Source organism: Amblyomma americanum, chromosome 1 (genome assembly GCF_052857255.1).
Source record: "Amblyomma americanum isolate KBUSLIRL-KWMA chromosome 1, ASM5285725v1, whole genome shotgun sequence".
Taxonomy (NCBI): Eukaryota; Metazoa; Arthropoda; class Arachnida; order Ixodida; family Ixodidae; genus Amblyomma; species Amblyomma americanum.
The window spans coordinates 280,878,834-280,950,922 of record NC_135497.1 but is presented as its reverse complement, the minus strand read 5'-3'; the positions used below and the strand labels follow the sequence as shown (position 1 = coordinate 280,950,922).

Here is a 72,089-nt window from a genome sequence, read left to right as displayed (position 1 = left end):
AATTTAGTTCTTCTATGCACTCATTTTCTGTAGCCCCTGTTAGATGTGGGGCTTCTCTCCCGTGGCAGGCCACCGGTGTTGGGGGATTGCGCTTCGATCCCACCGCTGCCACCAGTTGTTAGAAGTGGGGCTTCTCTCCCGTAGCAGACCACCGGTGTTGGGGGATGCCGCTTCGATCCCACCGCTGCCACCAGTTGTTAGATGCGGGCCCCTGGTTCGCCTGTGCCGTCTCTCGCCAAGGTCGGTGTCTCCGGGTTCCGGATCGGGAGACTGCTGTAGTGGGGTTGACGAAGAGATGAGAGGGTCTTCGAGGTGAAGGAGAGACTGAAGGGTTTATTTACATTTATACAAAGATTGAAAGAGTGAATCGGGAGCTGGCTAACACACGCCAGATCGCTGCTTAAATAGGGTCCGCTGTCCCCAGGTCCCTAGTTGGGGAATCTAGTTCATTAAAAATGCGTCGAATCACTGTGATGTAGATCACGTGTCCAGTCTTCCGGGTCCGCCCCCATCCACACACTCTTGCCACTTCTGGCAGATTAGTGTCCGCGCTGTCCAGGCTTCAGTGACGAATAGCCCGAAGGGGGTCCCATTGAGAGCGTTGAAGGTCAGTCACCTGCACTTCACAGCGGTAGTGTGGGGGCGAATGGATCCCACCGCTGCCACCAGTTGTTAGATGCGGGGCTCCTCTCCCGTAGCAGGCCACCGGTGTTGGGGGATTGCGCTTCGATCCCACCGCTGCCACCAGTTGTTAGATGTGGGGCTTCTCTCCCGTGGCAGGCCACCGGTGTTGGGGGATTGCGCTTCGATCCCACCGCTGCCACCAGTTGTTAGAAGTGGGGCTTCTCTCCCGTAGCAGACCACCGGTGTTGGGGGATGCCGCTTCGATCCCACCGCTGCCACCAGTTGTTAGATGCGGGCCCCTGGTTCGCCTGTGCCGTCTCTCGCCAAGGTCGGTGTCTCCGGGTTCCGGATCGGGAGACTGCTGTAGTGGGGTTGACGAAGAGATGAGAGGGTCTTCGAGGTGAAGGAGAGACTGAAGGGTTTATTTACATTTATACAAAGATTGAAAGAGTGAATCGGGAGCTGGCTAACACACGCCAGATCGCTGCTTAAATAGGGTCCGCTGTCCCCAGGTCCCTAGTTGGGGAATCTAGTTCATTAAAAATGCGTCGAATCACTGTGATGTAGATCACGTGTCCAGTCTTCCGGGTCCGCCCCCATCCACACACTCTTGCCACTTCTGGCAGATTAGTGTCCGCGCTGTCCAGGCTTCAGTGACGAATAGCCCGAAGGGGGTCCCATTGAGAGCGTTGAAGGTCAGTCACCTGCACTTCACAGCGGTAGTGTGGGGGCGAATGGATCCCACCGCAGTTCGCAGAAGCTGTCACGTAGAGCGTGGGAAAGCACAGTCCAAGTCGAAGTTGTTTTCGAAGCACGAAGATTCCAGAGACGTTGGCTTAGCCAAACCCGGCCGCATTTGTCACGGCTGATTTGCAGTTCCGCCGCTCGCCGGCTCCCCCGCCGTCCCCTCCGGGAGAAAAATGTCCCGGGTTGGTCCGGCGTTGAGAACAAAAGACAGGTTCACTAAAGCCTTTCTCAGACAGCGGGGAGCCGTTTCACCCCTTAAACAGCAGGGGGGGGGGGGGGGGGAATGACCCTTGTAGACGCCACCACCTGCACTCGTAGCGCTGCAACCACATCGACGGCCCTTTGAAGCCTCGGTAGATTGATGAGTCCCAGTGGCTTTAATATTCTTGGCATGTTGGCGTCTCCAAACGTAACACCCCCCTGTGCATGCGCAAAGCATGCGCGATCTCCAATGAAAGCATTGAAATATATTCGGTACTGCAGTGTTTTTTATAGCTGTTGTGACATTGGTAAACACAGCAGTAGGTCGAGCACACATAATCAGCTAAGTATGTTTTCGCCTTCGGATGAAACGCCTTACCGCTCGCCTCGCTCACTGCAAAATGAACCAGAGAACTGCGTTGGCTGCGTCACGGGCACCTGGCACGGCGCGCGCGCCGGACGCGCGTGACCGAGGCGGCCGTGGCTGCGTCCGCCTTTCGACACCGCTGTTAAACAGATGGCGCCACTCGCGCGCGCCATACTGCAGTACCGCAGCGCACGAAGCCTATACTGGCTCATATACAGGTTGTCCCACATAACTTGAGCCAAGGAATTAAAAATGAAAGGCACTTCGAACGCTACTTGTACCGAATACATAATGTTTGCGCTAGCCTAAAGTTTGTCAGGCTATTTTTCTTGTTTTAGATTAGATAAGTTCCACAAACCAGGCTGGTAGCGCCAGCGTCGGCGAGCCAGTAGCCCACACCACCCACACTCTAAGCCGAGGAGGTCCCGACTCCGCGTGCGGGCTGCAGTTAATTTATTATCTTTTTAAGCATTGACTGCAGATCCGAAGTGTGATTGGCGAAGTTTTAGAGCACATTCAAAAACCTGTAAAGAAATTGTTTCCTGCACGATATATCTCCCATGGTCATTTTTACCACGTTTCAAAGAAAGCCTGCGAAAATATGAAAAAATACCACGTGACGGGGCGCTTCCGCTGAGTGCTGCTCTCAAGCGTGTGATGGATGAACAAGAGTCGGCTGCAGAGAGACTGCGGCCCGTGACAGGGCGTTATGCCTGATCTAGGTATCCGGGCATGCGGCTATTATCGCATGAAGGCACAAACGCATGCGGCTGGCCGAGCGGTGCCGAAGCGACAAAGCGTCCAAGGCTAAGAAAGATAACAAGAACATAGCTTTATGTTTTGATGCTTCAGATGGGAAAGAGCTGTTAGCGTGCGGACGGAATGAAGTCGTGTTGGGGGAGGGGGGGGGGGGGGGGCGAATATTGGGCCGGAATGATTTTTCAGGGACCTTCAATCCAAAATGTTCCCGTTCATTATAATGTGTGTTCGAGCAGGTCACCATGTGCTGCAATGCAGATTACGCATTTCAGAGGCACAGTTCCGTGGCACTCTTGATCATGGCGTAACGGTGGGGTTGCAGACTTGCCATTTTTTCTTTTAGGTTCTCTGATATTGATGTTGGTGTCCGATATACTTGATCCTTGACGTAGCCCCGGAGGAAGAAATCGAGAAGAATTAAATCTGCCGATCGTGCCGGCCAATCAATGGGCCCATGTCGTCCAATCCACTGCTACGGGAAGACTTCATCCAGCCATTTGCAAGCTTTTGCTGCTGCCGGGCGCAGGAGCACCGTCGTGCTGATACCAAATATCCCTGAGCCTAGCCAATGGAACTTCGCAAAGGAAATCCTAAAGTGCCCCATCAAGGATATCGTTGACGTATCTTTCGCCTGTAAGCGTGTTATCAAAAAACACGGGGTCAATAACTGCCACTAAGTTTCACGCCGCGCATTAACCGCCCACTGATATTGCTGATATGTCTTCAAACCACAGTGAGGGTTTTCGTCACTCTAATAGTGCGCTGTGGATGGTCACATGGGCATTACGTGAGACGGTTTCTTCATCGTCCCACAGTATTTTGTTGACAATGCCTGTATCCTCTTCCATGTTGATTAGAATCGAGATTTCAAGGCCTTTTGATTCTGGGAATCGCGGGGCTCAAACATCTGGTGCAGCTGCACGTGGTACGGGTGAAATTCTCTTCTTCAGTATTTTCCACACTGAAGACTTTCACACTCCAGCTTCAACACCCCCACTACGAACACTTGTATGTGAATCTGAAGAAATATTTCACAGAATACCCGTCTCCACGTCCTCGCCCAGGATTGGAGATTTATGTCGTTTCTTCGTAAAAGCCCCAGTGTGTCTCAGCGCCTCATATGAACGCACAATCGTCTTTGATCTCGGAAGCTTATCTGCATGACAGCCTTGAAGTAGCTCAACTTCCAGCCTCCTGTGTCCACTTGACGCGCCTAGAACAACGCATTACGTAAAACTCTGGTCATGGTGCGCAAGTGTGGAACGAGAAGCGGCCACCCTAAACTGCGACCCCGAAGTGAAGTGCACGTGCGGGATCCGAGATCAAAAAAGAACGTCTGGTAGACAGTAATTGTCAGAAGGAGAGCGGGTGGGGCCAGTGGGAAGAGTCGTCGTCTGAAGAAGACATCCGTAAATTTGCTTGAATATAGCCACGCTTGTTATTCTACCATTACTCACTTTTGTCTCCGAAGGATTTATCCGCTGTTATTCGAAGCCTAAGATTTAAAGTTGTAGTATCATCGTTCAATTTAGAAACTACTAGAAGGTAATTTGTATGCAATGGCAAAATTGTAGCAGCCGTTATCACTTCCATCGTTCTCACGCACTTCGCCCTTTGCTTTTTTTAAAGAAGAATCAAAATAAATAATAAATAATAATTGGTTTTTTGGGGAAAGGAAATGGCGCAGTATCTGTCTCATATATCGTTGGACACCTGAACCGCGCCGTAAGGGAAGGGATAAAGGAGGGAGTGAGAGAAGAAAGGATAATAGGTTCCGTAGTGGAGGGCTTCGGAATAATTTCGACCACCTGGGGATCTTTAACGTGCACTGACATCGCACAGCACACGGGCGCCTTACCGTTTTTCCTCCATAAAAACGCAGCCGCCGCGGTCGGGTTCGAACCCGGGAACTCCGGATCAGTAGTCGAGCGCCCTAACCACTGAGCCACCGCGGCGGGGAGAATCAAAATGCAGTTTTCTTTTTTTCGTAGCCTTGGACGCTTCATCACTTCGGCAGCCAGCACCATGCATTTACGGCGTCACCCGATAAGAACCGAATGCCCAGATACCTACACCAGGCATAACTCCCTGTCGGGGGCCGTAGTCTCGCTGCAGCCGACCTTGTTCATCCATCGCACGCTTGAGAGCCGCACAATAACTGAGCTCAAGCGCCCCGCCGCCAGGTATTTTTGTCATATTTCGCGGGCATTCTTTGGAACGCGGAAAAAATGACCACGTGAGATATATCGCAAAGGAAACATTTTTTTTTGAGAAATTTCTGAAGGGGCTCTAAAATCTTCCAATCATACTTGGGGTCTGCAGCCAGTGCATAAAAAGTTGATAAATTAAACTTAACTAATCGGTTAGTTAAGGGGAAAGTAAAAGTATAGCCTGAGTAATTTTAGGCTAGCGCAAACATTATTCATTTGGTTCGATTCGCGTCCGAAGTTCCTTTCATTTTTAAAACCTTGGCTCAAGTTATGTGGCACAACCTGTATAACGGATCGAAAGTATAGGTATCAGTTGAGGTGCTAAGCGCCCACTGTTGCTATGCCATATAATGTGGTAACGTGGTAACTGTTTTGGTCAATTTCACCTTCATTGGAGAACGATGCGTCCATGAAAAATGTAAGTATTAAGAACTAACGCTTTTGAAAGCATGCATAAAACTGCACGTTCTCGCGTCGCGTACTAGCTCGAAGCGCGGTCCTCCAGCCTGCTTGTTTGGCTGATATAAGTGGAAAAGCCTCCTTGCGGAATTACATAACGGGCTGATAGGATGAGACTTTTACTCAGAGAGAAAAGAGAAAAACAGCGGTTTCTATGCCCGTTAAACTGTAGTGTCGGCATTGTCTAGAATACCAGTGAAAAACAGTCAAAGGCCAATTTCAGGTTTGGAGAGTTAAGCAGAATTCCGGAAGTGTTTTTGACTGAATTGCAGGGGTACAACGTTACATGTCCTCTACCGCCCTAACTGTTTATATTATCGCAGCCAGCTCAGTGAGTACCATTTATAAGTATTAAATGCGCACATGAGAATGTTAACCATCCTTCTGCCTTTCCTGGAGAACCTTCCAAAGCATGCAGGGCTATGTCCACGTGTGTAATGAAAGTAAACCATCAACGCAGCCTCGAAAGTAATGAGAGATTCCGCTGTCGCCACCCGCTGTGGGTTTGTCTAGCGTTGAGACCAACCAGCCTTGCTGAGTCACTCAGGAGGCGAACTGCAAATCATGATCAATGAGTTAGACAGGCAGAGCAGATCGATGGGTCTAAAAATTAACATGCAGAAAACCAGGGTAATGTTCAACAGCCTAGCAAGGGAACAACAGTTCACAACTGGCAGCGAGAGCCTAGAAATTGTGACGAAATACGTCTACTTAGGGCAGGTAGTGACAGCTGATCTGGATCATGAGAGGGAGATAACTAGAAGGATAAGAATGGGGTGGAGCGCATACGGCAAACTCTCGCAGATCATGAGTGGCAGTTTACCAATTTCCCTCAAGAGGAAAGTGTACAACAGCATAATCTTACCGGTACTCACCTACGGGGCAGAAACGTGGAGGCTAACGAAAAGAGTTCAGCTTAAGTTAAGGACAACGCAGCGACCCATGGAAAGAAAAATGATAGGTGTAACGTTAAGAGATCGGAAGCGGGCAGAGTGGGTGAGGAAACAAACACGGGTTAATGACATCCTAGTAGAAATCAAGAGAAAGAAATGGGCTTGGGCAGGGCATGTAATGCGAAGGCAAGATAACCGCTGGTCCTTAAGGGTAACGGAGTGGATTCCAAGAGAAAGTAAGCGGAGCAGGGGGCGGCAGAAGGTTAGGTGGGCCGATGAGATTAAGAAGTTTGCAGGCAAAGGGTGGATGCAGCTGGCAAAGGATAGGGTTAATTGGAGAGACATGGGAGAGGCCTTTGCCCTGCAGTGGGTAAAGTAAGGCTGATGATGATGATGATGATGAGACCAACCAGAATCCAGCCCCTGGCAACAACGGGTCTCTTGTGGGTCAGTGAAGCGTCCTGGGCTGCTTGAGCTTAGGCCCCACTACTGATCACCCCCTGGCTTCATTTGTTCATGAAGCCAGTTCCCATTCTCTAAATAATTAATCGAGGCAGGATTAACCACAGAAAGCTACCTGGTCTCATTGCGATCTGCCTAATGAGGATAGGAAGGAGTCTAGAAGTGAGTGTTTGATTTGACGCGTCGGTCATTGAGCGATCTGGATACGCGTTTTCTACCAGGTACAACAAAAGTTGATTGTATCACTCGGCCCCGAAGAGTTGGAAATACTTTCAGCGTTAAGGCTATTCTTTAGGATTACGCTTTTGCACTGATTGGTATACGTTTATGATTTGCAATTTTAGGCCTGCGAACGCAATTACCGTGCAGAGTTTGGGAAAGCTAATCAAGGGCCTTGGTACAATGTCAAATGATGAAATGGTGCAGGTTCGGTACAAGAAGGAAGGACCGTCACAGATATATGCAGACATGTTTTATAGATTATACAGACAGTCTGTGTACCGGACGTGCAATTTTTGTTTTCCAAAGCACCTAGCGCTTTCTTGTTTAGAGTTCGCCGACGTTCACGAAGGTCTTTTAGGTATACCTTACAAGCAGACGACGCTCTGCAGCTGGCACGGTCTCTATGAGAGCGAGAAGAGTTTTTTAAAGCCTAGCGGGGCCCATTTCGCTTTGTCTGCACGAATTACCTTCAACGACTCAGATATGACATTGAAGCGGCCTCAATTTATTAAAAAAAACTAGTAATCTGTGCTGCAGGTGGTGATCGAGCTCGGGCCTTCGTCATGGGGTGCGGAGGCGCCTCCAATCCGCCACAAATTTTTGGCTGTTCGAAGTGTATGAAGGCGCATCTAGTGAATGCACAGATGCCTAAGAAAAGTATCTTCGTGACATGTACTGAGGCGTGCATGGCTAATTTAATTATGAGCATAAAAACTACAGGCATCCCCATTAAGCGAGTAGCAAAGTACGTTTCCCGTGAACTTCCTTCGTGCATGGCGTGCCATCATAGCGTCATCATGCGGCACCCACTGAAATCCAACACGCATTGTCATGGCCGGACTAGCGATTCGGCGGCGCACGCTTTGTATATGCGCAGGCATAGCGTCATCATGCGGCACCCACTGAAATCCAACACGCATTGTCATGGCCGGACTAGCGATTCGGCGGCGCACGCTTTGTATACGGCCTGCGCACCGGAGGTATTTCCTGTCTGCCGCCGCTGCAGGATTGTGGCGCTGTCACCCTACCCCCCCTTCAGAGTGCGGAATGGCCGTCTGCATGGGAAGCTCCTTGACGCTGTTGCTGTGCGACCGTATCTTTGGTGCACTGTATAATAGCTTGAAACTATACTGGTATGCCAGAGGCCCGATGCCTGCACAGGTTTTGTGCATTCACTAATTTTTTTTTGTAGGGATAACTACACTACGCTAGCTACTTCGCGAGGTCAGCGTGACTGCGCGCTGAGCCGTGGCACCACCGCTCCGCCAGCTGTGCGCATACGCGGAGCGACGTCACAGCCCGCAGCTGGTGTGCGCGCTGCGCGCCCCGCCGCTGCGCCGACGGCGGAGCAGACGCCTCCCGCTTCGTCAGTTGTGCGCATGCGTGGAGTGACGTCAAAACACAAAGCTGTTGTGCGCGCCGCGCGCCTTCATTGGCCTCGCGGCGCGGCGCGGCGGCGAAACCGACTGGGGGAGGAGTTCAGATAGGGAGAGAGTGAATCTACGCCCAGGGATGAACATGAAGGAATGCCCAGCAAAACGCACCGGCGAAAGACTGACTTTTCAATTCGACTGAGCGAGTTCCACACACCCAGCTGTAGCTATCACATCACTCCAGGCTTAACGAGACCTAAACCACAGCCATTTTTTTACTTATTTGCGATCTGTGACATGACCGCTATTTGGTTTATTTGCGGCAATAAGATGTATAAAAATTTGGTAGCGCATGGAGCACCCTATGATCATTTCTCGTGCTGTTTGTACGTTAGGTTACCACGACATAATATTGTCACCGAGAAACGTAGGGCGACACAAAAGGGGGGGCTTTTAATCGGATAGCCAAGAAGACCGGCAGCGCGCGTCCGAGCGGGCACGTCGTCTTCCTCGCTCGCACATGAGCCCAAACATTGTGTGAGGTCAATAACAACAACAAACATGCCGCTCGGCCGCATTGCGGCGCTCGCAGAATATTAGCAGTGTGGCATTGCACCCCTCCTTTCAAGAGCCATCGCCTCGATGCCTCCGGCAGGGGGAAAAACAGTATGGAGGCACCGAAAGTGCGAAGCGCGTGTGGCGTCGGCACTGAAGGTGAACCCTGGCAATGGCTAACGGGCGCAATACGGTTTCGTGCGGGACACGTGGACGACTTCAGACTTGTGCGGTCGAGAAGAGCGGACAACTCCTTGTGGGAACACTTCATAGTTTACATCGCTGAGTTGACGTAACACATCGTGGGGGCCGAAGTAGCAGCGCAGAAGCTTTTCAGAGCGCCGCGCAAACGTATAGGGCTCCATACCCAGACGTGCTCGCCGGGTTTGCAAATCACCTCCCTGTGGCGGAGGTTGTAACACCGGGCGTCAGTTGTCTGCTGGTGGCGAATCCGTAGTCTAGCAAGGTGGCGAGCGGCTTCTGCACCACAAACGAATTGGTCAGCGCCTGTGACAGACGAGGAGGCACAATCCGAGAGCAGCATGGCGTCCAGCATGGTCAGGGCGTCCCGGCCATACACCAAACGGAAGGGAGTGAAGTGCGTCGTTTCTTGGGAGGCGGTGTTATACGCAAACGTGATGTATGGGAGTATTTCGTCCCAGTTGCGATGGTCAGCGTCGACATAAATAGACATCATATCTGCAACGTTCTTGTTCAGCCTTTCAGTCAAGCCATTCGTTTGAGGATGCTAAGCAGTTGTTTTTCTATGACTGGTGCCACTGAAACGCAGGGCCTTATGTGTAAGAGCCGACGTAAACGCGGTTCCCCGATCAATTAATAGAACTGCGGGGGCGCTGTGGCGAAGCACAATGTGGTGAACAAAGAACTGTGCAATTTCAATCGCGGTGCCACGGGGAACAACCTTGGTTTCACAGTAGCGGCTGAGGTAGCCCGTGGCAACAACAATATACCCAGGTAGCACAAAACGTTAATAACGTTCTATATTCGTTGCGAATGTTACATTAACGCTAAATGTTATTAGTGAACGTATTTATATCGTTAAAATTAACAGATAACGTATTCATTGTGCTAACGACGTTACCCGAACGTATAAGATCTAACTATAGTATAGCGTTAGAAATGAGAACGTTGGTGTAGCGTTATAATTTAACAGGTAATGTATATGTTTAATCTAAAACGTTCATTATAACGTTACGGGTACAACAGAAAAGTAACAATAAAGAATGATAACAACTTAATGCAAGGAAGTGCATGCGAAGCGTTAATGCAGGAGAGATGCACCGACTAAAATGTATGTTAATTAAGGCTGAACACTTTAGTGTAACTCGAGTTTATAACCGATTTGTAGGGTGCACAAAAGCATTGTACGAGATACAAGTAAAAGATAATGGTCGAAAATTGTATGCCAACCCGAAGGGTCAAGTAAACAACAAAAAGTTTGTTTTCAAAGTGTAATCTATTGCCGGAAAAATAATGGAAGACATATAGGAATTAAGACAGCATCTCAAATTGAAAACATGTAACATCCGTGTAACTTTATTATGCATGCTACTTGAATACAGGGACAATAATTTATTTATTTATTCAAATACCCTGAAGGCCCGAGCGGGCAGTACATAGGGGGGGGGGGGGGGGGGAACAACAGTAAAATCAAAGCAACAAAAAATGGCGATAAGTACAAATTTTTTTGGCCGGTAACACCATGTTGAAAGCCACATCAAACACTCAAAATATAGAGACACATGGCAACAAACAATCAAGTTTTTTTTTGGAAAGCAGTGCTTCAACAGGAATAAAAAGGTTACAGCTGAAAGTGGCGTTTTAGGGCGCTTACAAACGCTTCCTAATCATTGGCAGATGCAATGGTGCCAGGGAGTAGATTCCATTGATGGCCGGCGAGGAGGAGAGCTGAATGAAAGAAGAGATTAGTTCTAGCAAAGACGGGTTCGAATTTCAGTTGGTGATCAATGCGTGGGAGCCGGCCTCACCGACAATGTCAATGACACTGACACCAGATTTTGTGAAGAACAGGGCCTTTAACAGACGTCAATAAATACAAATTACGCCATGTCATCGCAACCAAGAAGGCATTGGAATTTTTTTTCCTGGGGTGTAGCGTTTTTCTTCGTGGAGAATCGGCTGCATAATTGTTAAGACTGACAATACTAATTTCACATACAGGAAGCAGAGACAACCATGTAGCCAGTGCTATCCGAGTCCACACCGTTGGCATGTCATGTCCCATGTAGTGAGCTCAGTTGTGCTGTATTAGCGAAGGCAGTGACTGTCTTCCCTGATGGCTGTGGCCTCTTTGAAAAAGAAACAAGATTGCTGAGACTCCTGACTCTGCCAAGCTGCAGTAATTTTTTATACATATGTTACTTCCAGAAAGGAAATTGACTGCAATCCATACAAAGCATATGCGCTTGTCTCTTCTCATTTTTGTTGTCAGAGTTGTCGTGCAATGTCAAGATGCTATTTAACTGCTAGTGTTACCATTTTCCATCTCCACTTCAAAATGTACATTCTTTAAATATCTATGGACACCTCAGTTTTGCTTCCGTGTTTTCTTCTTTAAAATGCCACATTATATTAAGCATATAACGATCATCCTATTATACTCACTAACACCATTGAATTTATAACTGATTTTCTTCCCGATTCTCTTGTGGTTTTCACAAATTGAACGAAGGCAGCCACATGCAATTGATGCTTATAGGTACCATGAGGCATGCAAAAAATTGTCAGTATGGTTAACGATATGTTGTATGTTGTCACTCTACCACTTGAAGCAGGACATCTTGACCATTTCAGAGAATCAAAACTGTGCATGAGCAATTATGTTGCTGTTTTTTCTATACCTCATGTGACCTTAACCCCAACTGCACGTCGCAACCACCGTTCTGTTGACAAAACTAAAAGTAAAAGAACATCAATGTTTGTAACCATATGGCTGAACTTGGGTGAATTCTAATGAGTAAATACTCCCTTATTAGTCTAGAATATCTATTCTAAATTACTTAGCAACTATAGACGAACACCACGCAGTGATCCATGTATTCTAATTTTTGGAATGCATCATTTGAATGAAAAAAGCACTCAAATAAATTAGGTGCCTATAGTGTTTTATGACTTACAATTGACTTTATGACCTGGCTTATTTTTATCTTCAAGTCCACATATCTTCCTTCACTATAGATTTTGTCACCAACCAGAAGAGTTGCACCACTAAAGTATAAATTTTCTTGCCTTTCAATTAGACTGAATGCACCTACTGCTATTCCCGTCTCAAGGAGGCCATGCATTTTGAATAAGTGCTTTGAAATTGTCAGCGGACAATACCCATAAATATAGGAGCAAAAAATAAACATATGTTCTTGAAGAAATACTTCCAATAATGAAGAGAAACTCTTCAACTGTCATGATAGTTGGGACCGTTGGTTTCCTTAAGCATAATAGATGTGCAATAAAATGCTGCTGACATAATGAAAAGAAATTCTACTTCTTTCACATGGTAGCAAGCATAAAACAAACATTTTTACACATTTTGAACCTGCCAAGTATATAAATGACAGTGAGGTAGACAGAGTTTGACCTGACTAAACTGTTTACTGCAGTTGTGCTCCTCAAGCCTTGGAGACGCTTACTAAACGTAGTGTACCAGAAAGGTTACTATAGCTTTCTCCAGCTGCACATAGCACGTACGTATGCAGCTAGTCAAACTGCCATAGACAGCTGTCATTAAGGAAAGCAACACACATATAAGGAACATGTACTTAACACACCTGCTAAACTTATGAGGTGGATTGAAACTCATCTACGAGACAGAAGACAGAGTGGTTCTAGTTGGCGTATTTTCGTGTTACAAGAAAGTCTCGTCTTGCATCCTGCAAGGTTCTATTTTGGGCCCACTTGTTTTTCTGCTGTTTACAAATGATCTCGCTGAAAATGTTACTAGCCCAGTCCGATTTTACGCGGATTATTGCTGTTATTTTTCGCAACGTTGGCTCCGAGACTGATCACAACTGCTTGCAGGATGCCCTCAACTCTGTCCTAACGCGGTGCAGTACGTGGAAGATGAAAGTTTATACCTCTAAGTGCAATGTGACAAGGTTCACTAATAAAAAGTGGTATTTCATTAAAAATTACTTGATCAATGACTTTCTCTTGTCTGTTGTGACAGAGTTCCAATACCTTGGAGTTATATTTTCGAGCTCGGTGTCATAGAACGCTCATACAGAGTACTGAATAGCAAAAGCTAGCCAGTCACGTGTTGAACTTCTTGTAACGCAACTTCAGACATGCTCCACCGGAGCTATAACGAACCTTGGAAATCGGAAATGTTCACTCGATCCTGCAACACGTGTGGGTGGCATGGGACCTGGCAACAAAAAAGAATATAGAAATACTCGAATGTATACAGAGGCGTGCAGCTCTATTCGCGACAGGAGGCCATGATTTCATAAATCGTTCATCTGATATTGTGAAACGTTTGGGGTGGCTCTTGCCTTCTGATACAACTATGTTTGCTTTTTAATATCCTAAAGAATCAAACTGTAATTATCAGTGAACCTTGCATAAAGAAACTTACTTATTTGTCTGCCCGTGTGGACAACAGCATGAAGATAACAAAATACAGCTGCCAACAATATTTTTGAAATTTGATTTTTCCCCCCACACAATACACGAGTGCAACAGTTTGCCAGATCTCATTGTCACTGTACCTTCTATGTCATTTTTTTATCACTACATGGCCATATTTGTATATCTGGACACAGCTGAACAGCTGCAGTGTTTCTTTTTAAATTTAATTGAATTGTCGCAGTGTTTTCGTTTTTGTCTATTGTGTATATTGTGTATTGTCCATCATGATGCTGTAATTGAAATGTTGCAGTGTTTGTTTTTCATTTGTATACTATATGTATTCTGTATGAAGCACTCCATTTCTACAGTCCATCTTTCTTATCGTACCTTTGCTCTATAATAATGCCCTGAAGGGCCATGTAGGAACCTGAATAAATAAACAGATATTTATTTAAATAAATAAATAAAATTGCTTCCTTTATCAGTGCTTACGTGTATTCAAGCAGCCCCTTAAGGCTGTAATACATTATATGTACCACTCCTGCTAACGAGTGAAAATTCGCAAGGAACCATTTGCTCCTCTTTCCGAGTGTTTCTAGCCAGACGTGGACCGCTTCAAAGGCCACCGGTTTCCCACATTAGTTTCCTGTGCAAAAAAAATTTAGGTCAAGCAAATCACTTCCAGTTATACAAATTATGCATCGTCTAAGAACACAAGTTGCCAACCAAATTTTTCCAACTCGTGGAATGGCACAAAACGACTCGCCCTTGTAATAACACTGAGGTGAGTTAGCATTGTTATCACAAATACTGCTAGCGTAAATCGGCATGGACAGTCACAAGGAAGATATGTAGGAGCATTAAGGTGAGAAGTTGGGCTAGGTGATATGTATTAATGGTAGACGAGCACAACAAGACGAAGATGGCTGAGAAGAAAGCACGACACAAGTGCTTGTACCAGCAGCGGTGGCTCAGTGGTGATGGCGCTCGGCTGCTGACCCAGAAGACGCGGGTTCGATCCGGTCGCATTTCGGTGGAGGCGAAATGATAGAGGCCCGTGCACTTATGATGTCAGTGCACGTTAAAGAACCCCTGGTGGTCGAAATTTCCGGAGCCCTTCACTACGGCATCCCTCATAGCCTGAGTCGCTTTGGGACGTTAAACGCAATAAACAAAACCAAACCACAAGTGCGCGTGTTTTGGTGTCTTCTTCTCTGCAGTCTTCATTTTTTTCACTCATTTACCATGAATGTAGAAGCATGCCTGACAGTTTAAAATCTCGCGACACTGAGTATATTGCACGGTTCGTATTAATGCAAGTACATTATTAATAAAGCAGGTAATATACAAAGGCTGTAAACACACCTTTGTGGCCACCGCCTGTGAGCTGAAACATGAAAACATGCTTGTTTTTCCAAATCACATGCCGCTATCTGCTCCCATCTGCACCATAAAACTAACGTTGTGCGCTCAACACCGGCCATAACAGCATGTGCAACCCATGTGTAGCATCACAGCAGGCTCAAGGGTGGCACTAAGCAAATGATGACCCAACAAAATCAATCGTGGTGGTGATTATTTCGAGCGCAAGCCCACATTTAACAGGCCACTATTCAAAGATGCTGAACTTAGAGGAGCTGTGCATAGGTCATGTGCGTACTTGATATGCAGCACATCAGATAAGCACACATCATAACAGGCCTTGCACAACAGTGCATCTCCCTGGTGACACTGTAGTTTCATTCTGAGCTTCCATTTGCTCATACAGGAAGTATCTTGTCATAAATGTCATTCTACAAGGTGCTGCTTGCCACTGTTCTGGCTCACTTTCTGTACTACCTTTTTTTCGCAGGTAGATTCAGGAATTGCAATAAGGCAGATTGCTCATAGTTAGCAGCATTACAAGGTATTCACCTGATAAAGCCCAATCAGCATTTGTACACCTTAGGTAGACTTACATTATTATCTAATTTGCCCTGCAATTACACAACAAGCTGCATAGCTATCTTTTGCAATTGTGAGGAGCAAAACCGCCCAATAGGACGGGACTGAGGCAGGCGACAGCACCCATCCTGTTTTGTGGTTTTTCTCCTCTCGATGTTTTACCAACTGGCCTACAACCAAGTCTTTCTAAGTTACATTTTGCAATTGAGTCTGCCCATGGCTTCAAGTGATTTTAAGACCAACCAAGCTGCCCTTGCATTGCCTTGTCCAGGAGACTATTATGCATTTTGAAAACTGCAAGTCCAGCCACACTTAAACATATATGAAGGAGCTGTCAGATAAATGAGTAGCCGAAGTGAGTAGCTCAGGGGCACCCCTAACTCCCCAAACGTCCAAGTAATCTCAAAGCAGTTGCAAGAGCAAAAGGTTTACCACACCAACAGTGACCGTCCTGCAGTCATTTTCGACAGGAGCCCCTGATCAAGCACTTAGCAGGCCTGCGCGGTCTGCACTCGGAAATACTTATAGTTCGTCATTGCACAGAACACAAAGCTGGCCCTTGTATAGTAAATGCAAGGTATGCAGGTATGCTTGTAGTCCTTGCTGTATCAGAGCTCTAGGATTGTATCCAACAGATTTAAACAACAAACTAAATGCCCTGCCTCAAAGGAGCACATACTCGGAATGCATGTGAGATTTACATCTTTTGGCTGAGGGATGGCATCCGTAACTGGGCACTGGCTTCTGTCACATATGGGTGATATTTTCAGCACAATACACAGCACACTGATAACACCTTGGAAACACAGCTCAAAATACAGACACAGGGAGGAAGTACACAAGTGCTGTACTGTCCTTTTCTGGCGTGTGTAAGCCCTTTGAATTGCGTTTTCAGGTGATGCCACGGTCCATGCAGCTAATCAACTTTGTTGATGTCTCGCTTCAAAAAAAAAACGGCTGCCACGGTTAGGGCTTGACCTCCTAGCAGCCAAGCATCATAGCAGCATCAACCAGCGCGGCGATAGAGGAGGAAACGTCAGGAAGCCCTGTTGCAGTTACCTTGAAATCTCAAACGGCTCTGTCCTTCCCAATAGTCTGCTGCCCGAGTCATGAGCCAGATAACATGGGGTAAACCTTCTGCGCTTCCTTGGAATATCAGCAAAGACAGGACACATCTCGTGTATGCAGAGTCGACGACGTATGTTTGCGAGGCCAGCACAAATCCCACCACCAGTTGTCTTCGTGAACGCAAATTTTTCGTTCCCTGCTAACCATGCTGTAAGCTTACATAACAGACGGATAAAAAAATTATTTCTTCGATAGAGAGCGATATACTTTCCTTTTATCCAGCATTTCAGGCTTCAAGGTGCAGCTATAAAGCACTGCGCGGATGCCTCCGTGATATGGCGATATGCTGCACACCATTCCAACCACTTACCTTGAAAACGAGCTACGTTTTGTAAACACGCTACTTTGCTTGTCAACTTTCATTCAGTAGCATAAAAGTCAGCGCTTGTAGCAGGTACTGTGCGTGTTTGAAAACACCGATTCACTGTCACGAAAAAATGATCCTCACTCACTACTCATACACGCAAGTGCTAAGCAGTTAAATATACGAATCGCAAGATGTAGGAACCACACACTTGTCGGCGGAATGCACGGAATTCCTTGTGGTTACTTGGCAGAAGTCACTGCAAACCTCGTTCGTCTTATGTTTGGAGTTGGACAACGGCTACACTGTAGACCGACCCGCCAAGCAACATTTATCACGCACGCGTAAACCCATTTTGCGCTGTTGACATGCTTCCGGCACTATACTTATCTTTCGCCGAAGCACAGTAGAACAAAACGAAACACTACACCGCGAAAAATCCCTGTCCGTGCAACGCCTCAACTACCTCAACGCCTCCTCTGGTCCGTACGTTCCTCGCGTGTCGATGATGATGATGATGAGGCTGGCTATCCATTTATATCGGGAGATCAACGGCACTAAAAACCGGATCAAGCCAAGAAGGTAACAAAAATAAAAATTAAACAATAAAAACACCTAACACACGCCCGTGGCACGTTTTGGCACGGGGTCAACTGAGGAATTGTCCTGTGCACCCGAAACCGACGGGTGTAGGCCTGCACATTCCAGCTCGACGTGCTCGATGGTTTCCTCAGCGCCTCCGCAAAGTTCACACGTCGTGTTCATACCCTCCGTGTACTTTGCAAGAAGACATCGCATGCGAAGCACACCACTCCTAGCTTCGCGCAACAGTGCACTGTCCCTAGTGTTGTCATGTAGGGGCTCCTTTTCGACCTTCGATTTCCCTTGTTGGTAAACGGCCAGGGCTGGCTTCTCGCAGGCCGTCTGCTCCCAACGACGCTGCTCCTCGCATCGCACTTGCTCTCGGATTTTCTGCCGTCCGTTGGGTTGAAAACTTGAAGTGTGTGGGGGAAGGGGGTGTACCACTCTCTATTTATCCGCCAGACTCTTGGTGCGACGGGCCCACTTGGTGTTGACACACCTCAAGTTGACATACCTGAACACTTTTCTCGCCCAGTGGCCGTCCTGCACTTTGCTAAGGCGGCGCTCGTAGCTCAGTATGGCTACGGCTTCCCGTTCCCCAAAAGAGGACCACCCCAGGTAACCCTGCACCGCCTCGTTCGGCACACTGCCGTGAGCTCCTATGGCCATTCGTCCCATCTCTCTGTCGCGTCTGCAAACCTTAGCGAGTCATGGAAGATAAACAGATGACTGCGTTGCCGAAGGTAAGACCTGACACCGCCACTGCCTTCCATTGCGGTCGGGTGACTTCAAAGTGGTTGAAAGCCCATAGGGCGCGAGAGCTCAGGAAAGCCCGTCGTCTGATGGCCTTCGTCCGGAGTCGCTCCTCGAAATCCTGTACATAGTTTCGACCCGCCGAGATTTCTATTCCCAGGTATCTGTAGAACGGTAACCGAAAGACACTGCTGTTCTGAATATGCAGGGGTGGGGTCTCTTGCCCACTGTCCTCGAACGCCTCAGGCAGGAATGTGATTGCTGCAGACTTCGCGGCGTTGAAACTGAGCCCGAGGTCATCGCCATCAGATGAGCATATGTCGAGGAGGCTCTGGAGATCTCCCACGTTTTCCGCAAGCAGTACTACATCGTCTGCGTACAGGAGGGCTGGTAGCCCGCGAGTACGAGTGGTGCCATCCTCCATGTAAGTGAGGTTGACACCTACTCCGCTCTCCACAAGACGCCGCTCCAGCCCCGAGATAAACAACATGAACAGGATCGGCGACATAGGGCAGCCCTGGAGCAGTCCATGGTCACGTCGATTGGCCTGGTGTTTGAGGCCCCCAGTGGATCACAGCTTGGGTTTCAGTGTATAAAGCCTTCACCAAGTGTAGTAGTGGTTCTGGGATAGCCTGTGCCTCCAGGACCTCCCACAGTTTATTGTGCTCCACTGAGTCATATGCCTGGACTATATCTAGAAAGCCCAGTACAAGCTCTCGCTTCTCCTTGGCGGCAATCTCAATGGAAGAGTCACAACGAAAAGGTTGTCTTCGAGTCAGCGATTGGGTCGAAAGGCATTTTGCAGTTCGCCCAGAACTTGAGCACCTTCCGCCTATCTCATTATGCGACCTTGCAGAATGTGGCAAAACAAGCGATACAAAGCGGATGTTAATGCAATAGGTCTATAGCTTTTGAAGGGGGCCTTGTCTCCTCCTCTCTTTAGTACCAGCCGTATCCTTGAGCACCGCCACCCTGGTGGAGCAGTGCCCGTGGTCATTACATCGTTCAAGGCGTCCCTGAGCTGTTCCTGTGTTCTTTTTCCATCTTTTTTATTAGCAATGGTGGTATGCCATCCAGCCCTGCTACCGAGCTTCCCGCCATGTGTCGCAGTGCTCACTTCAGCTCCCCCTCTGTGACCGTGTCACATCCCGATCCGGCAGGTGGCCTTGTGGGTGGTAGTGCTGCACTATCATGGCCTATCAGGGATTTGAACTGGTGAGCTATATGTGTTTCAATGTAAAATAGCCCAGGCAGGCTGCTTCCACGTACTCCTCCCCTGTGGTTGGTTCTCGCAGGGTTACCGTGTCAACTTTAGCCACTGACTGATATGTCTGGATATATCGCCAGAATTTCGCTGGGCCATCTCTGCCAGCTGATTTAATTTCATGGAGCAGCTTTCTGCTAACTGCCAGCATCTTCTGTTGTACCAAAGCGGCCATAGGCTTTTTCGCTTCAATGTATGCCTCCCACAGCTTATCTATCATTTCAGGTGTGCCCCGGAGTGTGGCATGTCGAAGCTCTCTACAAGCAGCTTTACGTTGCTTTAGTGAATTTGACACCTCTTTGTCCCACCATGCTTTAGGTCTGTCTTCTGGAGTACTTCTGGATTGGCCGCCTAGCTTTTACTGAAGCTATTGTGTTTTTTACCGAGAGTTCAAAGTCCTGATATGATTGCACGTCTACACCCTCAGCCTCGCTCTCCAGCTGTGCCACAATGTCTTCAATTTCTGTCGGTGTCAAATCATTTCGATGTTCTGGGTGTGCCCTGTCAACTGTGTATGACCCTCCCTTCCAAATGAGAGAACAAAGCTGTTGTGGTCGCTTCCGATGCCTTGGGAGCCTTCTTCATCAATCACCATCTCTTGAAGCTGAGGCAGAAGGGCATGTGCTATTAAGCAGTAGTCTTTGCTGCTGGTCTTCTTGTGCATTGTCCATGTTTTCCCCCTACACTTGTCTGTGTTATTGACAACCACAAAGTCTTGTCTTTGGGACCAGTCCAGGAGCAATCCGTCCACTCTGTCCGTCACGCTACCTAGATTCTCGATGTGGGCATTGAAGTCCCATACAGTAGTAACTGGCATGTTGCTCATGGCAGCTATATCGGTCTCTAGGCACATCAGAGTATCACTGTTTTTCTGAAACGCCCCCTGTCCTGTCCACAGGTAAACCAGGCCCAGAGCTGTCTTGCGGGTGCCCAAATTTCCTGTCAGCCACATGTGTTCCTGTCATTTCCCTGGAATCCTTTCCCAATTGGAACCAACCCTGTATAAAAAGCCTAGGCCACCACCCCTCCTTTCTCCATCTAGGCGGTTTAAGCCTTCCCATATATAGTCTTTGTTTTGTGGTGGGGTTTCTCCATTGCGTAGATGGGTTTCGACAGCCCTGCGACTGTGATTTCTAGCTTCTGTAGATTTTTGTACAGTTCTTCCCACTTTTGCTCCCGTCGACCCTCTTGCATGTTTAGGTAAAAAATCCTTTGTTACTTATGCCTCTGCTTCGTCGTTGTCTTCTCTTTCTTCGCTGTGTGTGAAGTTTAGTAACATCACCTCTATCCCCAACAGGGCCTACTCTTCCAACCGCCACCCTTTTTTCCCTGCTCACTGTGCTGCTCAGCATTGTCTTCTTCTAGGGGTTGCCGCCCCACAACCCATCCCGACTCTAAATTCATCCTCACAGACTCTCGCGCAGCCTGTCGTAACTTTGAACTTGGTTGGATCACTCCACTTGCTCACCAAATTCTTCATCACAGTACTCGCGACTTCGATTCAACTCACCGCTCAATCATATGGGTCTCCGGCCACCAAGGCATGCCAGGTAACGAAGCCGCCCATGAGGCAGCCCGCGCACTCACTTACCGGGCACCAGGCGTTCTTTGGGAGGACCTTAACCCGGATCAAATCCCTCTTCTTTCTTTTAAAGATATCACAGAGCACTATCGTGCCGAACACCGGCGCTACCCGGTTCCTATGAAGGGACTGGGTAAAGCTGGCGAACGAACTCTCCTTACGCTCTTTACAAACACCCTGCTGTGCCCGGCGGTTCTCAAGCACTTTGACTCTTCTTTTAACGGCCTCTGCTCATTCTGTGTGGAGGTGGCAGACACCTTTCACATGGTTTGGGCATGCAGGCAAAATCCTTCTCTGCCCCCCATCGCCCCTTCCCCTACACGAGAGGACTGGGAGGCGGCTCTGCTCGGCTGCAAGGAACTATCGGCCCAACAGGCCCTGGTTCGGCAGACCTGCGCAGCGGTCAGGACCAACGGGGTCCCGGAATGAGGGACTCCGCCTCCTATTGTAAGAGGCGATGCCCACTAGGGGCTTCTCCCCGAGCAACTCTTTGTACATATAGCCTAATAAATGCTTTTCACCAGCACCACCCCACAACCTGTTTGTTCCCTTCAATCGGTTTGGTGAGCCCACCATTTGTACCAAAGTCTGGCAGGGCCTCTATAAAGGGGGCTGCAGGGTGTACTCCTGGGTTGGGCCTTCTTCTGCCTTTGCTGGAACGGTGGATTCCTAAAAAGAGCGGGCTGTGCGCCCGAGTCTCCACCCAAGTTCATTTGCTGCTCTCTCGGTGTGCAACATGTCATGTTGCTGTTCGGGAACACCTTCATGGTCATGCTCATGCGGTTTAGACGGATCAGTTTTCCCGCAAAAATCCCCCGGCTGGTCGGAAGAATGGTTCGGTGCCTGCTCAATTATCGGAGCGCAGTCGGGGTACTTTGCGAGCTCTCGCGCTCGAGAACGTGTTAGCGCTATGCAAGCCAAGCCCGAGGTGAAAGAGAGACCTTTCTCTTTCAGCAGCTGCTCGGATTTGTTCGAAAACAGGTAGGGCAAGTATGTCGGCAAGTTTGCGCTAACTGCCGCTTCTGTGTCTAGCCTGCCAAAAGTCCCCTCTAGAGTCACCTTCGCTATAGGCAAGCATGCACTCTGTTCTTCGGCGACCTGCTTAAACCAGGCGCATTCGCCGGTGTAATCCATGGAGGAAACACAAGACGGGTGAGCAACATCCATGGTAGCCGCTGAATCCCGCAGTGCCCTGAATTTCTTGCCATTTATCACCACTTCCCGCATGTATGGCTCCAGCAATTTAAGGTTTTCCTCCGACTCTCGCATGCACGCGAATGCCATCTATTGCTGTTTGCAATTCACTGAGAAGTGACCCTCCTTGTTGCAATTATAGCAGACAATGGGCTTTCGCGCTTCAAACGCGCGAGCTCCAGGTGCCTGCTGTTTCGGCGAATCGGCAGATTTGGGTGACTCCATCTTGTTTTCGCTACCTCCTGCGTTTGATCCCGCTTCCTCTGTTCGGTGATCCCGGCGTGTCGGTGGCACCCTTCGGTCGGGGATTCTCTTTAAATAGGTTTCTTCCTTTCCTAACCTGTTATTGTACCCTGCCTTGCTTTGGAGGTTTCGGCGAACGTAATACTCGTCTGCAAGCTGTGCCACTTTGTCTAGGTCTATATCTGTTAGCCTATCTTGCAGCAATATCCTCGGATCTTCTGGAATCGCGCTATAGTACTGCTATAGTGCGATGCACTCCAGTACCTTGTCATGACTTCCGTGCACCTCAGCGGTCTTAAGCCACCCGTTTAAGTTGACTTTAAGCCGGTACGCGAAGTCAGTACGCGACTCTCCGCCTTTCTTTGCCTGCCTGAATCGCTGCCTAAAGGCTTCAGCAGAAAGCCAGTACTTTCTAAGCAGTGAGCTCGTTACTTTCTCGTAGTCATCACACTCTTCCCGTGAGAGGCGAGCCACCACTTCGGCCGCCTCGCACGGAAGGAGAGGAAGTAACTTCTCCGACCAAGCTCTCTTGTGGATGTGCACCTTCCCACATGCGCGTTCGAAATTTACCAAAAAGTGTGCAATATCGCCTCCCACGCAGTATGGTGAGACGAGATCCTGCAATCTCTGCATCCCTTACTCCTCTACCGAAGCAACAGGGCTAAGACGTGCCATATTCCCTCTGTTCAACACAATTTCGAGCTCCTTCATCTTTCGAGCATGTTCTCTTGCTTTTTCCTCTGCCTCACGGACCTCCCGTCTCTCTTGAGCCAACCGAACCTCTTCTTTTTCTTTCTGCTCGAACGACAACCGTCTTTCTTGAGCCAACCGAAGCTCTTCTTATTCTTTCTTGCATCCAACAATCGTTTCCAAAGCCTCGTCGACCTCCTCAGTAGTCACCTCCTCCTGCCGCATAACCTCGAGAATTTCTTTTTTTTATTTTCGCAGAACATAGCGAAATCCCCAGCTCCAGGCAAATTTCGAGCAGCTCCCGCACTTTTAACTTCTCCATACTGAGTTCCACCATGCGTTAGCAAGCCCACTAAAACAAAAGCCCTAGCTTGAAGTGGACAAAACAGTTTCCCTAAATCAATTTCCCAGACTACAGGAATCTGCACCTAGCATCTGTCTGTGCTAGTACGGTCTGGCAAAATGAACAGAAAACATTGGGCACTTGCCCTGCCAAGGTATAGCTGACGCCTGTCAGTCCCGTACACTGCAAAAAATTTCCGTAACATTTTGGCAGAATCTTTCTTAAGTAGGTTACGACATCTGCCGTCAGGAGAAAACGGACGAGTTATCCGTATTCTGTCCGTATTTTCTCTTTCCACAGTCTAGCAACGAACGTTGATGCGAGCAGTAAAAGAGCGTAAAAGCATCTGCGACCACCCCACATCGAAGGTGACGGTTCTACCGCTCTTCCATTTATTCATGTGCACTGCAGCATTTGGCGACTTGACTTGGCTATAACTTGGTTAGAGCCATGAAGGTGGAAAAGTTTGGCTATAGTGTACTTGGCGTCACCAATATGGAGCGCGTTGTTTGGCGTGCACGTCTCTTCTTTCCCCGCATCAAAGCAACGCAGTCTTTGTACTCACCTGGAACGACCTTCCTTCTTCAATGAGCAGCCCGGCGTGAGCCTGCTTCCTTTTGGAGCATTCTGTTCTTCGCGACAAGGTAAGGGTCAGTTTGCTAACGTTATCAAATGTGGTGTGCGGTGCTGCATCGCCTTCATGGCGCCGGTTCCCGCGTTGAGAGCCATAAACGTGTTCGCTTCGTGACCTGTTGCGCCAACCTTGCTATTTGCTCATGTAGTAAATGCACATTGAATCCATAAGAAGGTCGTCCATGGGAGCGAGCCACGCACAACACCTCAGCGCGCGTCTCGTTTTACCCGCCGCTTTGTGTGCACTTCGCTCGACTTCGGATCTTAAGACGTAAAGCAACGGTTGCCGTGTCGGCTGGTCGTCGCGTGTCCGCGATCCACGTGAGACAGTTCAGGCAGCGGTGATCAGCACAGTCGATGGCCACCGTGAGACAATACAGTGTGGGGAGGTTAAGAAGAAATAAAAACAACGGTGCCCATGTCGCATCTTATGTAAACAGGCCTAACACCAGATATAAGCACATAGCTCGGTTGTCTTCTCGTCACGGGATTGCAGCCTGGCGAAAAATTGCGGCGTCCTTCAGAGGTGGCCACGAACGCGAATGGAGGGAGCAAAAGCGAGATTCGGCATAGATACCGCACGGCCGTACATGGCACGGCACGTCCGCGGTGAATTCGAGACGGCTCTTGCGCTAGGTGAACTCGGGGGAAAAGGCTGGAGCCGACGAGGAGAGTAAGATGAATACAGCTTACAAGCGTCGAGTCAGGTCAGAAGAGAATTGTAGACGGCCCTGTAAAGACCTTTTTTGCACTCAGTTCTGTAATGCAGTCCTGTTTTTTTTTTTGTTTTCCGCTAAAAAGTGTCTCTCAACTGTTCAAGAACCATTCCATAGTAAAGATATCCCACAACATGCGACTACGCCGGTGTGCTCTGCATTGTCAGCGCACGGTGCTCTTCACTACAGTATCCTTCATAGCTATCTGTTGGACTTTTCAGCTTTTATTTATTAAAATTCGGCATACTTTTTTCGATGTTTATTCTAGAGCGCGTTTTTTTTTGCTGAATATTATTTTTCGATTAATGAAAACTGACTATTTTTGTTGATTTAATGCAGCAGTCCATTGTGATCAGAAGTCACTTCCGCAGTTGAAGAGTCACTCCGTGACGTGGAAAGACTCCTTCTAGCCCACCAGTAATTAAGGTGACGGTGTTAGTACTTGGAGTGGTGCTTATAGGAGGAATTGTTGTCGTTATTAAAAATGTAACACAGTTTAAATGAGAGCTGACAGACGAAAACAGAAGTGGAAGTATCCTTCTAAGAGCTAGTTTGACACGTTGTCATTGGGTTGTGGCACTGGTTTGAACGAGTATGATCTGCGTGTTGATGGCAGCAATGGGACTGCTGCTCTGCCGGAACATGATAATTTTTTGTGACGGCCATGCACGGTTTTGTGTCACTGTCCAATATGCAGTACAACAAATTACTGAACTGACTGATAGCTCTGAGGTGGTGAAAATGAAAGAACATGACTTAGCTAGCAGGTGGCAAGTAAGTGGGGCTTCCCCGGTCCATAGATGGATGTAAGCAAGCTGAGCAATACATCGAATCGCACACCTAGAATGCTTATGTAACCTCCTTAGGCACTTTCAACCTATCTCCCTACAATTGCATTTTCAGGCGTGTGGCCAAAGTACAGTTCAAAGCAAGCAATAGATTTTTGCTGTGGAAGTTAAAGTGCTGTGTGCTCTACACTATAGGAAATGACTACTCGTCCTAATCTGCTAATTTTCTTTTCTTTTATTCCCAAGCCTGTGTTTAGAACCCCTGGGGGCTGCAGCTTCGACTGTGATCCCGACTTTCATTCTGAGGGGCTGATTGGATGACAAGTTGCTACCAGAAGCTTCAATCAGCGCTTCTGTACAAAGCTGTCAAGGACATTTCGTGCGGTGATTCCGGCTCTTGTGGAACACACCAGTAATCCCAGTGTAACTCAAACTGCTTCATGTGAGTGTGACCATAATGTTTCATGATGCATATTCTTTCTGTGTAGATGTGTTTAGTGCTCATCACTAGTCAAATATGCCCTCTTGTAATGTTTGAAGTTAAAGTTTTCATTCATTGTCACACTACTTTGACCATATCAAGTTTCAGAATAGCGTAGCGGCTGGTGCACCTTGCCCGGTCGGTTCATGTGGTGCTATGTTTAGTAAATATGGAAGCTTTAGAAGCTATCTCTCGAGGCGCCATAAGAGACCACGCCTTGACTCTGATAGCAGCCTTTTCCAGTGTCCTGTCTCATCATGCGGGAGTTTAGAACCTAACCGCTCTCAATTTCTGTGTCATGTAGCCAGCCACTTGAGCAACTCAGCTGAAGCAGTTGTGTGCCCTTTTACTGGGTGTGTTAGTGTGTTGAGAACAGCTGGTTCATTCAGAACGCATGTCTCAAGGTACCGCCAAAAGGGCAGAGGCATTTTAGAAAGCACTTAGTGCTCACCTGGAATTGGAGCCAGAGAGCATGCCAGAAGCTGACCACAGTCGACAATCATGAGCCACTGATACAAATAGTGTATGTAGCTTCGGGGCCAGTGCTAGCTACCCCTCCAGTAGAAACCTCTTCACTACCAACCTTGCCCAGTTTCTGCTTAAGCAGGAAATGCAACATCATTTGCCAGCAAGCACAGTACTAACCACAGTTAAGGAGATTGATACATTGCATAGCTTGAGGAATCAGATTTCACTGGAGGGCCTGGTTGACGTTCCAGAAGACGTACTCGTGAAAATTGGATCAGTGTTTACAAAAGGCGCGCTTCATAGTGGGATGTCAACAACTCTGAGGTCATCATACTGCCGCCACGACTTTTATAAAGAAAACTTCAACTTTATAGAACCCGTGGAAGTGTCTCTAAGCCTCAGCAGGCAGAATAATGAGTCTATATATCACAATGTACCAGCTGAAAGCCTTATGAAACTCTCAACATCTCAGGTAAGCAGTGAGAAGAATATGGCTTCTGAAGAATGTTTGGAAGATTACATTTTGTGTGAGCCTCTCAAAAACATGAAGGGTAAATCGATACGAATTTTGTTATATCAAAATGAATTTGAAATTGCAAACCCTCCAGGTTCTGCGAAGGGCGATTTTAAGCTGCTGGGTGTGTACCTGACACTTGGAAATGTGTCTTTGTACTGTAGGTCTCGTGTGAAAGCCACGGAGATGGTGTTGCTTTGCCGCCAGTAGGATATCAAAGAATTTGGGTTGGCAAAGGTGCTGCAGCCATTGAGAGAGGACATGGTCAGTCTTGAGAAGTCAGGAGTGTTGATCAGTGGAGCCCATCATGATGTTCGGCTAGACTTTATAATGGGAGGCAACCTCGGCAGTCATGGCGTTGGTGACTTTGCACGGAATTTTAGCACAAGCGCTTACTTTTGCAGGTTCTGCTTTGTTACTCGCTCTCATTTTGAGCAGGAACCTCTTGCGACTGGGGAAAAGCGAACGCCTCAGCATTATGATGAATGCGTCGAGCGCATTGCAGGAAGTTCCTCAACTAATAGTGACTGTCGTATTGTTGAACAGTCTCCGTTCCATGCCGTTAAGTTTTTCCATGTGTGTAATTCTAGACTGCTGACATGCATTGCACATGACCTCTTTGAGGGGGTGGTTAAGCATGATGTTGCATTGTATATTCATTATTTTGTGAACAAGAAATGCCGGTTCACATATGATTACCTGAAAAACAGGATATCAACAGTCAAATATACCAAACTTGACTTGCGCAATAAGCCTGCAAAAGTGCTCAGCCAGGGCTTTAAGCTTTTTGGGCGTGCAATGCAAAATTGCACTCCACTTAAGCTGCTGCCTTTCTGCATTGGCACCAATGTGGCAGACAGATGATCTAGTTTATCACCTTGTGCTTACATTAATGCAAATAACTGATGTTCTTCTTGCACCGAAGATAACACCTGCCCAGGTTGCATACCTCAGAGTTCTAATTGAGGACTACATTTTATCTCGAAGGTAAAATTCTAGCATGGGCATTATCCTGCGTTTAACCCAATTAGTATGGAATTACTATACTACCGTAAGTACTTTCTCTCCCAACCAATACAGCTACCGTAAGGACTTTCTGTCCCAACCAATACAGTCTAATCTTATTTTCTTCTGTTTGTCATTGCTAGGAATTGACTTCTTCGACTTTTATTTAACATATATGGTGGTTCAGGAGTTAGCAGAAAAGGAACAAGCACTGCATGGATTCAACATTTTCAAGTCTTTTAACTGTGGCTCTTCATTTTCCAGGAAGCATATACAGCGAACAGTGCTTTGTTGTGAGAACCAAATCATTTTCTCAGAAGCAAGTGACTTCACTGAAGCAGCATGTACTGCCTTCATATTATACTACATAATGAATCAGGAGTATCCAGAGGGTGCTGCCATATCCCTCAAATTTGTACAAAGGTTAGTGCCCCCCCATTAAAATACTTTGGGACCAACTTCTTTTCCTAGTAATTCTGGCAATATAATGTTTACAGATCTTGCAGCCATTTTAATAAGAAGCATTTTGCCTCCTAGGATATTTTTATGCGCTGCAAATGTATTCTGTGCACCGACCACTGACTAGCTTATTTTGTACTAGCTTATTTTGTTTTTTCTAAACCTTGTCTGGTGTAGGTTCCAGTACCCAATGCATAGTTTTTCTGTGTGTCTCCACATGTGCATTGTACTGCTTTGGCAAGCTGAACCTGATGTACACACGGCCAGTTCTTTAACAGAACCACAACAGTGCTGAACAACAGCCGTACAGTGTTGTGTGACATAGCAGAGCGGAAAAAGAGGATGAAAATGGCAAGCACTTTGCAAGCACTTTGTATGCATGTGCATATTCTTGGCTCTTTGCAGTCTCACTGCATCACAGGCTGCTGTGCAACCATCTGTTCTACACCTTTGTGATACTGCTAAAAAATTGGCCAAGTGTTCTTAGGGGCAGCACGGACAGCTTGATTTCGGTTAATTGTTTCTCATAGGCCCTCAGTGTAAAATCCAGCCGCTGCTTTTTGTACTATACCTGATTGCTGATATATAACAGAGGAGGTAACTGCAGCCTTTGACAGCATACTTCTTCGGCATCTGAAGCTTCTCATACACACAATAGTTACTTTACTTCATTTGTCCACAGCTACACCTGCCTCATATACCTTTCTTGCCGTACACAATTTACTGCGCAGCTATTGCAAAGAACAGCTACTAACCGGAAATTAATTTGCTCACTTGCGTCCACATGCTGCGCCTTAAGAAGATGAAAAATGACTGGGCAGGCTAGTAGTGCCTGAAGCTTGTATAACTGGCAACTCTGTGTGATATACTTGAGCTCAATTATGGAGACATAACTAAGCCTGAATACTGACGTCGCAACTTCCTGGCATGAGAACAAAGCTGTATTGCAGTCGAACCAGGATATATTGAACTCGAAAGAGATTGCAAAATAATTTGATATTATATAGCATATTGAAGGCATGTACAGCGTGAGCCCACCAAAGATCAGAGCAACAAACTGGCGCCAACGCCTGAACACACATTTCGTCCTCGTCATCTTACATGCACAGCACTTCGTCCTTGCCTACGGCCATGACAGTATTAATAATAAGCTTGCCTATGACCTAGACGCAAGAATACGTTTCACTCAAGCCAATGATGACCTTCTTGCAGTAATGTGCCACCCACCGGCGTGCTGGCAGTGCACCACACGCTAGGCATTGGTCGGCCTAACTTGCTTAGCATAAAAACGGTAGCGTGCGGTGCTTAGTGACTGTTTATTTTAAAAGGTCCAATTCTGTTGCTAGTGCACCATAAATTAATACTCATACATTAAAATGAAGACACAGTTTGCGCCCTCCCACAACGCCTTCAGCAGCGAAGCAAGTGAGGGCTGTCTCTAGACTCTAGACTTAAGTTAGCTTGACTTTACAGCATAACAGTGATGTGGCATGAGAAGTGACTGCACGAGACCTAAGACCACCATCAAGCACATGCCACGTTAACCTCTGCATGCAGTTTCACAGTGCTAGCACTATCAGAAGGTTCCCCAAACCGCACAACCGACCCGTCTGTGCGCACAGAAATTGACTGAAGAGCGCCGTTAGGAAATATTAATTCGATATACAATGCGACTTCCCTGTATTTTTACATAAGATTTTAAAGGGGATAATTAGTGTGTTCGATGTAGGCAATATTTCTGAATATCTGGTTTCAGTATCACCAGTATAAACATTGGCCATACTTCAAAAGTGCTGCTTCTTTATTTAAACGTTTTAATGGCCCTAGGCAGGCATTGCAGAGGAGGGGCAAACAAAATGGTGTCTTGCAAATTATTATACACATGGTCTGTACACACTTACGCTTTCATGCTGTCACTGCGTCATGATACTTTCGAGACATAAATCTGTGTTGGCATTTTTGAGCAGTGCACTAGTATGCAAAGGACTCTACATGTAAAGCATGTCTTTTTTTTCCCTACAGGCAGTTTGACTTAAATCTGCCTAATGAAAGCAGGCAGAAAGATGTGAAACGTTCCAGGACATCTGTGCCATCAAAATTATGAACCTTGTAAACAAACTAGGGCTTCAAGTTGTAAGTCGACGTTTTGCTTTGTGATGCTTTCAACTTGTGCTTAAATGTTGGTAATGCGTGGAATTAACAGATTTCTTGACCATTAGACACATTCACATTGTATGCAGCTTAAGTTACTCCTCTGTAGAAAATTATGTATCTGCACATCTCTGATAATAGGTTTTATATGCCACGAAAAAAGAGGTCATCTCTTTACGATATTTATTAGGCTATTTATTAACCTTTTGCACAAGTTATCCTTTCTTGGCTTTCCACTCGATATACTTTGCTGGATACAAAATTATTTGACAGGACGCAGTCAAAAAGTCTTGATTAATGGATCCCAATCGACAGACGTTTCCGTGCTTTCAGGTGTGCCCCAGGGGTCAGTGCTCGGCCCACTGCTATTTCTTATCTACCTAAATGACATTGGTTACGGTATAACCTCCAAAATTAGATTGTACCCCGCTGATTGCGTCTTGTACTGAGGAATAAAACATGATTCGGACAGGATAGAACTTGAAAATGACCTCAACTGTATTTCATCCTGGTGTCGCTCTTGGCTTATGTGTCTAAATGTGTATAAATACAAGCATGTTCGTTTTACCCAAAAGCATAAACCGATCAATACTCAGTAATATTTAAATACTGAAATGATCTCTCAAGTAAACCAGGCAAAATACCTAGGAGTAACATTTAGCTCCGACTTGACATGGAACCGCCATGTAGACACTTTAACTCTGAAGGCTGCTAGCTCTTTAAATTTTATCAGACAAAACTTTAAATATGCTCCCCAAGATGTGAAAAACTGCTCTACGTAACAAATGTCCACTCAATCGTAGAATATGCTTGTGTCATATGGGACACGTACACGCAATTTCTTGACAAAAGATTGGAAAAAATTTCAGAACCGAGCTGCCTGTTTTGTATCCCACAACTATTCGCATTGTAGCAGTATCACTGACATCAAAAGTAGCTTAGAATGGCCTCTTCTATCCTCATGTCGGGAATTTTTTCGACTCGTGTTTTTACGTTGATATATTTTATTGTCGCACCGTACTGAACAAAGATGCTTATCTTTTACCACCTCTGTACATTTCCCAGCTTCGAGATCACCCGCATATAAGATTAAAGAAATATCAGCGTGTACCTCAGTTTTTGCGCATTTATTTTTTCCACGCACAATCAGTGCATAGAATAATCTTCCCCGAGACATAGCTGTGGCTACATCCAATTCATAATTTTCTCTGGTGCTAAAGGATGCTCTGGTTTAACACCGATTTCCGTAGTCTGTATGTCGATTTTCTGTCTGTCTGTATGTTGGGGTCATATGCCGACATGGTGGGGGGAACATTCGTTCACTTTACCACGTTTCAAACGTAGCAAATTTTTAGTGTGCATGGCGACGTTACCATGTATTTCCATTTAATTCACAGTGTTCATTTACACTGATATTTTGTCGCATGCTCTTGCTATGTCCTATAAGAGTGCTTGCATTATCCTCTATTATTGTTTTACTTGTTTATATGTTTCCTCGGCACTAATGCATGAAGAATACTGTGGTACACCCCCGTATTGTAATGCCCCTACGGGCTAATGTAGGTACATGTATAAATAAATAAATGTAAAGGGCCACCCACAAAGTTGTTTTGGGGATTTCTGTGGGCTTCTTTTGTAGAGGAGTTTATATCTGCATATGTTTATCGATGAGGCATGTTCTATAACCTTAAAGTGTAAAAATAATATTAGGTATTTCGCCATAATATTAGGTATTTTGCTTCTTTAGCACTTGCGGAGTTTGCTTCAACTAGTAGTCTGCAGAACCATGTTGCATAGTACTCCTCTGCTGAAAATTTAGAACAGTATTTTTGTTTGGCTAACCAGCTACTGCATACATTTGTGCATATTTTAAGTGTAAGCTCAGCTCTGTTGTCTGTCAGTCATGGCATACCAAGGAAAAACAACAGAGTTGCTTTGTCAAAACAACTTGCACTGCACTGCTCATTACAGAATTGACTGTGCATGTTTTTGTTTTGCAGGAAACAGTGAACCCATGTGGCGTACGAAAGTCAGACGCAACTCAAGAACACAGCTGAAAATACCCCTCATAGGAGTCTCTCCAGCCAATAGCATAGGCCAATTGTCATGGCGTCATGGTTCATCCCATTTAGAGGATTAGCCACGACATCATGAGAACCAGCCAACACCATTGGATGAAAGGCGTCTTATGCGGGGCATTCACCACTGCATTCTTCAGTTGTATGCAACAACAGCACAAGAGGCAGAAAAGCTGTGCAAGACTGAACCAATGCTGTGCTTTTTTTGAACATTTCATCATGGCTGCTGTAGCAAATATATAATTTATGTTCACCATGTACAGCATTCTTAATTTTTTCAACACACAACACAGCTTTTTATGAATGCATGTGCATCCCATTTCATACAGAAGGATTCGGAATAGTTCAACTTTTGAAGTGTTTACATGGAATGGCTGGAATAAAACACTAGTTTTGAATTTCTGGAACTGTCATAAACACGAATTGAACTACATGTTTTATAATTACGGGGTGACCATGCATGAATAAAGTACTGCCATTAAAATTACTGAAGAGTTCATTTATGTTTTATGAAGCGTGCATTATTTTTATGGCATTTCTCCATATTCAGTTTACGTAACCTGCATTATTTGTACGACACCTTTTCGTATTATTTTCTACGGAGAGCCAGTCTTTTTACAGCACATACAATTTAAAGATTACGGAAAGCCTCCGGCAACAATTTACCAGCACGTTTTGCCATAACTAGGAGCAATTTTTTTACAGTGTAACTTCCGAGGTCTGTTGGAGCCGGTATCTTCACGTGGGTTTGAATCCCACCGCTGCCATCAGTTGTTGGAATTCAGGTAGCAGCATCCCACCGCTGCCACCAGTTGTTGAGGTTCAGGTAGCGTGACTGGGCCGGAGAAGAGAAGAGGACGGTCGGAGGAAGAAAACTTGGAAAACTTTATACAAGAACTATTTACATTATGTACAAGTACGGGCAACTGAGAGTGCTTCTCAGTAAAGAGATCTTCTTAGGGGTCGGGAGTTTCTGGTATCTCTCAAGAAGGGGGCTCTCTCCTGGTACCAAACCAGCAGCTGCTTAAATACTCTTCGTATTCCCCAGATCCCTAGCTGGGGAATACAGTTCGAAGAATGATGTCCAATCACACGATGGCACTGATGGTACCACCCACGGCAGGGCGGTCCTGATGTTTCCTCGCAGCTCGGTCGAGGGAAAGAGAACAGGACCCGGTCACGTTGTCGTCCACGCGACCTCCATGTTGACGCGCACGTGTGTCCGGACCGCGCCCATGTTGACCCGGAAGGCGCCTGCATGACACAGGAATGCAGGCTGTCTCCCAGCAGGGGTTGAAAGATCTTGTACTGGTGACCGGAACGCGGAAGCTCTGTCGAAGGTGCGGCACTCGGGCAATTGTTCAACCCCAGCGTGACCAAAGGGGACCACACTGATACCGCTCTTCGTCGTCTGGGGACCGGAACGAATACGCTTATGGTCGTCGCTGCTTGCGGCATTCCTGATCGAACCCGTGGGGACGCTATTGTCTCTGCACCCGATGTTCCTGCAGCCATGTTTCTTCCAGAGGGCTCACCCACCCTCGCGGTAGTCCTCAGAAAATCCTCCTCCATGCCCAACTTCGCCGAACTCCACAGCAGGAAGGAAGCGCGGGCACAACGCACATCCGCAGACCTACCTGCTCCGTAAAGAGCAGATCGGCAGTTCAAATTAGCCGTCAACGGACTTCTGCACACACAAAGGCACTGCGCACTAACAGTAGTAAACCGATTCATACCAAGGTCGCCTCTCCTTGTGAGCCCTAGTGAGCTGCGCCCATCGGTTTAGGTGAACCGAAATGCGAGAACAGTCGCCCAGTGTTGACAGAGCAGACGAGGATCATAATTCTGGAGTCGTCCTAATGGGGGGCACCACCAAAACAGCTTAAAGGGCTTATTTGTATTGCAGCGGTCATAAAGACCAGCTGATTTTGGCACTTGATGTATTCTTCCGAGGTCTTCTTATTCTTTAGTCGTTTATTTTTAGTTTGTCAGTAACCGCATCACGATCGTTTGCTACCAACTTGAAGGCGACGAAAGTGCGACAGGGGTGTGGTTCAGTTAACGTTTTCATTGTGCCATTCTCCCCAATCTGTGTCGGTGCTTTGTTAAATATCATTTACACCTTGAAGCTTATCTAAGGCGACGTCCTCTGCAGTTCTGCTGCACTCGGAGCACATCAGCCCAAGCTCGCATCCAGCGCATCCAGCGATGTGAGCGCTTTTCTGTTCGTCGTCTAGACGCAGGCTCTTTTCGAGCTGAAAAAGATTAGCTCGTTTTCGGCCGCTGTCTTACTTCTTTACCGAGTGCGCCATGTGATTGGAGACAAACATGAAGCGCTGTAGGGGTCCTATAGATGACCTCAGCTAGCGGCAGGTTAAGAGAAGAGTAGCCGAGATTATTGAAGACCATCTTACAGATATCTTTCCGACTGCGTTGCCTTCCACACAAAGGAGCGAAAATGCTAGCGAACCGGCTGAAGACAATAACCTTGACATCGGAGCTCCAAACGATTTGGATCAGTTAGGAGCCATCGATTCTGTAGAACCTAGTTGCAGCTAAGAGGCTGGAGGAATCAGTGATAACATACTTGCCACAAGTGAAGAACAGCCAAGTTTGGCCAGCGAACTGGCAACATGGGACCGTGATACAAAAGCTTGTGCATCAAACTTTACCTTGCTTCTCAAAAGTATTAAAGACGCATGGCCACCCTGAACTCCCTGGTGACGCGAGAACCCTCCTGAGAACGCCAAGGTCTTGCGACGAGAAAGAGGTGGGATCTGGATTGTATCACTAAATCAAAACAACCTTGCAACAAGTTATGACCAGTGGCAGCATCACTGGAGACACAATTTAATTTCTGGTCAACATTAATGGGCTCCCCATATTGAAGACTTCCACAGAACAGTTCTGGCCCATATTGGCATCAGTTGCAGCTAGATAATGACAAGCGTGCAGGATGGCAGCGCGCAGGATTATCTTGATGATTTCATTGCTGAGGTGAGTACCCTGCAAACAGAAGTAATAAGTGAAGGTGGACAAAAGTGCGCAGTCAAAATGGATGCATTTATTTGTGATGCACCAGCGAGGGCTTTTTTAAAGTGTGTCAAGGGCCATGGTGGATACTACAGTTGCGAAAAATGTACTCAGGAGGAAACCTTTTCCACAAGAGCCAGGAAGGTTATCCTCCCAGAAGTCGGGTGTCCACCAAGAACAAACGAATCTTTTCGAAACTAACAGCAGAAAGAAGACCATGACCAACAATCTCCACTACTTGCTTTGCAGATTGGCATGGTGAGCGATTTCCCACTTGAGTACATGCACCTCGTCTGTTTAGGTGCAATGCGGAAGCTTCTCCATTGCTGGGTGCAGAGAGGGTCACACAAGGCAAAGCTGCCAGCAGGTCTTCAGATTGCTATTTCAGGAATGCTAATGGGGTTGCAAAAGTATGCGCCTCAAGAAATAGCCCAAAAGCCAAGAAGCCTCTGTGAGTTGGAAAGTTGGAAAGCCACAGAGTTTATAAACTTCCTCTTCTACTTTGGTCCTGCTGTACTGAAGAACAACATTGAGAAGTGCTACTACAATCATTACATGAAGCTTAGTGTAGCACTGTTCATCCTGGCATGCCCCGCACTTTGTCAATCAAAGTTAAATGCAGCAGGGCCCCTCCTCAGAGAATTTGTTGTGGATGCTGAGAGCCTGTATGGTGAAGGAATTTATGTTTATAACATACATTCTCTAGGGCACCTTCCTGCTGATGTGAAGAAGTATGGATATATCGATTCCTTTTCTGCATTTCGCTTCGAGAGCTTCTTGGGTGAACTGAAGCAGGACCTGAAGTCAGCAAACCGGCCACTCCTACAAATTGTCAAGCGCGTTTATGAACAAAATGAGCTCCCCAGAGCATGCCCAGTTAGGCAAACAAGTTTGCACAAGCCACTCGGTTCTGGCCTTACACTGCCCAGATTAACTGGTGAACAATTTCGTAAAATTAATCTACCAGATATGGTTGCTGAAGTTAATACTGCTCATTCAAGCAAATGGCGAACTCATGGCCACGTTCCGGTGTTTGGACACCGCCCCCTTGCCTTTCTGTATCTCAATATAGGTTCATGGCGTGCTGGTTTGCGCGGGCAGCCGTCGACCAGCGGGACGCGCGGTCTGACTGCCGGCTGACATTAAACCTGAGTTCTTGTTACACCTCAGCTACAGTGTCGTTCCCCTCCCAAGACACACCACGGGCCTTCTCGTGGAAGATGGCAATGTGGCTGTTGCAACAAATGTTCTGTCCCGTGACGGAGACATTGCATATGCATATGGCAGATTTTTCACACAGCTCCCCAACTTCCATCAAGGCATTGCAGACACAACTGAACTGCATCATTACAAGGCTTCTGGCCCCTCGCGCGTGAATGCTGTGTGGCCTTTCCAGAAGGTAAGATCAAAGTGTTGCCGTTTTTCTTGTGGACGTGGTTTTGTGGTCATGGCGCTTTTGTGGTCATGCACACGACTTAATTTGGCCTCCATCCCCTGTAAGGTGATTTATATGATTTGTTTTAACACTACTGTCAGACACACGCAGAACAGTCACAACTATTGTCTGCTTTAATGGTACTCACATGCTGCATTACAGTTTCTAAATGCCCAGCTAGGATAACTTCCATATAATGGACCATCCTTCAAATATACTGGACAGCCTCCTGACTATTCTGCTAGTTAAAAGGGAACAGTCTGGAAGGAAATGGTGATATTTTTCTGTGCGGGATGAAGAAAAATTTGATGGGTTCAACGCTGCTGAACTGAATGTGGAGCGAATGTTTTGGCTGCGAGTGACCGAGCTCTGCACTGAACACAACTAGCGTTCCGTTGAACGCATCAAAGTTTACTGGTCTTCTATGCAGAACCCACTTTCATGCCCTGCGCATGTAATGCTGGCAGACGCTTCCCTGCTCCACCCGTACTGCTCTCCGCGGCGGCCAGCGCATGCGCAGTGCGGAAACTACCCCCTTCTCTTCTCCGCGCTGGCGCGCGTATCTGCTGGGATGCCCCTATCTTCCTCGTCCTCCTCTCTGTGGCGAGCACCACGTACCTGACGAGTCATTGGGTGACCCATGAATAGTTTGCGCATGCGCAGTGAGTCTGCATAACGTGGCACGCGACGTCACAAGCCGGCGCAGCGGTGGAACGCCTGTGGAATGGCGTAGCTGGTTTCCTTGGTTACGAAGCGTGCACAGTTATGGCTCCGGACAGGCACGGCAAAACTCTCTTCTACTAGGCTAGAGTAGCTTTCGCTACAAATAATGAAAGCAGGTACATGAAAATGATTTCCATGATAGTTTCCAATAGCAGCACCGGCAGGAGGATTTTCGCGGATGATCCCACTAATACAAGGAGAGCTTCCACACGGGGCCACATGTGTCTAGCATTCGTAGGATATCATCCTCATCATCATCATCATCAGCCTTACTACACCCACTGCAGGGCAAAGGCCCCTCCCATGTCTCTCCAATTATCCCTGTCCTTTGCCAGCTGCATCCACCCTTTTCCTGCAAACTTCTTAATCTCATCCGCCCACCTAACCTTCTGCCGCCCCCTGCTACGCTTACTTTCTCTTGGAATCCACTCCGTTACCCTTAAAGACCAGCGGTTATCTTGCCTTCGCATTACATGCTCTGCCCAAGCCCATTTCTTTCTCTTGATTTCGACTAGGATGTCATTAACCCGTGTTTGTTCCCTCACCCACTCTGCCCGCTTCCGGTCTCTTAACGTTACACCTATCATTTTTCTTTCCATGGCTCGCTGCGTGGTCCTTAACTTAAGCTGAACTCTTTTCGTTAGCCTCCACGTTTCTGCCCCGTAGGTGAGTACCGGTAAGATAAAGCTGTTGTACACTTTCCTCTTGAGGGAAATTGGTAAACTGCCACTCATGATCTGCGAGAATTTGCCATATGCGCTCCACCCCATTCTTATCCTTCTAGTTATCTCCCTCTCATGATCCGGATCAGCTGTCACTCCCTGCCCTAAGAAGACGTATTCCGTCACAACTTCTAGGCTCTCGCTGCCAATTGTGAACTGTTGTTCTCTTGCTAAGCTGTTGAACATTACCTTGGTTTTCTGCATGTTATTTTTAGACCCATCGATCTGCTCTGCCCATCTAACTCATTGATCATGATTTGCAGTTCACCTCCTGAGTGACTCAGCAAGGCAATGTCATCAGCTAATCGCAGAATATTTAGGTATTCTCCATTTATTCTTATTCCCAACTTATCACAATTCAGGCCTCGAAATACCTCCTGTAAACATGCGGTGAACAGCACTGGCGAGATCGTGTCTCCTTGCCTGACGCCCTTCCTTTTTGGAACTTTATTACTGACTTTATGGGGGACTATAGTAGCTGTGCAGTTGCTATATATATCTTCCAGTATTTTCACATAAGGCTCTTCTACCCCCTGATTACGCAATGCCTGTATGACTGCTGAGGTTTCCACTGAGTCGAATGCTTTCTCGTAATCAATGAAAGCTATATAGAGAGGTTGGTTATATTCTGCGCATTTCTCTATCACCTGATTGATGGTGTGAATATGATGTATTGTGGAATATCCTTTACGAAAGCCTGCCTGATCATTTGGTTGATTAAAGTCTAACGTTGCCCTGACTCTATTAGCGATTACCTTATAGTAAATACTTTGTAGGCAACGGATAGTAAGCTGATCGGCCTGTAATTTTTCAAGTCCCTGGCGTCTCCCTTCTTATGAATTAAGATAATGTTTGCATTCTTCCAAGCTTCTGGTACAGTCGAGGTCATAAGGCATTGCGTATACAGGGTGGCTAGTTTTTCTAGCACAATGTCCCCTCCATCCTTCAACAGATCTGCTGTTACCTGATCCTCCGCAGCTGTTTTCCCCTTTTCATTGCTTCTAAGGCTTTCTTTAGTTCATCTTTCGTTAGTGGCGGGATGACGCATTGCTGTGCACTGCTGTCTTTCTCATTAACGCTTGATTACATTGGCTACTGTACAAGTCTGTGTAGAACTCTTCGGCTACGTTAACTATCTTATCCATATTGCTAATGACATTGCCCTGCTTGTCTCTTAATGCATACATCTGGTTTTTACCTATGCCTAGTTTCCTCTTCACTGCTTTTAGGCTACCTCCGTTCTTTAGAGCATGCTCAATTCTCTCCATATTAAACTTCCTTATGTCGCCTACCTTGCTCTTATTTATTAACTTTGAAAGCTCTATTAGTTCTATTCAGTCGGTAGGGTTAGACGCCCTCAGGCTTTGGCGCTTTTTTATTAGATCTTTCGTCACCTGAGATAGCTTCCCGGTATCCTGTCGCACTGTCCTACCGCCTACTTCTACTGCGCACTCCGTAATTATTGATGTCAGATTATCGTTCATTGTATGATCATCAAGATCGTCTTCCTCAGTTAAAGCCGAATATCTGTTTTGCAGCGCTATCCTAAACTCCTGCGCTTTCCCTCTTACGGCTAACTCATTAATGGTCTTCTTCACTAGCTTCTTCCGTTCCCTCTTCAAGTCTAAGCTAATTCTAGACCTTACCATTCTGTGGTCGCTACAGCGCACCTTTCCGAGGACGCCCACATCCTGAATGATGCCAGGTTTAGCGCATAGTATGAAGTCGATTTCATTTTTAGTTTCACCATTGGGGCTCTTCCAGGTCCACTTCCTGCTTTCTCGTTTGCGGAAGAAGGTATTCACGATCCGTAAATTATTTCTATCCGCGAATTCCACTAATAACTCTCCCCTACTATTTCTAGAGCCTATCCCATAGTCACCTACCGCATGGTCGTCAGCCTGCTTCTTGCCCACCTTCGCATTGAAGTCGCCCATCAGTACAGTGTACTGCGATTTTACTTTATTCATTGCCGATTCTCTACCGGTTTTCAAAAAAAAAAAACGCGTGTCGATGGAATTGCATAACCAAGCCTGGAGGCGGCCTGATCTCGGTGACCACAACCGACAACGCACTCTCTCACCAGAGCAGGATTTGGCCACCCTGGTGTAGTACTTGGCCTCAACCTTCTATGATCAAACCAGTTAAATCAAATTCGTGGGACAAAAAGACTTCAAAGACCCATTTTCATGCATATCGCCCAAAAAATTAGCACCTGGCCAGGCAGGTTGCTGCAAAAACTGGTGGCCCCTTAGCAACACTGGGGCCGAACCTCACACCTCTCGCACGTAAGATGTATATGACATTGTGCCATTATGATTACTCAGAAGATGACACTCTCTTCAACAGCGGTAAAGATACTACTCTTCTAAGACCATTCCATGAAACGTATTGCCACAACCTCTCAGTGTCCTTGGGCTATATCCAGGAAAAATACACCGCCCCTTCTGCGTGCAACACTGCATGTATTAACATGCGGGAGGCTTTTCGCAGTGAATTGCAGATTCCTTGTTCTCATATCTCAAAATTGGAAACGTATGACACATAAGCTCAGAAAATTAAGGACCATAGCCAAACATCATTACCTCTCTGTGCAGTTGGCCACAGGCACATCAAAGCATCTTGTAAAACGTGCCTGACGATACATGAAGAGTAGAGCATTTTTGCAGCTGAAGTGTTGCGCAAGGGGCATTACAATTTGTTGTGGCCTGTTGCAGTATCCCTATTTAATGATGCAGTGTGACACCACTGGAGAATACATTTTTGCAAAGGGGCTGCATATATGTTCAGACACTGCTTATGTTAGGTTGCATACATTCTTTCAATTCAAATAACATGCAGCTTACACAATCTGAATGTTGTTGTGCTCGTAACTTTTTCATTTACTTACAAAAAAGAAATTCCAAGCCCTCAAAGTGGGCCCATGAGAAAGAGGAGCAAAAAAATTGGATCAGAAGAGCGCAAACAAAATATGACAAAATTCTTGAGGGTACGACATTCAATTGTTTCACTTGACAGTTTTGTCGACAATGGTCTAAATTTTACTTTTCAGATGTTTTCAGTAGTACACTTCACAGACTCTAATGACATCGCTGCAATACCATCAGCCTGGGTGCATAAAAACAAAGCCTTCTCGCCACCACTCAAGAGTTCGGCAAAAGTAAATGATGCCAAAGCACCAAAGGCAGCATGAGACACAGTGACAACAGTTTGCTTGAACAGTACTGTCAAACACAGGTAAGTATGTAGCCCTACAAAAATGTCATTAATCACAGATTACGTTTTTTGCTATCTGAGAATGTAACGCTACTAGAAGCTTTCTGGCTTAAGAAGGCAATAATACTGCTCATGAAAAAGTACCTTCCTCTTATTTTATGTGCAACCTGGCAGTGACCAGTCAGTGACCTGCCAGAGAGCAGTGGAAAGGTGGCAACACAAAGGCAACACGAGCTATAATTTCATTTGAGAATGGACAAGCAAATGGTAGGGTGAAATGTGTAGACAGTGGACTAGCACGTGTGCCAAGGTGTTTTAGCTTACATCCGACATTACCAGGCCTTAGTAGCGAGAGCTTCACAATACTGCTTGTGAGCACTTCTTACAATTATAAAAGGTTTTCAATTTGCTCAACTGTGTTTTGAACAATTTGGGCGCAAGACAGCCTCAGTTTCTGCTTGAGCCTTGGTGCATACACCTGTATGTTTTGTTGTACGCTATTGTGTATGTAAATCAGTAGCCATGGTGTTATATTGCTGCTAGGTCAGGCGATGCCTAACGTTTAGTATGACTAATGCTTTTCTACTGATTAGAGCTATTCACAAGAGCCACTAAAATGAACAACACTTTAATAAGCTACCCTTTTACAACTGTATTTTGTTTTCTACTGTGTTTGCGCACCTTATATGCATATGCACCAATAATGTCAAACAATTTTGCTATATACAGCTACTGACTTTCTCTTTGCAGATAGCTATGAAGTCGCACGCAGACGGGCTTTAAGGGCTCAAGATCAATCGGACCTGACATCAGAACCACAACCAGTGAAGAGGGCACGTCGGCCACCAAAGCAGCTCGAAGATTTCACTTCAGAAAGTGACACGTCGAAATACGACAGCATCCACAAATCTTCCAACGATGACTGCACAGAGTTCATCACACAGCCGTCACAGCCGCCAGCACCAAAATATAGTGAGCCTCATTGGTATTGCGGTGTAAGGTAAATGTAGATTATAAGTTGGTGGAGTTTGCGTGGAGCATTACGTGATTGAAGGTATTGAAAAAATCAATATTGCTTGAAGTAAAGCGAATGCCTAAATGATAAGGTCAGTGTTGAATATCTGTCTCAATGGTAAAGTCAAAAATAGTGTCTTCACAAATGAGATTTTTACAAATCAGAAAGCGAGCTGAAGAAGGTGTACTGCTATGGCAGCTACGTGCGCACACGTACTACCAGGTTCTCCTTCATACAAAAAGAACATAAAACAATTGCTGTTTACGTCGTCGCCATGAGGTGCAAGCATAGGCCCTGCAGCTTTGGTGTCGCACGTTCTAGGACAGGTTACACATGCTGTTAGATGCATTCTTCATATTTACGGCGGTTTTTTGGCAGTGCAGTGCTCGTCTCCTTTTCTCTACCAGTTTCCACCTTCATGTGTAGCAATCTAAACCCACAGTTTTCATTATTGTTTCCAACACTAATCCACAATTATTCTAGTTGACTTTATCGCAGCTCTCAAATCGTTTCTCACATATTTTGGCCAGCTCTGCCATATCGTGGCTTGTATTGCATTGGATTGGATTGCTTGCAGCACAGACAGCATTCCAGCTGCATGAATGCTTGCTCGGGCACAGGTGCAACATTCGCTGCACGGTTCACCCACTGAAATATTTAGTTGGACTGTCGCTTATGGAGTACAGCACAACGTATCAATTTTTTTTCTCAGCTACGTCAACCAAAGAAATTTACCACTGGTTTCAGTTTCAGTTTCGGCATTCGTTTTGGCGGCGGTTTTGATTTGATTTATGGATTATTGTCAATGAAAATTAGATCACAGGTTGAAAACACTTCATGGTTAGCACATGTCAGCAGAGCAATAAGAAACAACACTGCCAGCACTCATGCTAGAGAGAACAAACAAACTTTCAGTTGCAGGTGTGCATAGTTTTTAACCTCCATTATACTGAAACAAACGGTTCACAGCAGCTGGATGCGTGAATGAAAAAGTACCTTAGCATTAACGCATATATGCATTACCGACACATAAATGAAGTTAGTAAATAATTTTCTAAATGCAGCTAATATCCGTTACATTTCAAAGATGGTCACAATTAATAATAATTTTACTCATACTGTGCTTACACATCGCGTCTCTCAACCAGCTCAACCATCTGCGTCTGCTTGTAAGCCAGGAAGACCAAGTAGCGTGCTTTCTAAAAACGACAGTCATCCATGCGACACAGGCAAGTGCACTCCTTTTTTACCAAATTAATACGGTACACAGTTTAAAATGCATGCAGAGGCATTTTTGCATGTCACTTGTGTGGTTCTGCTGCTCTAATGAATTTGTTTTTCATTCAGAACAACACGAAGTCCATTATTACAGTTAGTATTCGAACACCCTCTGCATTGAACAAAATTATATATATATATATATATATATATATATATATATATATATATATATATATATATATATATATATATATATATATATTCATTTCGCTGAAATAGCAGCTGTGCAAATGTTTTTGTATATAACCATTCACATAATTTGTTGCAATCCTGTAAGTATTCTCGAGGTCCATAATTGTTTGTACTGGTACTCAGTTACTTCGTTTTCTGTAGTGCAGCCCAGTGCCTTCATGGCAGGGGCAGGAAACCACATTTTTCTTGTTTTTCTTTAGGTCACCAAAATTAGCTTATCACCTGGACAGTGCAAAATACGAAATGTTATTTGCTTATAAAAACTAACACTTGTTTAATTTCCTTGCCTATAAAATTGGTGTACAGTAGCATTGCTTAGAAAGGGAGCCTGACAGCAGCAATAAAGAAACCTTTGTCCTTTGTGCGCGCGTGTGTGTGCGTGCGCGCGCGCGCGCGCGTGTGTGTGTGTGTGTGTGTGTGTGTGTGTGTGTGTGTGTGTGTGTGTGTGTGTGTGTGTGTGTGTGTGTGTGTGTGTGTGTGTGTGTGTGTGTGTGTGTGTGTGTGTGTGTGTGTGTGTGTGTGTGTGTGTGTGTGTGTGTGTGTGTGTGTGCGTGTGTGTGTGTGTGTGTGCGTGCGCGCGTGCGTGTGTGTGTGTGTGCGTGCGTGCGTGCTTCAATTTTATCTGAAACTTCCAGATCACGAACTAGCCTTATCATTTCACTCTTACTCAAAAATAATAGCTGGGATTTGACATTTTTGCATTCTGTGGTTGCTTCCTTACTTTCAGGTGAAGACTAGGCCAAATCGGTGGAACAGATATTGCCAGCACAACAAGGCGGGTGTTCAGAAGATTAGTTTCCGATGATGGTTGTCGTTGAGTACAACTGGACAGGAAGGAAAGGAACAGGAAGGAAAGGAAAGAAAAGAGCAGAAAAGCTGGCCATCATCCGCCTTGTATTCGGTAAGAGTACACCCAGACTGCACTGACACTGTCCATTTTTTTTGTAAAAACACTTGTATACCTAGAGTGGCGATCCTGATCATTGCAAACATTGCTTCCAGCTGCTGTCTGTGTAACCCGCAGTGCAACACATGACGAGACGGCACGAGCACTTGCTGACTGGCTAGGCTTTAGCAACTCAACGGCTCACTGCAGCCAAGGCAAGCAACAATCTCACTTTTGCATGCATACTAATGTAGCAGTATAAAGCAGCAGTCTTTAGTAGCAAACGTGGTTATGATGACTGCAAGAAACAGTTTGGAACTTTTATATATGTGTCAAGCTCTTGGTACACAAATATCATCTGACATTTTTTTTCGCAAAAACAAATTACCCTGCATTTGCACTTTTCGTCATGAAAAGGCGTTACCTAAAACTCACCTATTCAGAGAGAGATCACATTCACTGACAGCCCGCCATGCTTAGATGTTACACGTTGAGCATTACAGGTCACTTGCAAGTAGAAGTAAAAGTTTAGATGCGCTTCACTTGCTTGTACATGTTTCCGGTGTGTGCAGTGTGGTTTGGCCTCTGCCGAATACTGCAGTTCCGCCTCCATCTGTATTTTGGCAGTCTTTGCCTCTTAAGGGATTCTGAAGAAAACTCCCTTGACGTTTTTTTTTTGTCCCGAGTAAAATGCGATAGTTGTGCCTTTTTTATTTTCACATATATTTGGCAACAAGAAATGCTTTCATTGCTGACGAGGTCACAGTAAAAAATGGCATATGCAGATTCTTATACTCTCCTTCTGTTTTCAACTTGCAGTTCGATGTTTTAGATGACTGTGCGTACTTGCTTTTTGCGTCTGTACTTTGTGGGATACACTTGTATCTCCCCTCGTCCCCCGCGCCAGCGGCGATCGTGACTTCCACGTGCGCGCTGGCCATCAGGAATGTGGAGAGAAGGCACCCCTGCGACTCTGCTCATTTCCGCCCCAGCACCTACGTGACGTCACGGCAGCGCGCTGCCTACTGCGGAGAGGGTTGCTTGCTTAAGTTGATGGCAACGATTTGCTGCTAGGGAGGCAATGTCCGAGGGGATAAAAGGGGGAACTCTCGCCACCGGACCTGTCCTGACTGCCCCGAGGAACCTTTTCGCTGCCCCCCGGCCCCCGAACCCAACGCCGGTCCACATCAACGACTTGGTGAGCTACTGAACACCTATTTTACGGATAGAACATTCTTCCGCGGTGTGCTTTGCCTCGCGTTAGGATAATAAACTATTTCCTACCGTGCCCTGCCGTTGTCTATTTCGTCCGGACCTGCCATGGCTGCGACTCTGCGCCACTGGTTGGGGAAACGTGTTGCGTACTTAATAATGCCTGCGTACAGCTGGCACGGAAGCTCGCCTTCCCGGCCGGCTGGACACAGAGAGGGACCCCATAACTTTTAGATGAAAAGAATATGTGTCGCTGTGCTCCTTTCTGTAAGCATGCTTGGGTGCAATATATATATATATATATATATATATATATATATATATATATATATATATATATATATATATATATATATATATATATATATATATATATATATATATATATATATATATATATAGAGAGAGAGAGAGAGAGAGAGAGAGATTTTTCCCCTAATACTATTCCTCAGCCATGACAAAATAACAAGCTAATTTTGCTGCTCCATTGCTTTATGCTGTGCTAAGCTGAACGTTCTTTCAACCACTGACAGACCGAAATATTAACCCGACCCTGATCAATCATTAAAAAGCAATAGTTCTTAGCAGTGGATAGAGCCTTATTCTACATTGACACACAGGAATGAGAATCAAGGTTGTCATGTTGCTGGCACCATTCTCCTTTCGTCCAACAGATGAAAAAGCTGTGATCCAGAGGTGTGTGTGGTCCAGGCAGGAACAGAGATATTTCCTACTGCTTCCTGTTGGTTCCTGTTCTTCAAAGCTAATCGCAGTTCTTTGCTGTAAGCCTTATGTATATATATATATTGTATGGTATGTTCTTGTTTGCATAACTTACAGCAAAACTGTTTATAGCTTACACAGTATATCTATTCACATGTATGCCTGCTTGTACGCATATTTGGACATTTTTCAGTTAATTACTGTTCAGTACGACAGCATAGTGCACTTAGTTTTTCATTTGCATATGATTTAGCAATTAAAGTTTTCACAGTATTCGCTACAGACTGAATTTACTTGAAATATATGCACGTAGTTTGCTGTGGGTACTAAATGTTCTACCTACTGTGAATAGAATCTGGTAATGCTTTGGGATATGCTGCAAATAGGTATCTATTATGCAAGCCCTCGAATTGTTGGTAAGTACACTGTTAGTCAGAACGTAGCATCAAATATTACTTCACTGAAAGTATGCAACGGGCATAGGTTATGCCATGCTCAATTTGCCTGCCAGAGAACTATAAACTCAACACCACATAGCATGATGCCTTTATCCAATTAATATAGCACTGCTTAAGGCAATCTTGAAAGGTTTCCGACATTGCGCGGTTTGTTAAGTGTTTCACTAATATTTTCTTGATCATTTAGAGAAAACTTCATATGCGTTTCGGGTAAGTAGTAGGACTATTGCTTCACTGTTTTTAAGCGTTCATTCATTATATTAGCGTAACGTTCTCCTCATTTTAGACATACGTTACGTAGCAAAACTGTATCTGAGTTCTTAGGGACACGTTATAGCAACGTTTATTAGTAACGTTACAGGAACGCTACAAAAAGAATGACGCTATCTTGTTGTAACGTTAGGCTTGAATAAAAATATAACGTTATAACGTTTCTGCGCTACCTGGGTACCGGTCACCCATGGAGGACATTGGGAATGGTCCCAGTAAGTCCATGCCGACTTGCTGAAATGGGATTCACGGTGGATCAATTGGCTTCAGAAGGCCGGCCGGTTTTGTCGGTGGTATCTTCCGCCGTTGACAGTCACGACAGCTACTAACGTAGCGTTGGACGACCGCAGCAAACCGAGGCCAGTAGTACTTGTGGCGGAGGCGTCCCAATGTCCTGGAAAAACCGAGGTGGCCAGAAGAAAGGTGGTCGTGGCATGCGGCGAGAACTTCCTGATGAAGCGTGGTTGAGACAACGAGGAGATATGCAGTTTCGCTCGGGCCGTAGTTTTTCTTGTAGAGGACTCCATCTATTAAGCTAAACGACGAAAGTCCGCGCGAGAAGAGCCTGGGCGGAGACGGAGCGGTTCCTTCGAGGTACTCGATTAGAGGCAGAAGTTCGCAGTCGGCCCTCTGGTGGTGGGCAAGGTCGGACGTAGTGACAGCACCGCGGAAAGCAGAATCGTCGTCGGACTCATCTGGTGGGCACGGAAGAGGAGCTCGGGAGAGACAGTCTGCATCGCTATGTTGCTGACCCTACTTATACACGATGGTGACGTCGAACTCTTGCAACCGAAGGTTCCACCGTGCAAGTTGCCTCGATGGATCTTTCAGGTTCGCAAGCCAACACAAGGAGTGATGATCGCTGACGACTCGAAATGGGTGGCCGTACAGGTACGGACGAAATTTCATGATTGCCCACACAACAGCGAGGCACTCCTTTTCTGTGGTGGAATAATTCATTTCGGAACGGGACAAAGTGTGGCTTGCGTATGCGATCACACGCTCCACACAGTCTTGCCACTGCACAAGCCAACATTGCTGGCATCTGTGAGCAGTTCTGTGTCGGCCACCTCGTCGAAGTGGCCAAGGATAGGCGTAGATTGGAGGCGGGCCTTAAGTTCTGTGAAAGCTTTTTCCTGGTCCTGGCCCCCCAAGAAGGGTTCGCAGTCTTTTGTCAGGTGAGTCAGCGGATCTGCGAGCTTGGAGAAGTTTTGAACGAACTCCCGATAATAGGCGCAAAGCCCCTAAAACGCCGCAAGCTTCGTTTGTCTGTCGGTTGATGAAATGCAGCAACGGCGGCCGTCTTTTCTGGGTCGGGGCTCACGCCCTGAACGCTCACAATACGATCAAGAAACTTGAGCTCCCTAAATACGAAATGGCACTTTTCAGGCTTGAGAGACAGGCCCGCGGAACGAATTGTCTCGAAAACAGCACGCAAACGCAGTCATGCCGCTCGGCCGCATGGCGGCGCTCGCAGAATGTGAGCAGTGTGGCAATATATTTATACGAGGCATCCAGGCAGCCTTGGCCTTTGTTTTTTCTTGCTGAACAGCAGAGAACACGCCAAAAACTACATCATAAAGTGACGATAAATTCATTCGGAGAAACATTGTACATGACAGGGTTTTTCAGCTGAATACTCAATACCATTAGGTGAACTCAGAACATGGTAGGGACGTAGCAATGTACGGCGATGGTCCAGCAGATGGCGCGTGTCTAATGAATGAACAAAAGTCTTAGACACGCATCTTCGAATTATGCGCCGATGCATTCATGAACGGGCGACATGGACGGGAATGAAGGCGCACGCACTCCGACGAGCTCGGGTGCTAGCACTTGTCCGGAAAGAACTCAACATTACAGGCACTAAGCCGCGTCTAGTTGCCCGATACACCACAGCTTTCGCTCTCTAGCCAGGTTCAACAGTCGTTAAACCACAGCTAATTATTTTATAAGTATACAGTCACTACGTGTACTGCGCGCGCAATTTTAGTTTTCCGAAGCACCTAGCGCTTTCTGGTTTCGAGTTCGCCGACGTTCACGAAGGTATTTTAGGTATACCTTACAAGCAGACGACTCTCTGCAGCGGCATTGTCCGGGCGAGAACGAGCAGGATTTCTTTTTAATTGCTGGCCGGTGACATGCGAAGGAATATTACACGAAACCGCCAATCCCGAACGTCCACAGCATTTGAGCAATGAGACGACGGGGAGGCAGCCGACCACGCTTCGACTTCTTACAGCGCCAAAGCAAGAGCGCGGAGACAGAGTGAAGCGCGGAGACACTGCTTAACTCCGTTCCACGTCCCGCTTGCAGTAATACAGGACGTGCTACGTCCGCCGCTAAGGACGAGGGTGGCGCTGGTGAACACTCTCAAGGTTCGCTTACACGCAAAACATAAATACCCACGAGAGCAGCAGATTGGACAGCGGACGCCGTAGCTGAATTGGTAGAGCAACGGACGCGATATTCGGAGGTCATGGGTTCGGATCCCACAGGCAACATGGTTGTTTTTTCTGCTGCTTTATACTGAATTTCCTTTAAGCGAGAGATTAATCGAAGTATTATTCTCCCATCTGAACACTACAAATGAACAAAAAATAGAACCTTACCCATATGCACCTTGGTTACTTGGTTGCGGTGACTGTTGGCCAAACCCACACACACACACACACACACACACACACACACACACACACACACACACACACACACACACACACACACACACACACACACACACACACACACACACACACACACACACACACACACACACACACACACACACACACACATATATATATATATATATATATATATATATATATATATATATATATATATATATATATATATATATATATATATATATATATATATATATATATATATATATATATATAATGTGAACACTGCTTGAAAGCGCACATTCCAGGTTGCTTCTACCTTGTTTGTCAATCCCAAGTCCTGGGAGCAGAGAGCGCATTTTTTTTTTTGGATTGAACCAGTCTTTCCCTTGTGTAGCAGCATGCCTGAATAAGGTCACAGTGAAATGTGTCTTAAGGCCATCTTACACACCAGATCAAAGAAAATAGCTCATATCTGTAAGTGAAGCAGCAGCGCGGAACAATAGCTCCAACAACTAGCCCCCATCAAATTTACTAACCTGAACGACAGGAACACGTACAATCTGAATCACCTTGGTGTAACACGCTGAAGCAGCACATTGCCCTCAAAATAAAGGGGCGTCTCACTGCAGCTTTTAGATTCTAGAGGAAACGATTGCACAGAATTAAAGCAGCATAGACCAGCAAAGCATGTCTTAATGATGACCCAACTAGAAAACCATCGGCTACTGTCTAATTTCAGTTTTTAGTAGTTGGCGTGCACTGCTTGACAGCTCTATCCGATGGGTGCCGCAGACTGTACAGTGTGTTGGGGAAGAAGCTTAACAGATTTGAAAGAACATTGATACCTACTAATGTTCACTCTTACAGAGATATAAGGCGTAATAATAATAATTTTCCTTCTGTGATCTTCCTGGCACAATTAGTAAATAAGCTGCTGGAGTACATATATACTAACACAGCTATTGCGGTTTTTTTCATGCCTCACATATCTAAAGCCACTTTTGCCCTCACAGCCATCGTTCGGTTGATTAAACCGAAGCAGTATTACAAAATAAATTTAATTATTATCTATTTAGCGGCCATAGGCAAAAAACCACTGTGGTGATCCATGTATTCTAATAACTTATGCGCAAGGAGGTTACATAAAGACTTCCCAGTGGCAGGTCCCCATATCCGCCTATGCAACCCGCTGACCGGGGGAGGGGGAGGGGGAATAGCTGGCCCCGCACGTAAAGGGCAAATGCTTTCGCTCCGCCACAAGTTCCAGAATCTCCATATAAATGAATTATGCTGACATATACACTGTTTAGGTGCCGTATTATGTGCTAATGGAATAATTACCCCTCAGGAGATAGCAGAAAAATCAATTCAGGGACAGCCGCTTATCGTCTCGTGTAATCCAGATAGACGCGCTCCTGGAACGGCTGCGCAGCAATTGTGTCGATGAATAGCTGAAAACGTGTGAAGTTTTGTGTATTTATGACTCGGAGGATAGCTGCTAGATGCAGTTCTAATTTTCCATGTTCCTCCTTGTAGCTGAACTTGCATGGTATGATGCACTCTCGTCAAACGGTGCGCGTTCTCGCGAGTATGGAGGTTAAAAGATTTTTAACCGAGAGCGTCTGGCACCTCTTGAAGCGTAACAGCACAGGGCACTACAGAAAGAATTTGAAGCAGGTTGATGGCCAAAAAGTTTTATTTTGCATGCGCAGTTTACCGCGAGCGCGTAAGCATAGATTGATAGAATACAATTCAATAAAATACAAAACATTCGCAAATAGTCACACAGAGGAAAAGTAAGGAAATGTGACAAGCAAAAACCATTAACGAAACCCTTACATGAGATCAATGAAATACAAAGCATTAACAAATATTCCCGCAAACCAAAAACTGAGGAAATTGGACCAGCCAAAAACACTTCTAAAACCCTTCCAAGGTGCCAGCGGCAGATAAAAAAATTCAAGGAGGCCTTGAGGACGTTGATTGGTGAAGCTTCATTTCAATAACTGGTTTTTTAATATTATGAGTCTAGACAGCAGTGGTCGCATTCTCTCTTTACAATTTGCCCCCTTTGTTTCTTTTGTGGCATGCTGTACCCGAATTCTCAAGAATAACTCTGCAATCGATTTAAAGAGTTTGTAGATAAGATTATCCTGGGTGTCGCAATATAAAAAATGAGCCTCAAGCTCTGAAAAACCGTGTCTGGAGGGCCATGGTCAAGGGCTCCATGACCACAGCCATTTACGGTTTACATGCAGCATCTTGTCATTTTTACGTTCAGCTTCCAATACACGGAAGCACTTTTCGGTGAAAAGCACATCCTGAGATGGAGCCACAAGTACACCATGGCTTTTTTATTTAATTTCATTTTATTACTTTCAGGACCGGTCAGGCGATATATATATATATATATATATATATATATATATATATATATATATATATATATGATGGAAGCCAACAGCCATCGAAACCAAGGTGCATAGGGGAATGTTTTTATTTTTTATATTTGTAGCGTTGATTAGTGTTAGACCAATACTTCGATTAATCATTTGGTTAAAGAAAAACTTCTTATGAAGCAGCACAAAAAACAACCATGGGATCCGAACCCACGACCTCTGAATATCGCAGATTGGACAGCCGTCGCCGTAGCTCAGTTGGTAGAGCACCGGACGCGATATTCGGAGGTCGTGGGTTCGGATCCCATCGGCGGCATGATTGTTTTTCCTGCTGCCTCATAACCAATTTTTCTTTAACCAACTGATTAATCGAAGCATTATTCCAACACTAATCAACACTACAAATATGAAAAATAAACACATCCCTCTAAGCACCTTGGTTTCTATGGCTGTTGGCTTCCTTCATATGTTTGTCAAACGAGCCGCTCATTTGCCTATATATATATATATATATATATATATATATATATATATATATATATATATATATATATATATATATATATATATATATATATATATATATATATATATATATATATATATATATATATATATATATATATATATATATATATATATATATATATAAACGAGCGGTCGCAGTATGTAAGTAGATACCCCAACCTTGAATTTTACATGGTCAATAATGGTGACGATGGAGGAAGGCAATTGGTTGCAGTAGTGTAGTAGTGAATGGTTTTATTAAAATAATAAGAAAGAAGGAAACGATTTTTGGTAACCCCGGCATCTGCCATCGATACTGAAGCACCTGAGCTGGGGCAGCAGAAATAAAGGATAGCAGGGTGAATCTAGAAATGAAGTGAAAGAGGTGAGGGGTAGTCCGAGGCAGTTTTGGGGACGAAGGAGTTTATGAACTGGTCAGTCCTGCACTGTGGAACATGAACCTTTAAGTGTTGATCTCCGCGAGACGATGAGTAAAATGGAGGAGTAAACAGGGATTTCTTTAGGCTGTTGTTAGTGTAATATATTTTATGAAAAGTGTACAGGCGAAAAATTCCGGGTCGTATGAAATGATATTAAAGGTTAACTGTTTTTTGGAAAACACTGGGATGACGTAAGTAATAATAAATTATAAATCTCGCATATCAGTTTTGGACTGATTCAAGGAAAGAAATGAGAGAGTCAGTGTTCGGATCCCACACTGAGAGAGCGTACTCAAGCTTCGAGCGCACTAGAATTTTATACAGCAGCAGTGACAGTGTTTTACAGTGAGTTGGTTACCACTGGCTACAGTTCGTACCGAAAGGATCGTGATGGTAGAGGTGGAGATGTCAACATTCGGTTTAAATCATCCTTGCGAATTTTACCAATGCCTGATGTACCCAATGTAGAGTGCATTTTTTGCACAACGTACTATAGAAACGACAGGCATATTAATGGAGCTATGTACAGCCCCCTCAACTCTACCGTTGCCGTATTATAGGAACTAAAGCAATATTGGTGCACGAATGATAAATCCGATGATCGTATTATACTGTCCGGATATTTTAATTTGCCTGAAGGAGACTGCATGGTCAAATTTTTCAGCTAAAAAGCATGAACCCCAAGGTGAAGCTACGTTGGACATTGATTTTGCCTTCGACCTATTGCAAATTGTAGAAGAAAATATCATATTTCAGGGCAATTCTTAATCAATGCTTGTCTTCTTTTTTGTTCGCGGATCGATTACTGCGAAAACAAATTGCTAAATAGTAGGTGGAATATCGGACCACAAAGCTGCAGACGCGGCTTTCGATAAGAAACCTAAATAATTATCCTATCGAAACTTTTCTCGAGCTTTTCTCGAGATACATTGTAAGTATCTCGGACTCTTGATCACTAATGACTTCACTTGAACTAAGCACATTGACTACATAATGGCTAATGTTAATCGGAAGTTGTTCTTTCTGCAGAGAGCTTTGAGGCTTTCTACTTCTTCTGTCCGACCGCTGGCATACAAAAACGTAATTCTGCCGATACTATATTATGCATGCGTTATTTGAGATACTTTCGCTGAAACTTACACTAATAAGATAGAAATGGTTCAACGAAAATCAGCTCGCTTAATTTGTAATATATTTGCACGTACGTCAGTGACCGAACTCTCAACTAAATCGGACTTGATCCCATTAACGCAAAGAAACCGCGTGTCACGACTGAAATTCCCCTCTCAACTTATTAACGGCCACTATATAAGACACATCTCACGAGAATAATTTCTTTTCCATCCGGTTACGCCACTAGGCAAAGACATAGCCGCGCAGTAACGCCATTTACCACGCGTAATAATCGCTGTAAGTATTCTTTCCACGAACAGTAATTGAACTGGATCTCCTAACCAATGACCACGTTTCAAAATCATCTGTGTCGACATTTCTTTCCATTATTGTTTAAAAAACTTTTGTGTATGCTTATTTTCGAAAATTTTCAAGCTACGTTATTGCACTTCCTTGTTGTGTTCATTGCCTGCGTCATTACGTTGTTTTTACTTATCTTTATCCCATCCTGCTAAAATTCCCAGTGGGGATTTCAGTATAAGCAAAATAAATATCGATAACAATCAAATTTTATAAGTGCAGGGCACATGTATGCAGGAAGTGCGTGCCAGAAGTAAAGTAGTAGTAGTAGTGGTTTATTAAAATAATAATAAAAAGGAAGGGTAAGATTTTTGCTAGCCCCGGCATCTGCCAAGATATTGAGGCACCTGAGCTGGGGCAGCGGAAATAAAGGATAGCAGGCAGAACGGAGAAATGAAATGAAAGAGGTGAGGGGACAGGAAGAGAGGATATATATAGAGACAACATACACAAACTATTTACACAATAAGAAATGTGTGCAGGTTGCGCGTGTGATTAGTCCAGAAGTAAAGGCAGAGGGATATTTTAGGGCCCAACTCTTAACTGCCTCGTTTTTGTCTCAAGTATTAGCTCAAACAGCTCATACACACGTACCCACACACACACAACAGTATAAACATCTAACTTCTCGTCCAATAGAGCCTTGAGGGCTTGTTTTGTATGTTTATTACTCAGTAATATCACCAGAAGTTGCGCACTAGAAAATATAACTCGAATTTTAAAATGACTGCTAGTCCGGGTGAGGGAGGGCCGACGATGTGAGGGTGAGGGCGAGGGAGTGTTGGATAGCTTTTCAAAATGAGGACTAGGGTGAGTGAGGGTCATGAACTCAAAAATGAGGGTGAGGGAGGAAAAGTAAAAATGAGGGCATTTGCCCACCTCTGATCGAGGCACCCTACATGGGGCGGAGAGCTACCGACTGCAGAACCACAACTTTTGGCCAAAAATAATGCAAAACAAACGTTGTTCGATAATCGAGAATGTCCTAACATTCAATATCCTTTCCACAAATTACAACAAACGAGTAGAAAAGCATGTAAATGTAAAGTTTGTCCAAAATAAGCGATGGCTTGCTCTCCTATTGGCCAAGTATTGCAGACCCCGAAAGCCAATATTTCGTGCTTAACAGGCGCACTTTTAAAACGAAATATGTTTAAAAAAATGTTGTCGCTTCAACGCTTTCAAAGGTTTTGTTAATGGCGCAACGGAAAACAGAAACCTTTTATTGGCGTCGTATGCTGTTGCGCTTTCGCTACTATGACTTTTGAGCACTACGTTTGCGCCAGAGTCGTCTGCGCGCGGGGCGCGCCGTGAACGGGATGGGGGAATTTAGTAACGCCACTCTGGGTTCCTGGAAAAATTGACGGTCCCACATCGCCCCATTATGTGTTGAGCGCTCATGGTGGCTGAGGTGCAGTGCCACCAGCTTTTCATCTAGTTAATTGTAAGAAACTCTATGGTCCCGGCATTCCCTCGGTTAGAGTGAACTAAAAGAGAGAGTGTGTCAAACGAAAGCCGAAAAGTGAGGCAAAAAAGGGTAATTTCCGCTTGGAGCGCTGCGAACGTTATCCTTCCCTATGTGCCTTTGTAGAGGCGGCAGAACCCGAGCACTACGTAGCGCTCTCAGACATCAGTTTCCTCTGATTGAAGCTGCTGTCCAGCCTTTTTTTGCCAGAATTCAATGCTATCGTTAGTCACTCGAGAGGTTTATCAGGTGGGTGCATGCTATTCCTGGCCAACACACTGGGGATTACTGCCGTGTCGTATAGCACAGATGATGACGGGCGACTTTTCTGCTGTGACCTCGTAATTTCGGGTGTACAGTGGTGAATTGTGTTTATGCCCCTGTAAAGCAGAGTGATATAAGGCCATTTTTCCTGTCATTAGTAGACCATTTGTCCACGAATCGTAAAATTGCAGGCCGATGCATTAATGAAAGGCTAAGGGAGCACAAGAATGATTTATCAGGTACATCACTCAGAAGCACTGAGGATTGGGCGGGTTGGTGGTGATCCATCGTATTAAAAGCCAGCGCTAAAAAACACAGACGGAGGACGAGACGAGACACACGGAAGGCGCTGAACTTACAACGGAATTTTATTCAATAGTGAGAAGTCAATTTATACAATACACACACACGTCTAAGGGTCTCTCATCAAACACAGATGTGCTGTAATCACCCACATGCGATAAGCCCAAAAAAAAACAGTAAACAAATTTCCAAGGCACGTGCGCTATCGTCAACCGCGCTACCCACAATGAAGCAAGCTCATTTCCCTGCTTGACAAGCTAATCGACGTTTTGCTCACACTTCCATCGCCCTTTCTGAGAATGTGGAATGCCTCAGCGATCTCTCAGACAACATTCAGGAATCTGCCAGTCCACTGCCGAAACTGTGACCCAAAAAATCAACGCCACCCAATGTTCGAAAAAGCCACTGTGTTAAAAAAGCACCGGAACAAGCTGACACGTGAAATAGTGGAATCCACCGAGATTTTGAGGCACGAGATTGAATGTGTAAGCGCACCCTCGGTTTCACTGTCGGAAAAAGAGTTAGCCTTTCTTTCTGGATCTGTTTGACTTAATCTCCGTTTTACAAAGGAGTTACAACCTCTGCTTTTTCCGCAAATATCCCTTTTATCGATTTTATTATTATCTTTTTCTTGCTTTTAGACGTACTCTTTGTTGAATTTCATTTTTTAATATTTTATCTTTCTCTCTCGGCTTTACTGCACCTCATCTTATACCTTTAGCCGTGTTTTTTTTGCTCTTTGGCTTCACCTTTCTTGCTCATCTCCGTTTTTTTATCCTTTTAGTTACCTAGCGCACTTCATCTTCTGTGTTTTAGCGGCGTTGTTATCTTCATCTGTTTTCTTAAATTTTGGTTTGCGTGCCCGATCACTACTGTGTTTTCATTGCGCGTTTTTTTTTCTTCCCACTACGCCTTTCCCATTTTTCACCACGTTTGATCTTTGTTGGTGTGTATGTTTTGGTTCAATGTTATCGAACCCCTTCTTGAAATTTCCTTTAGTCAAACCGCAGCACTATTTCACGTGTCGCAGGTTTTTCTTTTGTAAATGATTTGGTAAAATATATATTTTTTGTCTCATCTTGTTCTGGTTTATCCTTCCCTGTTAAATTCTTTGGTTTTTAGCCCTTGTCATTTTTCCACAACTTGAATATTTTCCGTTGCCACGAGTGCATAAAAGTTTTGCCGCTTGTCGGCGCCTGTGTTTTGGGTATATATGCAGTGTTTCGGTGTTCTTGAATAAAGTTGAAGTTCAGCGCCTGTGACGTCGTCTTCTATGTCTTCTGTCCGTGTTTTTTAAGCGCTGACAACAAAAGAATGGATCCCCACCAACTAGCCTGACAACTTGTCCTATTCAGAATTATGCTGTTGGAAGATTTCAATTGTGTTTGTAGGGATGAAGACCGAACAGTGTTAAGTAAGCGATATGACCCTGGTGCTGCTTTACTCACTGATTTGGCATGCGAATACAACCTGGTGGATGTTGGGCAAGATAAGGGACATAACATCCATTTTACTCATTTCCAGTGCTCTTCTAGTGCTCCGCTTGACAGGATTTACGTTTCAGCAGACATGTTATCCAGCGTTTTTGGTTACTAGGTGCGGCCCATATTCTTCAGTGATCACTGCATGGTGTCTTTTCAGATAGGGAGGTACAGTCGGCGCATACTTGATCCTCGATGGGAGCTGCGGAAGCTGAATAGCTGCCTGCTCTCAGTTGAAATCTTCAAACGTGCTGTATCTAATTGCTTGAAGGGCGCGTGGTCACGCGGTTGGTCACGCGGTTACCTCTCAGTTTGGAAAAATGGTACTTATTTAAACAAGAAACAAAAACATTGCTATTGAAGCCTCAGCGAGAATCGCATTTTTGAAGAGACATCACCTTCGAGAGCTCGCCCGTACTTTAGTTGAGCTGCATGAGTTAGAGAGGATTAGCCTGCAGGTGCCTATGTATAAGATATCACTGCCGTAAAAGCAGAGCTTCAGCAGTTTCACACCGAAATATACAAAGAAGCCTTGATAAGATGTAGGACCCGCTGATTTCTGGATGAGCAACCATCTCGTCGGGCCCTGAGTGATGAAAGGCAGACTGCTCTAGATAAAGAAATATTGGAAATTCAGTATGATGGTTGCACATACACCAATGGTCCTGGTATTATTGAGGCTTTATTTGACTATTATCGGAAGCTGTTTGGTGGTTGTGCGGGCACAAACGTGACATCAGATTGCAGTCACTTATTCGAAGCCTTGCCGCGACTTGACGATGAGCAGCGTGCTGTAGTGGAGGGGTCTATCACTTTGGACGAAATTTAATCTGCCATTTCTGATCTGGCGGCTCAGAAATCTCCTGGGCCAGATGGCATTACTAGTGAGTTCTATAAAACATTTTCATCTTGCCTATCGCCTCTCTTGGTGGAGGTGTTCCAAGCTTCTTACCATGTTGGTTTTTTCCCACCCACTTTCTATTCTGGGCATACTATGTTAATTCAAAAAAGCACAGATTCAAATCGGTTGAAAAGAGTTGAGGGATATCGTCCAATTTCCCTCTTTAATGTAGATTACAAACTTTTTGCAAAGGTTCTTTGCAATCGTCTGCAGCTAGTTGTCGCTGACTTAATAGGCACGCATCAGGTCTGCGGTATCAGAGGCCGCAGCATCCAAACCTGTATTCATATTGCACGTTCAGTAGTGGAGACAGTATCAGATGAGATCGGACAAGTAGCTCTAATTCAGATTGACCTTGCCAAGGCCTTTGATAAAGTTCGTCACGATTTCTTGTTTGCGGCCTTAGAGCATGCAAATATTGGAGATGTTTTGCTTAGGGGCATAAGACTGTGCTATAAGGAGTCCTATACAAGGCTAATTGTTAACCAAGAGCTAACCAAACCTATTCCATTGAAATTATCTGTTCGCCAAGGATGTCCCTTATCGCCTTTGTTGTTTGTCGTATATATTAATTGTACCCATTTGCATCAGTATTATTAACTGCACATCTATCCGCGGTTTCTCCTTGGCGCATTGTGAAATTAGGATCTAAGTCTATGCAGATGATGTCGCCCTCTTTTCTTCTGACAAAAAGAGTGTGACTGAGGCATTGCATTTCACTGAACAGTTTGGCGAGGTATCAGGTGCGGCTCTTAATCTAGATGAATCCAAGGGGTTTTGTTTGGGAAATCGGGGTACAACGCCAAGTCATTATGTTGGCATAAGCTGTAACTGCGGGCCTATTCACTACCTATGGGTTTCTCTTCACCAAATTCGACACAGTGGCGCCTACTAGGCTTCTCAGATAGTATCCATGAGGCGACAAACCCAAGCTTCGATGGGTAGGAAACTATCAGTGTTTGCTCGGGCTCAAGTCTGCAACATTTTTTTTATTTGCAAAAACTTGCCTATGTGCTGCAGGTTCTCCACTGTGCGAGGAAGAAAGTGCAGATGATGCATAGAATATTTGCTACATTCGTATGGCGTTCCCAATGGGAACCGATGCGTCGCGATCACCTATTTCTTTCTCTAGAGTCTGGTGGAATCGGCCTTGTTCACTTATTCGCGCATCAGCTTGTCTCGCGTTTTTTCTTTTTCAAATCTTGAAACCACCTTTTTTTAGTAGCCGTGCTTACTAGGCGTCTCAGTGCTCATTTGCCTTTCCTATTTGCACCGACTGGACACACTCGTGAGGAACCTTTATGGGGATTCCTTAAGGAAGTTGCTGACACCTTCAATTTCCTCACTGTGCGCTTTTCTTTAGATTACCTGTATAGCCTCTCCAGAAGGCAGATGACTCAGACACTTAAATAGTATTTGTTCTCTGTACCGTTGTATCGGCAACCTTTTCTGGAGACCACTCCTTTAAAACGTGTTAGGCGAATGTGCATTTCTTCTGCCGCGAAAACATTCTTTTTTAAGCTGCACACGTCAACGCTGCCTGTGAAGGCATGGCTCCATGCTAAGGAGATGCTAGCGCCATGAACGGTGAATTGTTGCCTGTGCCATACACCAGAGACAATTGACCATTGTTTTGTTCTGTGCATTGATGCTATCTTCTTCTAGGATATTTTACAACGAACAATTAAGATGGACATCGACATCACACCCTACAGTACTCGTTTTTTGCCCCCGGAGAAGAACAGTGCGCTGCCATATTATCTATTTCTGTTGCTGGGACTATTAAGTCTCTGGAAGAGCCGCATGATGGACCGCCACGCCGAATCACCACGGTCGGCGAAATCTTTGTTTCGTGAACAATGCGCTTTGGTGCGGGGAGTATATGCTGCCCTACAAGAGCCGCCTAGCTGGCTCCCCTATCTGGATGCATGTGTGTGCCTCCCAGACTTTTGATGTTTGGAAGGAGGGTCCATGCAGGGGTAAGGTGGCCTGGTGTTTTGTGGCGTAAGCGTGCTTAGACTTTTCTTTTCGGCACTATTTTCATGTAATAAAGAGAAAGAAGCGTGCTGTGTAGCGTAGTAGTTAGTGCACTCGCTTCGCACGTGCAAGACTACGGTTCGATTCCCGCTGAACGAACAGTTTGTTTATTGCTTTCTTTTAAATGACAGTTTATTTAGAACAAAGAAGCCGTGCTAGCTAAAAAAAGGCAACCGAAATCGAAACTGAACCTTGTGCAGCGCCGCCTTGCTGCTGCCGTGGACGTCAACTTGAATCTCCGTGCCTCGCAGCACCAATTTTGAGTGCGCGTTTAGAGCACACCCAACGTTACTCTCCAAGGTCCGATCTGTGATTTTAGCAGATGAGTAAGGCAAACACGCCCTTAAAACAGTGCTGGCAATTCTTTAGTTCGACTTGACGTCTTCCAGCTGCACAGAGTGTGTCACGCAGACGTACTCTGTCACTTTATGAATGGCGGCCTGTAGGTTGAGTTGGTGCATGACTGAAAAACTGCGGCGCAATGAAGACAACACAAGGAAGAAAAAGACAACACATGCTCACACTTCCAACTGTTTATTGGAAGAAAAGGGGCATATTTACAACCCTCATTCACCATGTGACACCACTTTTATGATTATGATGTCGCCTTTATGATTAAAAAGAGGGGCCACATGCATTATGGTGACAGCTCTGTATATTTTGGAGGTAATGAAATTTGCTATCTTGAAACGTCTTTATGAAGACCTGTTCCTTTTCGGCGTCCCGCTCCCAAACCTGGGTAAGGCTGTTGTTGTGGCTTTTAATATTGTTTTTATATATTTTATTTTGTTCTTGTTTTGCTTTTCCGTTCAAAGTTTTGACTGCTTTTGCGTCGAATGCATGACACTGCTTTTGCAACGATTGAGTGACACTGCTATTGCTAAGATCTGTTTGGTTTATATTTCTTGTATAAGCTAGTGTTTTGTGTAATCTTTGTATAAGATAGTGCTTTACGCTTATTGCAGATAGGCCTTCCGCGTTTTGTGTTTTATCTTATTTGTAATTTCCATATTACTTGTTACTGGGTTGTGAGCGATAGAGCGCTGTCACATATCGTAAATGAGGGTTGTAAAAGTTAATGTGCCCCCTCTTCTTCCAATAAAGAGTTGGTAGTGTGAGCATGTGTTGTCATTTTCTTCCTTGTGTTGTCTTCATTGCGCAGCAGTTTTTTCAGTCATGCACCAACTCTCCCCACAGGCGGTCATTCTAAAGTGACAGCGAGTGACCATAGAGTCTCTTACTACGTCTGCATGACGCACTCTGCGCAGCTGACAGACGTCAATCTGAACGAAACAATTCCCAGCACTGTTTGAAGGGCATGGTTGTATTGCTCATCTGCTAAATGCATAGATCGGAGCTTGGAGAGTAACGTCGGGTGTGCTCTAAACGCGCACTCAAAACTGGCGTTGCGTGGCACGGAAATTCAGGCCGTTATAAGGTGAAGTCCACGGCAGCAGCAAGGCGACGCTGCACAAACTTTCGTTTCGATTACGGTTGTCACTTTTTAGCTAGCGCGGCTTCTTTGCACTGATATAATCAGCGATTTATAATAAAATAACAATAAAAAAAAGACATTGTTCCTCAGCGAGAATCGAACCCTAGTCTTCCGCGTGTGAAGCGAGTTCCTTAACCACTGCGCTACGTAGTGCTCCTTTTTATTTCTTTATTGCATGGAAATAGTGACGAAAAGAAAAGTCTAAGCACGCTTACGCCACGAAACACCAGGCCACCTTAGCCCTGCATGAACCCTCCTTCCGAAACATCAAAATTCTGGGAAGCACACACATGTGTCCAGGTGGGGGAGCCAGCTAGGCGGCTTTTGTAGGGCAGCATATACTCCCCGCACCAAAGCGCATTGTTCACGAAACAAAGATTTCGACGACAGTGGTGATTCGGCGTGGCGGTCCATCATGCGGCTCTTCCAGAGACTAAATAGTCCCAGCAACAGAAATAGATCATATGGCAGAGCACTGTTTTTTTCCACGGGCAAAAAACGAATACTGTAGGGTATGATGTCAATGACCTTCTTAATTGTTCGTTGTAAAATGTCTCAGAAGAAGATAGCGTCAATGTACAGAACAAAACAATGGCCAATTGTCTCTGGTGTATTGCACAGGCGACCATTCACCGTCCATGGCGCAAGCATATCCTTAGCATGAAGCCATGCCTTCACAGGCAGCGTTGACGTGTGCAGTTTAAAAGATAATGTTTTCGCGGCAGAAGAAATGCACATTCGCCTAACACGACTTAAAACAGTGATGTCAAGGAACTCCAGAAAGTGTTGACGATACAACGGTACAGGGAGCAAGTACTCTGTGAGTGTCTGAGTCATCTGCCTTCTGGAGAGGCTATACTGGTAGTCTAAAGAAAAGCGCACAGTGAGGAAATTGACGGTGTCAGCAACTTCCTTAAGGAATCCCCGTAAAGGCCCCTCACGAGTGTCTCCCGTCGGTGCGAATAGGAAAGGTAAATGAGCAAGTGGACGCCTAATAAGCACGGCTGCTAACAAAGGGTGGTTTGAAGATTTTAAAGAGAGGAAACGCGAGACACTTAAGCTGATGCACGTATAAGTGAACAAGGCCGATTCCAACAGTCTCTAGAGGAAGAAATAGGTTATCGCGACGCACGGGTTCCCGTAGGGAACGCCATACGAATGTAGCAAATATTCTGTGATATTGAAATCACCCAGAAGCATAGTTTTACGATCCATGGAGAAATGGTCTACTAATGAAAGAAAAAATAGCCTTCTATCACTCTGCTTTACAGGGCATAAACACAAACAATTCGCCACTGTACACCCGAAATTGCGATGTCACAGCAGATAAGTCGCCCGTCATCATCTGTGCTGTACGAATCGGCTACAATCCCCAGTGTTTTGGCCAGGAATAGCATGCACCCACCTGATAAGCCTCTCGAGTGACTAACGATAACATTGAATTCTGACAAAAAAGGTTCGACAGCAGCTTCAGTCTCCTCATCAGAGGACAGCTTGGTTTCCTGGATACCTGCCACGCTCACACCCCATTTGTTAAAAAGATGCCGTAACTGATGTTGCCTTCGACGATTACACAAACCCCTAATGTTAAGGGTAGCGACCTGAAATGCTGTGACGCCCGCCATTTTTGGTGCTCGTCTTATTGAAGGCCATCCCTGTACTGGGGTGGCCGGCCTGCAAATCGGTGGCCCGTAGGGCAGACATCGCCCTACGTTTTGAGGTGACCCTTCCCAATGCCACCACACCAGGCGCCTTCTGCACATCGCCATCGACACACACCTCATCATCTGCAGGACGCTTCAAAGGTGCGTCGTTGTCCATCGCCTCTTCTGAGACAGCCAAGATTTCGGCCCATGAAGCCGACTGGGGCACGTCTCTCGCAACCACGCTGACAGCCAACGGGGCACTGAACACACTAGAAGCTGACAGTTCAGGCGACACACTGCTGCACTGCTGCACGAATGGTCATCGCCGGCACAGAAGGCATGTGGCACATTCACTGGCTGAAGCGCCTCCACTGACTCTACAGCAGGGGCGTTCTGCTCTCGTGATCGTTGGGTGACAGGTGGCACCAACGCTGGCTTATCCAGCGCGCGGTGGAGGCCGCGGCATCCCAAAGGATCCCCGCCGACCTCCTCTAAGTCAGCGCAACCGGTCCTTTGACTGGTCCCCTGTTTTTGGGCGCAATAAAAGAGTTTACCTACCTACCACCTGAGCAGCAAGCACAGAACTCAAAGTAGCAGACCCGGGCAATCCCGGGTCCGGTGGCTTTCAGTCTGGAGACGGGGATTCCCGCTTGTCTGTACTTGCATGTGGACCCTTGCCGTTATTCGGTGCAGAAGCCATTCGTCCATCTTCTCTTTAGAGCTCATGACTCAGTTCACCCGACGCTTCCACAACATCCGACACATCCATAATGTGCTCTGACACCACTTCATCCTCATGGCCCAGTTGCCTTGGCGCAACATGTCAGCATGGCTCATAACACAATTTTCTACTGTGTGCCCAAAGCGTCTGCACTGGGTGCATCAAGGCGTACGACACTGACGTCGTACATGGCCAACACGGTTGCAACGAAGACAAAGCGGAGGCCTGCCTAGGATCACAACTAAAGCTTGTACGCCGAAACCGTTGAGCGTGTGAGGAATGGTACTTGCTGACACTCCGTCCTTGAGCGTGAGCGAGATTTCACGGTTCGCTGTTTCCATGTGCTCCATTCAGGGGCACCGCCACTTCTCACGCTCGATAGTTTCCACAGTTCCAAAAGGCTCCAAAGCTTCCACAATCCTCCGGTGCTCCATATAGCGTGGGAGCCAAAGAAGCTTAAGCTTCACTTTTTTGTTGTCCGGGTCGAACACGATACATTATAGACCTTCGACATGGAACTCTGCTTTGTCAATAAGCTTCTGTTTTGAGGAACTGCTCTCGCAGGTAATCATCCAAACGTGGCTCATTTGGTACTGGCCAATACGCAGAATCTCACGGTGGTCCACAGTCTGCGCAAGTGCGTCTCGGAAGTCGGAACACGATATAGGTGACCCTTGAGGTCAGCATGCAGAGTCATGGTGTTGAGGACAACATTACCGGTAGGTAGTCGAGGGAGCTAGACAACTTTTATAATAAACTGTACATCCCTAACCAAACATTTTGACTTTAACCCAACGTTTTGAAGCCGAATCGGCTCCTTCATCAGGGGTGACTGAGGGCAGTAGCTAGCGTCTTTGTAGGACAACTTTGTACGAGTCTGTGGCAAATTCAAATGTTGAGAGACCTCGGCCAACGGCCGATGCGCTGTTTCCAGCTAGAAGCATTTAAACACACAACCGTTCAGAACGGCTTCCTCTTCCACTTCACGCTACATACATAGCACGCGGGTTCTACAGCCTCTAAAGGCACCTACGGAAGGATAACGTTCGCAGTGCTTCAAGCGGAAATTGCCCCTTTTTTGCCTCAATTTTCATACACGCAGCTCCGCTCGGGTGTATATTACCTCTCCTCCTATCCTCTCTCCCTGTCCCTCACCTCTTTCATTTCATTTCTCCATCCTGCCTGCTGTCCTTTGCTTCCGCTGCCCCAGCTCAGGTGCTTCAGTATCGATGGCAGATGCCGGGGCTAGAAAAATCTTGTCCTTCCTTTTTTATTATTATTTATTAAAACCGCTACTAGCTCCGCTCGAACCCGCCGCGGTGGCTCAGTGGTTAGGGCGCTCGGCAACTGATCCGGAGTTCTCGGATTCTAACCCGACCGCGGCGGCTGCGTTTTTATGGAGGCAAAACGCTAAGGCGCCGTTATTCCGGAGCTCTTAACTACGTGCACCTCTGTCTTCCTTTGTTCTATCACTCCCTCCTTTATCCCGTCCCTTACGGCGCAGTTCAGGAGACATATACTGCGTCATTTCCTTTCCCCGAAAACAAATTATTATTATTATTATTAGCTCCGCTCGGGAGGTGGCTAAAGTGGCGGTCGCGGGAAGTAGTGGCGCTGCAGTCGAGCTTTTCTAAATCGTCTGCTGGCGCAGGAGTTTCGCTCGCTGCAGTTACGACAGGCTTGTCAGATTTTCAAGCTGGTTTTTCGTGTGATGGTGCTGTTAGTGTTGTGAAAACATGTATGTGGTGAAATATTTGCACTTGGTGACTTCAAGCGAGAGGCAAACATGCCATCCTGCTTTGCGCCCGGCTGCACAAGTGGCAACAGAAACGATGCCACCGGACATCATTTTTTCAAACCGCCTCGCGGTGAAAGCGAATTTAGAAGGTGGGAGCAGATGTTGCTAACAAGGACAGACGGCTCTCTCACACGTCTAAGATATGTGATCGTCATTTTGAGCATGACGATGTCATCAAGGAGTACAAGCACATTGTGAACGGGCGAGAGGTCCGAATCCCCCGTGGGAACTGGGCGCTAGTGCCCGGTGCCGTCCCTCAACTCTTTCCCGGCCTTCCAGACCGATTCTCAAAGCCAAAAATTGTGAAATACAGGCGAAAGTCACCAAAAACGCGTGCTGTCATGCAGACTGATAAGTGCGAAGATCCTTGCAGCGACAGTACGTCCTCCTCAGGCGAGCCTTGCGTAGAGGCAGTCAACCCGAATGAGCTGATATGCCTCTTTCCCGCTCGGCGGAAACCAGTAGTACGTCGACTGCACTGACGATTGGTGACCTGGCGACTGCGACTCTACCATCTACGGACTGGCAACATGAAATTAAACAGGACGAAATCTGGGAAGGTGTGCGAAGTTTTCTACTGCAGAAAGCTAGCGGAAGCCGTCTAGTGATTACCAAGGTTGTTGTCGTCGAAGATGGTAGCTGCTTCGTGAACGGCTAAATCAAGCTGTTGAAAACTGCAGGTTCTGTCACTGACCTTGAAAACGTTCAGATGGAAACAGATGGCTTAAATATGTGTGCAGGGGTAAATACAAACCTTTATGAACAGCCGACAAAGTCGGAAGCTGTTCATCACAAATGCCGTTATGTTTTTTCGAAGCAGCTAATCTGTGCGCGTTGCTTGCGTTTGCGAAGACAGGCGCGCTTGAGGAAGAAAACGGCAACACCTATAAAAAGCCAGAAGCTGCAGAACTTGAAGAGGAAAGCTTGTCGAGCAACTGCCGTGCGGGAGAAAAAACATAACGAGGTCCTGGCACTGAAAGCAGCGCTCTCAAAGGTCACATGTCATGGAATTGAAAGAGCACTGGTTGATCCACTTTTGCAGCGCCTGGCGTTCGCGACATCATTAATGCAGCTAAAAATCAAATTCAGCATGTGGCATGCGCTACAATGCTGTGTGGTTGTTAAACTGTCTATTTCTGTAGATAGCCAGCCCACGAGCTTGTACAGGCTCATTTATGACATGAAGACGATGCCTCTGACCTCTATGAGTCGTCTAACTCAAGTCCTTAAAGACATACCTTGCAAGTTTGGGTTCAACTCCTTTTGCTTGGAAGCAATACAAAAGCAGTTAGGTGGCAAAATGGGTGGCCAGGGATTTGGCACTCTGATATTAGATGAAATAAAACTGCGCCAGACGTACAACTTCAGCAAGTCGACATATAAGGTTCACGGCATTATCGATTACGGTGACAATTCAGAAGGAAGCACAGAGCTTGCAGACCATGCTCTTGTTCTTATGTTTGTGCCTTTGCTTGAAAACTGGGTGCAACCTATAGCCACCTTTGCCTCGAAAGGAGCTGCACCTGGAAACATTTCGGCGCAACTTGTGGTGGAGGCAGTCATCCCATTGCACAAGTATGGAGCGACTGTGGTATCGGTGGTCAGCGATATGGCGCTGGAAATAATCGTTCAATGTGGAAGCACATGGGAATCAGTGGAAACATTGCATCCCCTTTAGTGGCGTAGTCAGAAATTTTGTTCAGGTGGAGAGAGGGGGGCTCATGTTGCAGCGCGACCTCATGATAGAATTTGTGGAAGGATCAAACGCAACAATAATAACTGCACTGTCGTTGACAACGCCATCGTGTATTAGATAACGCTACGCACTGTCTAGACAAGTGGAATATGTATTTTTATAAATAAAATAATGTATTCGTATGTCTTACAAATCGTGGTAGACATGATTACAAAACATAAAACTGAGCAGCTAGGTGGAGAAGACACAGCAGAGAAGGAAATAGGACGAGCTCTTCCTATTTGCTTCTCTTCTGTGTCTGGTCCCATGCTCAGTTTTATTTCTTGTAATCATATCATACCAACTATCCCCTTATTGTTCACTCGTGGCAGACATAATTGATACCAATACTACCAGTTTTTGCGTATTTATTAAGTAAAGAAAATATCACACGAAGTCTAGAACTATATCGGTCCGGAACCAGCAAAGCAGTGCATGCCACAGATATGAAAAACGTAAAGGCCATGAAATTAGCAAGTAGAGGACAAAAATTTTAATGAATAGTTTTCGTTCAAGAACCTTTACATTTTTGTACATATGCAACATCCAGGGAAAAATCTCGATGACTCTGTCCTTCATTCCAGTGTACTGAGCAGCAGCAGCTGTCACCGGTCATGTATTGCGAGTAATTGCACCGACATTTTAGTCGCAACAGCGAGCCATCGGTAGGCCCTTGAAAGTTTGCGCTAGAACGCGGCCCCTTGCGTTACATGACTCCAGGTAGATGGGAGTTGCCACTAAATCCAAACCGAGTTAGCAACGCTTCCGCCAAAATGTCTTTTCTAGTCTGAAAACTCACTGTAGATGGCAAAATCCAGAATGACTTCCGGCACCGGTGGTTGTTTTGGCCAGCAGTGCGTGACAGTTCGAAAAATTTCAAGGGGGAGGGGGCTGAAGCACCATAGCCCCCCCCCCCCCGGCCACGCCCCTGATCCCCTTGTCACAAGATTCAACATCCTTGTCTACCTGAGGGGAAGTACCTTCATTTTATGTGTGACATTCCTCACGTCGTCAAATGTGTGCGGAACCATCTGCTCAAGCACAGATATGGTCAGGTATGCATGAATTAACATAGAGTCATTAACAATACGTCAACTGATGTAGAGAAACCTATTTTTTTGGTTGAATCTTTTTTTTTTATTCGGAAGGGAGCGCAAGACACTAGTATACATGAGCCATGACATGGCATTCACTTACACCCAGGATCGTAGCCAGGGGGGGGGGGGGGCTTATGAGGCTTCAACTCCCTCCCCCCAACGAAAATTTTTTCTAACTGTCACGCACCGCTCACCAAAACAACCACCGGCGCCGGAAGTCATTCTGGATTTTGCCATCTACAGTGTCTTTTTCAGACTAGAAAAGACATTTTGGCGCGAACGTTGCTAACTCGGGTTGGATTTCGTGGCAACTCCCATGTAACGCAAGGGGCCGCATTCTAGTGCAAACTTTCAAGGGCCTATCGATGGCTCGCTGTTGCGACTAAAATTTCGGTGCAATTACTCGCAATACATGACCGATGACAGCTGCTGCTGCTCAGTACAATGGAACGAAGGACAGCGTCATCGATATTTTTCCCTGGCCGTTGCATATGTACAAAAATGTAAAGGTTCTTGAACGACAAACATTCATTAAAATATTTGTCCTCTACTTGCTACTTTCATGGCCTTTACGTTTTTCATATCAGCGGCATGCACTGCTTTGCTGGTCCCGGACCGATATAGTTCTAGACTTCGTGTGATATTTTCTTTACTTAATAAATACGCAAAAACATGGAAGTATTGATATCAATTATGTCTGCCACGAGTGAACGATAAGGGGATAGTTGGTATGACATGATTACAAGAAATAAAACTGAGCATGGGACAAGACAGAGAAGAGAAGCAAACAGGAAGAGCTCGTCCCGTTTCCTCCTCGGCTGTCTTGTCCTCTGCTCAGTTCTATGTTTTCTAATCATGTCTGCGACAATTTTTAAGACATACGAATACATTCTTTGATTTAAAAAATACATATTCCACTTGTCTAGACAGTGCGTAGCGTTATCTAATACACAATGGCATTGTCAATGGCAATGCAGTTATTATTGTTGCGTTTGATCCTTCCACAAATTATATGAGAAGGCCGCGCTGCGACATGAGCCCCCCCCCCCCCTCCCCCCAGAACAAAATTTCGGGCTATGCCACTAGTTATGCCAGCTCAATAATCTGATTGTTTTTTTTTCTTTCATGCTGCTTCGGTTACGTTTCTACAGCCGAACAAGGAGACGATTTGAGGTCACGTGAGTGATGCAAAAACTGCAATATAATCGGTGCTTATTCATTTTTTTGGGATTCCAACTCTTGAACAGGCTTGCGTAAAAGTTTATGTGAATTAATAGACGAAGCTAACAACCATGCTGCACTTTTTCTATGCCTGAACCTCAACGCATCTGTTACGTCACAGCCGCCGTTCGGCTGTTGAAAGCGAAAACCGAAACAGCATCTTGTTGGCGCTATCCACGCGGCTATCCATGTCTTCTAATGTGTAGCATATGCAGCGCATCCTACCAAACAAGTAACTCACGAATAAAATTTGGAGTCACTGCCCTTTTAAATTAATGAGATGAAAATCTGTATTTTCGACTTATTTCTTCAGCTATACTTCCAGGCTGGAGACTATAACATTGACTTCAGTCACTATCAACTGCTCTTCGAGAGGCAGAGGAAGAAACACCTAAAGGTCATCTATAAACTGGCGGCAGCTAATGTGCAACCGACGAACCTGCAGAGAATGAACATGCGGCTTGCCGTGCAGGTACACTTTTGCTTCTCAAGTGTTTGACTCAGTAATCA

The 72,089-nt window shown here is 45.7% G+C and overlaps 1 protein-coding gene, 1 long non-coding RNA gene and 1 pseudogene across 3 annotated transcripts; all 3 read left to right on the top strand.

Annotated features, from left to right (window-relative positions):
- Positions 1 to 24,048: 24,048 nt before the first annotated feature.
- On the top strand, positions 24,049 to 33,103 carry LOC144097394 (uncharacterized). Of its 2 annotated transcripts, XR_013307001.1 has the most exons (5): positions 24,049 to 24,148; positions 25,888 to 26,083; positions 28,374 to 28,532; positions 30,591 to 30,701; positions 32,720 to 33,103. It is a non-coding gene; the product is annotated as an uncharacterized LOC144097394 (long non-coding RNA). The 2 variants fall into 2 exon arrangements; XR_013307005.1 differs by lacking the exon at positions 25,888 to 26,083.
- A 2,982-nt stretch (positions 33,104 to 36,085) lies between these two features.
- Positions 36,086 to 45,152, top strand: LOC144118366 (uncharacterized). The gene is made up of 4 exons (XM_077651320.1): positions 36,086 to 36,830; positions 37,036 to 37,242; positions 42,677 to 42,898; positions 45,142 to 45,152. The coding sequence occupies exons 1-4, from the start codon at positions 36,086 to 36,088 to the stop codon at positions 45,150 to 45,152; spliced, it is 1,185 nt and encodes a 394-aa protein (XP_077507446.1).
- A 15,614-nt stretch (positions 45,153 to 60,766) lies between these two features.
- LOC144118356 (uncharacterized) lies at positions 60,767 to 61,782 on the top strand (annotated as a pseudogene).
- The last annotated feature ends 10,307 nt before the right edge of the window (positions 61,783 to 72,089 follow it).

Excerpts from the sequence above, each read along its gene's own strand:
- LOC144118366 (XM_077651320.1), top strand. The coding sequence starts at position 36,086 with ATGGTGAGCGATTTCCCACTTGAGTACATGCACCTCGTCTGTTTAGGT. Across the intron at positions 36,831-37,035 it reads AGTTAATACTGCTCATTCAA|GCCTTCTCGTGGAAGATGGC; the intron begins GCAAATGGCGAA and ends GACACACCACGG. Across the intron at positions 37,243-42,676 it reads CCAGAAGGTAAGATCAAAGT|ATAGCTATGAAGTCGCACGC; the intron begins GTTGCCGTTTTT and ends TTCTCTTTGCAG.